The following is a 69,005-nucleotide window of genomic DNA, read 5'->3' as shown; positions in this document are numbered from 1 at the left end:
CATCTTCCTCGGTGGCAGCCCAGTCTCATGGTGTTCAAAGAAACAACGCACGGCTGCTCGGTCCTCCACCGAAGCTGAATATCGTGTTGTTGCTTCTGCAACTGCTGAAATTCAGTGGCTTTCTCATCTCTTACATGAGTTGAAAGTTACTCAACGTCGGACACCACACCTGTTTTGTGACAATATTGGTGTTACATATCTCTGCTCCAATCCCGTGTTTCATTCCCGTATGAAACACATAGCTCTTGATTATCACTTTGTTAGAGACCGGGTAGCCTTTGGTGAACTTGCAGTGTCACATGTTTCTACTACAGATCAGCTAGCTGACCTCTTAACCAAACCACTACCCAAATCTCGGTTTCTTCTTCTACGTTCCAAGATTGGAGTGTCAGAAGACAGCTCCATCTTGCGGGGGCATAATAGAGATAAAGCTGAATTGTCAACCAATCAAGATAAAGATAAAGCCAAGCACACAACAAACAGAGATCAAAGTGAAGTTGAATACAGCAACAAACCATGATAGAAGTGGTTACAAGTCTTGTGATAAAGAGTAGATAGAGTCCAATCTACATACTTATCAACTTGTTGTAACAGTCGAATGTATGCTCCTATATATATTTGTACATGTCTGTTAATGCAATACAAGAAATATAATTCCCTTTTAGTTTTAAACCAAGCCAATCGTTAATTTCTAAAACTCCCACACATGGTTTCAAGCCAATACAAAACAAACCCAGCCCAACCAATACTTTACTAACCAACTAAAGCCAATAACAAAAAACTCCCACACAAAGCCTTAGTTTCTCTGTGCAGTAGGCTGGGCTACTGGGCAAGTGGGTAGTGGGCTGGGCTACAAGCAGAAGCAGTGACAGTGACAGTGAACTAGTGAGTAGTGAAGCAGGCTTTAATCCCTTAAGTCTGATTTGGTTCCCAATTTATTTTAGTAATTACATTTCATTTAATTTGTTGTATTACCATTTTACCTGTGTCTAACAAGTCTAACATTACCTTCCTCTTTTTTTACCTGTGTCCAAATCAAGCATTTGAACTAGCTATGGGAGGTGCAATAGGGGTTGGTGATGATTCAATAGGGATAGAAATATGAATGGAGGAATCAACATGTAAGTCATTAAAGTTAAGTGCAGGGATACCTGATTTCACAGAAGGACATGACAATATCGTGATGAGTGGCTACTGTAAAAAAGGGAGATGTGTTATGACTGCTGTGGATGCTACTGCTGGTGTATGTAAAATAGAAGATGACAGAGGCATAATGGGTGCTAAAATGGAAGTGGTGAGGTGACTCCATGCAGAAAAAAGAGGTAAATAAATTAGCATGTAGATAAATTAGAATGACAGTGTTTCTAAAAAGGAAATTTTGTTTCCACAAAGCGAACATGTCAAGATGTGTATAATTTTTTTGTGAGAATATCCAAACAAAAGTAAGCACTTTGATTAAGTGAGTAGCCTAAAAATATGCAGGGGATGATTTGGGTTCAAGTTTATTAGAAGTATATGGTTTAAGCCAAGGAAAACATAGACACCCAAATATTTTCAATTTATTATAATTCGGCTTTTGACGAAACAAAGTTTCATACGGAGAAACCATGTAAAGTATAGGAGTGGGAAGCCGATTAATTAAATAAACTGGTGTTTGCAAGGCATGTGCCCAATATTTGGGAGGCAAATTAGCTTGATGAAGAAGAGTTAGACCACATAAGAAGCTAAGACATTTGTGGAAGAAGATAAAGTTGGTGCATCCTCAACCAACTCAATCTCAGCTCTATCTTTATCTCCAACAACAAAATGATTTTATCTTTAAAGGTTACTCTTAGTTTGTTGTAAGAACAAGTATATTGTTTACTAGAATCATACGTAGATTGTATTTATATACAGAACATATTTTTCTCTTATATGGTATCGGAGCCCTCTCTCTAACGAGTTTCTTCTCAAAATGGCCTCAATGTCAGATACCTCAAACACTACCGCCACCTCAAACTCTGTTGCTACCACAAACACTACCACCCTTCCTGCTACTGCTTCTCCAACTTTAGCTTCAAATCTAATTACCATAACCGATGATGCCTAGTTGCCACTCAAATTGACATCCTTCAATTATTTCTCCTGGAAAGCACAACTCATTGCCCTTTTCTTTGGCCTAGACCTTCTAGGATACCTTGATGGTACCTTATCGTGCCCCTCTGAAAAACTAAATCAGGATGGTCAGTCCATTCCTAATCCGGATTATCTACCATGGAAATGACAAGATCAACTTATTGTGCATGCCATTTGTGCCTCTCTGAGAGAATCAGTCATTCCTTTAGTTTATTTTGCAGTGTCCAGTAACGAGGCTAGCTTGGAACAGACTCTCTCGTCTCTATGCCAAGTGCTCTACCACTCACATGATTCATCTCAAGGATAATCTTCATACAATTACTCGTGGTTCTTTATCTGTTACTGACTTTCTCATTTATATCAAACAAATTGCAAATGAACTTGCTATTCTTGGAGCTCTTCCAAGTGATGTTGACCTTCTTATCTATGCCACCCATGGCCTTGGTTTCGGCTTACAAAGACATTATCACACCCATGCGTACTCGAGATATTGTGGTTCCATTCAAAGAATTGTTTGATAAGATTATCGACCATGAAACCTACCTCCTTCATAGTGATAAAAACATACCCGACCCTGTTCCTCCTATTGCCAATCTCATCAAAGATACCACCTCCTCACATCGCAATACCAAACCACATTATCCCTCCCCTGCTCCAGGTCTCCTTTCTACTCCAACATCGGCCACCAAACAATTTCGTCCCCAAAACTTCCATTCCCAACTGGTTAATTGTCAATTTTGTTGCAGACATGGCCATGATGCCAAGAGATTTTCAAGACCCAATGCCCTTCTGCCAATCATGTCACCACCTCTACTGCTCTTCCTCGCCACCAACATAGAAATTGTAGGCCTGACAGGAAGAGATGAGAAAGAAAGTAAGAAAAGGAAATAAAAAGGCAGAGAGATTTGTGAAACTCCATTGCTAGTTTATGAGAGCTGAAACTAACCACAATAAAAATTGAAAAAACAATATAAATGAACCTCAAACTAAAAAAAAATAAAAATGAAAAATTTTATTTGCACACCATTAAAATACTAAGTTTACATTATATAAGTTGTGTCGAGCTTTGAAATTTGAATTGAACAGAACAAAGACAAAGAGAGAAGAAGATTGGAAGTGCAAGAAGGCTCTGGTTCTACTTTTGACAAGTTAGGATTCCAAGCTTTAAGGGGTTTTTTCATCATAAATTCAAAATTAGGAATTGAATCTTTTTTCGATTAGAGTGATACTTATTGTATATGTCCAATTAGTTTGTGACAATTATCTGAGAATTTGGACAGATAAACGATTTAGTTTTCTTTGGTTTTTTAAACGAGGATGTGTATCTCACACAAGATCAAGATGTCGTTTATTGTTCATGGCCTAAATTTTTTTTCCCTCTCTTTAGTTTTGAGTACCTTGAAGTCAAAATCAAGCACCCTTTTGTGACCCAATCCAATTTTTGGCTACAACCCAGATACTTAGCATAGTTTTCTTTGTATTTTTAAGGTCAAACACTGTTCTTCATCATCAAGTTTGTCTTTTTTTTTTGGAACAAAACTTGATGATTAATCCATGTCTCCAATTCTCAGCGAAATCCTCGGTGTAATCTTGAAATTGGTCGGGGAGAGAAGAAGGGACAATTGTGTGTTTTTGGTTACAATTTGTGCAAAATTAACATCATATCTAATATTTTACAAGTTAAGGGCATGTTTGTCTACTTATTAAATTTCGTGTGTAAACTTATAATATTGTAGTAGTAGTGTAAACTTAATATTTTAACGGTGTGCAAATAAAATTTCTCAAAACAAATTTATTAACAACGTTTCTCTCCACTTTACCCAACAAAAATTGGTAATTAACATCACTAGTCTCTCCAAATTATCAACCCTAAATTCTAATTTTACAATCTTAAATCTTAAACCCCAAAGTTCTAAAATTATAAACTATATACATTAAATCATAAAATTCTAAATAAACTCATCGGGCCTGCATACTAACCCACAAATTAACTATGCATATCAGGTCATCCTAATTGGAGAGTATTATTATCATACACCTTAGCAGGTGAACCTCATCATTAGACATAAAAGCTTAAATGCTATATACCATAATCCTAAAATCTAAATTTTAAAAGTTAAAATTTAAACCCCCTAAACCTGTACCATAAATCCTAATTCCTAGCATCATATCCTAATTTAAGGACAAACTTGTCATTTGGAAAAAAAGACACAAGAATTTATAAAAATAAATAAAATAAATAAGCACTGCACATTATATTGACTGTTGGAGAGAGAAAACTTCGGAAGCCACCCTGAGAGGTGGAAATAAAACCAAATAAGAGAACAAAACAAATAGAGACTAAACAAACATAATTCATAAAGCATAGAAAAAACGCCATGGGAAAGGGTGAATTTGCAGTAGCTGAAACAACGCAGCCAAAACTCACCAATATCCATATGGTCCCGATGGAGATTTAATTTATTCAGTGCACACTGCACAGTCAATTCCGCTGAATCATGGACGAATTAAAGAATTAAATCGGCCCACTCTCTATTTTCTCTTCATGAATTAATTAATGTTCGATTCTGTTAATTATACAGCTAAAATTAAATGCCAAACAAAATTTCAATAAGCAAGGAAAAGGAGAAGCAATAAATGTGGTCACCTCTCTCTTTTCAATGTACCCAACATGCCCATCTATGCTCTTTGAGTGAAAAACTAGTGCACTCTCTTCCTCTCACAGCAGAATCCTAAGTTTTGGGAGAAATGACAAATTTACTTTTGAAAACTAAGCAATGAATGAATTCACAAACTTTGAATATTTCCTTCTATAGAAAAATCCCATTCTATTTTTTTTTGCCCTTTTACACTATTAATTAACTAGAGGAATTAATTTTATGAAATTTTAAACTACATTAATCTCATTTTGGTAAAATGCAAGAGAAAGTAGAATTAGTTAGTAATTAATTAATTATACTCACTTCCAATGTAAGACATATTCATACAATTAGAAGATACATGACAAAAATGAACTATAGATAATCAAAATACCAACACAAAAGTGGGTACCCAAAGACTCAAATATTGCCAAACCTAATTTCCCTAAACTACATTACACAAGCCCATAATAATTTCAAATACTAAGATAGTGCCAAAAAAACAAAACTATAATAATAATGATAGGTGTAGAGAAAGTAAATACTTAACCTAACAATATTAATTGTAAAATAATTAAAAAGATAAAGGGAGAGTACTAATAAAGAGAGAATTTTAAGTGGTCTTCATTTTAACTATGCAGAAGAAGTAGCAGTAGCAGTAGCAGTAACAACAATAATGTTGTTGTTGGTGGTGGTGTTGTTGTTGATCTTCTTGGAAAGATTGTGCTTGTTGTTGTGCATCCAAACCTTGAGAACTCGTCTCTTGACTCCAATTTCTTGGCAGAGTTGTTGCACAACACTCTCTTCTTGCTTCTGTATTTTCCACCCAACTTTCTCAGCAAAACTCAACATTTTCTCCTTCTGTTCTTGTGTGAACTTTGTCCTGAACCTCTTCTTCACAAGCTGATGACGATGAAGATGAATATCTTCCTGCTCATCAGATTCTGAAGGCAACATTGACCCAACAATATTATTGTTGTAGGACATCATCATTTGGTGTGATGTTGGTGCTTCTCTTGAGGATATAACATGAGTTTGGTACCCGGGTGGAAGAGTTTCACGCCCCAAAAGGTTCTTATGGTGGTGATGTTGGGAATGTCCAAGAAGTAGCTTCCTTCCAATCCAAGAGGAGGAGGAGGGCTCACCTTCTACTTCTTTTCTGTGGAAGTTTCTATGGCAATTGCAAACTGAGCAAGTGAGTGCTTCAATGCTGCCTTCTTCTCCACTTGGCATGAACTCTCCACACCCATCTGTGGCATTTCCTCCCATTGTTGCTGCATGATTCTTCAGGCACTCTCTGTACCTCACAACTCTCTTGTTGTTGTTGGCATGGTCATGTTGATGATGGTTTAGGCTTGTGGGTATGGAGGAGGCGTCATTGGAGGAATTAGGAAGATGATGATGATCATGGTGGTGAATCATGTGGCCAACACCAAATGCTGTGTTTATTGGAATTGGGATGTCTCCTCCTTCTTGACGAGAAAGTTCCATGACCTCTTTTTAGGGTAGGGTTTCTAATGATGATTATTCTTAGGTGGGGTTTTTTCTGGGTTTGATTGTTTGGAGACCAAAAGATGGAGAGAAGGATTGAATTAGCTTATAGGAACAAGATGGGCCTTGAATGATTGAAATTGAAAGTGGTTGCTTTCTTTAAAAAATCCTAGAAAGTCTTTTATTTTTAATTTTATCAAAAATTATCCACTCTTTTAGAAGCACAAAACACACCTAGAAATTCAAACAAAACCCCATGAATTAATTCCTCTTAAATTCTCTTTGTAAGGGGAAAAGTAGGATGACCCACTTCAAGAAATCGAGGAAGATAGAGCATGAAACTCTTTATAATCATCACAAGGCTTATTAATCCCTTTCGATCATAAGGCCATGCAAATCAAACAGAAGAGGTTAGCAAAAACACCACATATTCAATTTCATTCCTCACACATTTGAATTAATTCTTTGAAAGTGGGTGAGTGAGTGAGAGAGAGAGTCACCACTCTATAAGACTTGTATGAAAGAGAATGATGGATTAGATATGAACACTAATGAAGAGAGAGCAAGAAGAGAGGGAAACAAAAACACAAGTTTGAAGAAAATTTACTTACTAAATCGACCGACTTCTCTTTGGAAACCATGAGCTTAGACACCATCCACAGCATAAAATACAAAACTTAAGAGAGATATAAGGTTTTGGGTACAAGAAGAGGGGAGACAATGCAAAATTTTGGAAAGAGAGAGAGAGAGACGTTTTGGAGGTGGGTTTTGCAAGTGAAGCAAATCACTAAACAAGAGCTTATAGATAGTAGTGAAGGCCAAAAAGGAGAGACTAGAAGAAGAGATAAAGCGGATTTTTTTAAAGATAAGAAAAAAGAGGAAAATTATAACAGTGAGTTTTAGTGAAGAAAATTTAATTAGAAAAGGAAAAGAAATAAAAAGTGTGGGGTGATTGCTTTGCTTGCACTATCAGGCACCAAGTGTTTACGCCATATAGAGCAGCAGCAGCAGTAGCAGTGTGTGTGTCAGAGATGGTAGTGGAGAGGACAAAGGAAGGAAGAGAGCGCCAGAAGGGAAAAAAAAAGAAAAAGAAAAAAAAAGAGAGAAAACTCTGAAATAGTAATATGAAAAGAAATATCTTGTTTAAATAATATTAGCAAGCTTTCAAAACAATATGTGTATATATATATATACACGTACTTTTTTACTGAAAGAAAAAGAATTGACAGCACTATTTTGATTTTCCAAATTTTCTTTTATTGTAGAATTAAATTTATGATTTATTGGATATGATTTGCTTGATGGATGCATGATATATATACCCCATAAAGGTTTCAGCATTTTTTTTTACTATCAAAGTGTACATCAATTTTTCTTCCATTAAGTAACTATACTTCTACACCCGAGTCATTAGTTGAAACGGTAAAGATAATGTGTTTCACCTTAGTGATCAGGATTCGAATCCCTCCTCCCCGTTTAAAAAAAATACCTCTAGAGAGTCTAAACTAGTAAAAAAAAAAAAAAAAACTCACTAAAAAATGCAAGTTGTTTGTAATTCTTAGTTTTGGTTGTTTTTGTCATATTTGATTTACATATTTGGAAGGTCTTGCAAGTCACCACAAGAAAAACCAACTCAAAAGAGAGACCAAAAAGAAGAAATTAAAGAGTAAACTAATTGATGATTAATATATATGAAGTTCCAACTTCCAGTTATGGGAGACAAGAGTGATAATTAGGTTTTTGGCCAAGAATAGAACGCTTAGTTAGTGGGCGTGCTTTCTTTATGCACAGGAATTGCTGATAAGGGAAATGCTAATCATAAGGTGTGTGTGTGTGTATATATATATATGAAATATTTGTAAACCAATCCTATATAGATACTCACTGAGTTGTGGTTGTGGGTATACCATCAAAAGACAATGCTAGAGACGTCCAAAATTTGACCCCCAAAAATCCCTCAAATCTATGTGGCATTAAAATAGTTATTGATTAAAAACACGGACGTAGGGCCCACTTCATATCCAACACTCCAAATTAATGGGGGTCACTTTTTGGAGGTCTCAAGCATTATCCATCATAAAAACATTAATACTCAATGTGACAATGATGTCTCATTGGAATGCAAAGGACAATTGCAATATTTCATTCAGACTTATCACATGAATTGGTCAGAGATTGTGTGTTTGAGAGAGAGAGAATATTCAAAATGATCTTAACATTGATTGACAATCCTTTGTTAGGTGTTAACCCATTTGTCCAATCTATGAAAGCCCTCATGGTTTTCTTGTGATAAAAAGGGGTGTTTGGTAGCTAAATTAACTCCTTTTATTGGGATAGATTTTTGTTTTAAAAAAAAATATGTCAGAGAAATATATTTACGATTAGAATCGAACTTTGAACACACATATATATGTCTAATCGAGTCGATTGTCCACCAAATGTTAATGTGAATAGTGGAATTTAGATCTATCAATTGGAAGAATTCATTGTCCGAGTGTTTTTTTCTTGTAAATTAACTTCTGGTTTTTTTGAATTTTTTTCAAAGCAGAAGAATAAATTTTTAGTAATTCGATCTTTATCAAAAAAAATATTATCAAAAATCACTTTATTCTTTTATTATCCTTTCCTTTATTCCATAATCTACACCACATTTAATCTTCTTTATCCAATCTTTAATTTTTTGTATTTATGTTTGTTGTCCTTTCTTATGGTAATTCTCCATGACTACCACTTTATTTCTTTGTTGCTCCCCTTATCCTTTTCAAGTTTCAAAAAACAAATATTCTCATATTATCTCCACTGCATGATCATATATTTGACATTAATAACTTCAAAAATCTTGCACAATTTGTCATACCATATATGTCAAAAAAAAATTAAAATATGTAATATTTTTAAAATTTTTGTGTTCAAAATTGACCTAATTATTTGTTGCATCTGCTACAAGGGTCCACAAGAATAAATGCTTTGTGTTGACAAAACCATGCTCACAATTTTCAAAAAAATTCAGAGCCAAATTTTTTCTCTCTTTTTTTTTCAAAAAGATGAGTGCATATCCCCCCACAATCTATCCCAATCGCTGCCAGCACAAATTCTTGGTAATGACTTTAACTATTTCTTGATTCTTACAGAACTTCTGTGGTTGTACCTGCATGAGTAATGGGGCACCACTTTTCTATTTTAAAAATTAATAATAATAATAATAAATATTGCAATATCATCCAAAATAAAACTAATAGTGTCATTAGGAAAAATAAAAGGTAATATTGGAAAATCTGGGCAACTCAAGAGATATTTTCAAAAAGGTGGAGTTGATTCGACAAGTAGCTCCGGTGAAGCTAATAGTGCATTTTTGGAGGAAGTCGCAGGTGATGTCCTCTGAAGGGCATGAACATCCTTATGGCATGCTACTAGTTACCATGAAAGAGGATGTGTTGTTGATAGTGAGTCCATAAGTTTGCACATGGACATTGGTTGACATTGATATAAGGTGTGTGGTGAAAAAGTATGTCGAGCGCTGATGAACTCCCTGAAAAGCCAAACGTGAGGGTTGCACCATAATTTTTCAATAAGTTTTTGCGACATGAGCCAAAGGAAAATTCTTAGAATGGTGAATTATGATTGAGTGTACTCTTTAAGGTGTCGTATAACGATTCTTTGTGTTGAGATCGTTGTGATTGTCAGTGAAGACAGTGTTATAGCAAAAGCTCTGAATTTTTTTGATCAAGGTGGAGATTGTTGGTTTTGATAAATAAATTTGGAGTCGGTTTGGATTGAGTGTAGAGTTATGTTGCTGATATGGTGTTTATGGAGTTACCATTCGAACGGGGGTTATAGCCGCCGAGACAACTCATATGCGTGGAGTGGTAAAAGGATCTTACTAGACATCCGGATCAAGGAAGGCTGAAGAATTATCCGGAAAGGTGATAAGGATGTTCGGACAACTACACTGGAAGAATAAGTCTGAAGTTCTTGTTGTCCGGATGGGTTAAGTATATGTCCTGATGACTGACGGGACCTACTTTTTGTTATTAATATGATACTTATTTTCTAGGGTTATAACTAATTTCTATTATTTTGTTTTCTCTAAAAGGGGTTAGAGATGTGACTGTGAGAGAGAGCAAGATAGATAAAATTTTGTGAGACATCTCTTGGGTATAATTGAGTTTTGGGGTGTGAGAGAAAATTAAGTACATGGTTGTATAAATTTTCTACATAACGAATTTTCTTAGGTTGTCTTTTGACGACACCCGTAATTTTTTTTTCTGATTTTAAAATTTTCCACATATATTCTTGTGTTGAGATTGGTTTTATTCTCTACAATTTCTCTATTGTTGATTTGATATTTCTGTTAAAAAGCAATCTGGTCAGACTTCCCATAGTCCATAGACATCTAAAACGAAACAAAACTGCTATATGTTTGTGGTAGAATATTCAAAATAGGGAGAATTTGAATAATAATTTAGAAATTCATATATGAAAGGATACAATCAAACCGAATTAATTTGGCAATGCGTTATTAATTCTCCACTTTATTGCCTAACATTAACAAGATTGACTGCAGTCCAATTTATTCTTTAACCATGAGTAAGCCGAGCTGTACATAAAAAATATGTAACATCAAAATATATGAGGAAATATAAGGCCAAATAACAGTAGAAAACCCAATAAAAGATAATTGGTTTTAACACAAACTTAAATACCAACTAAAATTATTGAAGCCACCAAATAAACACAATCATAACCTCCAATATTAAATTACATCATAATCAATATTAGTATAATCAAAACCACATATTATGTATTATCGTAAATACATTTAAATAGTAGGAGTTAATAAAAAAATAAAGAAAATACCAATTGCTTCTCTTTGAATTAGCCAAAATTAATATTTTATCAAAACTATCTATATAATATTATTATTAGATAACATAATGTTTCCTTAACAGGTTTTTCTTTTTTAAAAAAAAACGTTTTCCTTAACAGGTGACATGAATGATAATATCTTCATGTTAGTTTAGTACATATGTGTGCCATGATTAAACCTATTATCTTAATTAGTATATACAATTATAACCATCATGAACCAAATTGTTTTTTCAGCCCTATAGAAATGGTTATTAGATTCACTAGTTTGTATATGCTCAAACACAAAATTATTTTATTTTTATATCCATATTTTAATGATTATATTATATAAGAAATGGATTAAATTTCGTGTTCTCAATTTGATTAATTACTTCCTTTTCCTCATAATATCAAATCAACAATGAATTAAGGAGGACAGCAACATCGATTATTATTATTCATTCAGTCACTAAGTCAACTATCATAATCAAAGTATAGAAGCTTCTAAAAGAGCCTATTAACTTTCATCTCATCTTCAAAAACCAATTGGGAAGGATGAGAGATCCGATTCTTCTCCTCCTCCCCACCTCTTCCTCCTCCTACCATGGCTTTGATATGCCTTTTCTCAATCTAGATACGTTTAATTTTTTTTTATGTTTTTGTGTTGAATAAGGATTTTGTAGAGTTTCTCTTCTCTAGCTATAAATCTCCTCTATGCGTCGCAGATCTTCGATCATCGACGTTTCTAGTGAACTCCGGTGACATATTATTCGGTTTTCTAGTGATGAGATTGTCATATCTGAGGGAAATCGACCTTTCTTGTTGAAGGGGAAACCAAGATCCTTACTGTAGATCCAAGTTGGAATATGTGAGTTGGTTTTTCTGTTCAGTCTTTGTTACCTAGCATAAACTGTGCGGTGGAGTATGGAATCATTCGACGATCGTCCAACAATGTCCGTTGTAATACGGTGTTATCAGGGAGCTGAGTGTCCGACGATGGACGTATTTGTGTTTGTGTTTTCAGTTTTTTTTCTTATTTTTTTAGCTTTCCATTTTTATAATGGCACGAGTGCCTATATTAATATTCTCTTTCAAAAAAATAAATTGATTAAAGAGATGAGTACCTCTTTCTTTCATTGGTAGCTATAAAGAGAGATCAAATACATATAAAGATGATACTAAATTAATATTCTCTTTTCCTCTCTTTTTTCAAGAAATAAGAGAGAAACTTTTTGTTATTCTAAAAGCAACGCCATTTATTCTATTTGATCAACTTAGTTTTCATACTCAATAATGCAATAATCAACTAACTACGTAGTCCCTCTCACATAATATTCACTTTTATAAGATCATTCCAACTTTCCTCTATATTATAATAAATGACTTGTTCAATATAGTTTGATTGGTGCCTTGTCTTAGGAAACAAAACCTACCTTAAAGATGCCAATCATTTGCTGTTTATAAAATCAAATTAACCCTATATACCACTCACCAACCCAACAAACTTTAATTCTTCTCAATCTCTTATATGTAATTTCAAACTCAATCATTGCAATATTTATGAATGTTTTTTTTTCAAAAAATAAATTGATTTCATCTAACCCTAGCTAGTGAATTACTACTTTCCGTATGAAAATGGCAGTGACCACCCCCAATGGAAGTTAATGATTCGTGCTAACTTGACACTCGAATGGAGGTGACCACCCCCCCAATGCCAATGGGAGATTAATGATTCTTGCCAACTTGATACTCAAACGGTTGCAGCTTTTGTCTTGAAATACAGAGATCTAGCTAGTGGTGATATATATGTGTCGTTCTCATTGTTCCAAAAGTATTTGAAGATCCATCTAGAAATGTTTGGGTTCCTTGAGTTTCAAATGTTCAGGATTATTCTACATATGCCATTATCTTTTCTTCAACTTTCAGAATTCAGAGATGTGCACTAAAGATAGGGTTATAATTCTTCCTCATTTTGCACTCATTGATTGCTCTTGTTCACGCAGGCTCAAGTTTTCTCCTATGCCGGCCAAACTTACGGACCGAAGTTGTGCGCCGTTAGATTCATCAAACGACCTGTCTTTTTCTTTGATTTACGAAATATCTCCACCACTTCTTCTTTTTCAATCGTATATAATTATCAAATACTTAATGGCATAAATTTTTATAGTCTCTCATTATATCAACGTGGTTTAAGACCAGCTTAAGCCTAAACATGCACGTATACATATAAACAGGAATTCTCTAGTAAGGACGTCTTATTTTAGGTAAAATAAGTTTGCTTCTTAATCATTGGATCTGACCAAATGGCTGAGAGTAAAACTGATTTAGGATTTAAGAGTTACGATTTAGGAAACCACGTACTTAATTGAGTGATATCCTAGTGGTGAAATTCTTTGGGGCAAATCGTATGAATTCGAAAGGTTCTAAGTTGGACTCCTACTGAGAGTAATACTCTTGTGGTCACGCGTTAAGTTTTGAACTAACTTAATAATCTTTAGAGTATGTTTGGATTGAGAGATTTGGAGGGAATGAAAGAGACGGGAAAGGGAAGAAAGAGAAGGGAAGAGAATGGAAGGGATAATACATTTCCCTCCCCATGTTTGGATAGATAAAAAAAGAAAGAAAGAAAAGTAGTTTAATTTACTAATTTATTCTCTCTTTTTGTTATGTTTAAATATTATATATAAGGGTAAATATGTTTTTAACTTTTAAATAACTTAATTAATCATCATTCCCTCCAAATGACTCCATTTTGGGAGGAAGAATTTTCACAAAAATTTAATGAATCTTCCTCCCAAATCCTCTAAAATCTCTCACCTAAATTTTTTTAAACTATCCAAGTAAGGAAATTGAAATGAAACTCCCTTTCTCTTCTCTTCCATTCTCTCCAAATCCCTCAATCCAAACACACTCTTAATAGCAGTCCATTTTCTTCCTTACGTTTTTAAAATTTTCCAAAAAATAATAAATCATAAATATCAATGATTTTGAATCTAATATTGTATTTTTTGTTGAATAAAAAATTAAATTAATTAAAGAATACATGAGAAAATATTGTGATCCTAAACCGTTGGATGCAAAGTGTATAACATATTATCTTTTCTAAAAGATCAAATAGTTAAATACATGATCCAACGATCAAAATATTATGTACTTTCTATTTATTACTTTTTGAAGATTTTCATATAAATATTTTATATCTAACAGAAGAGGAAGAGGAGGGGCTTACATTAAATATATGAGTTGAGACTCATGGACATTATGTTGTTTTCCTTTTCTTTTACAAAATTAAAAATTAAAGTTGAAATTCTCTAAAAATAATTAAAAAGAAAAGGCAAAGAGCTGTACTACAAAGGCGTTGGGAACATTCGCATCACTTTAAATTTTTTGTCTGGAGTTAAGAAAACTTGGAAAGGATCACTCTAGCTATCACATAAAATTAGGACACACAAACCAGCCCTACCAAACATTCTCTAAAGCTATATATTTATTCATACAAACACATTGGCATGGGATTCAAAGCAAACACACAGAAGTAGGAGAGAAAAAAGAAAAGAAAAGAGAAACACTTTGTCTTTGCTTTTACACAATTCCTAATCATAGCATATTTGTAAGTTGTAACCCTCAAACCAATATAATATATAAATATTCACTCAATTGTGAGTTTGAAGAAGCCAGATTTTGACTGTAAGAGGGAGGTAAAAACTGAAAAGTCACTGATCATAACTCTTACAATGACCATTCACATAGTCGAATCAAATCAAAATATTCTGCAAAAATGGTCAACACACAATTATGCACGAATTTTTTACAATCTTACGCAAAGAACAATATCCTTTCTATTATCTGTAATTTAAATACAAAACCAAGTGAAAAAAAGGCAGATCTCTCTCTCTCTCTCTCTCTCTCTCTCTCTCTCTCTCTCTCTCTCTCTCTATCTGTGTGTGTGTGTGTGAATGAGTCAATCAAGATGAGCCAATCGTTGAGTTGGATAGGATAATTTCCCGTTTACCTCTCTTGCCCAAAAATTCTAACCTGAAAATAATAATAATAATAGGAGTCAATCGATCCTTAAAATGAATCATTAATGTTTCCTCCTCCTCCTTATTCTTCTTCTTTTTCCTGAATTTAATTGTGTGCATATATGCTTTATTGCATTGCTCTTTATGCAGTCAATCCGACCAGTTCTTGTTTTGCTAACCCCAGGACCCTCATTCAGCTTTTCCTTGTAAATAATAAAAATAATAATCAATTTATCACTGTTGTGTTTTAATTAATTTTTTATTTTAATTGTGACAGTATAGTTGACATGAGTCATATGTACTTGTGTGAATGCTATACAATAACTTTTTTAGCCAAACTATGTATATATATATATGATTACATTGTGTTTGCGTATGCGGCAGTGAGTGATGAATGATTAAAAGAAAGAAAGAGAGTGCATTTGCCTTCCAAACGCTTTAAATGGACCACTGATTTAACTGAATTTACGTTGATTCGTTAGTCAAAGTGATGGCCTGAAATAAAAAAAATAAAAAAAAAAACTATTTTTTCTTTTAACAATTGCCTAAGTGCAAATTTTGGTCTTTTTTTTTAGAACATACACGTGGCACTCTGACTATGGTTGATTGAAGATATCAGATCGGGGCTCATTTTCAGCACTACGACTAGCTTCTCTAGCAACAATTTCAAATCTCTACTTTGAAATTCAATGAGTGCAGTCATAAATTCCATAGGCGATTGACTAAATCCAATACGGTGCTCATGAATTTTTCTTGTAGAACTGCATCTCTCTTCCCCAAATACTCTCTGAAATAGTGCCAAATTCCCCAAATCCAGTCATGTCCAAATGGGTCACATTTGACCAATTCGGGTAAACATTGGGTCTTCTTATCCCGGTGGCTATTCTTGCCGAAAAATGGGTGAGTATGGTCGGCCTCGTGTCGGGGAGTTAATTGGTGGTGGTAGCCACCGGCCCCGGAGGCAACTCGGATGGCCGGATAGAGCCTTTTAATTGATAAACTTTCATACTTCCATGGGACTTTTTGGCCAAACAGGAGGTTGTTGACGGCTAGGTTAGGTGAGGTTGAGTTTTGATGGTGAAGGTCCGGGGAAATTTTTTGGTAAGTCGATCGTAAAAAATGGTAGCTGGACGACGAAGTTGTCATCGGAGGCGGTGATGGTGCTCAAGGGAGAATAAATAAGGAAGGAAAAATAAAAAAGAGATTAGTACCACTTATTTTATAAGAAATAAAATTTTCACCTATGCAAATATTAGTTTAAAAAAATAATTTTTTTTGACTTTTATGCCATGTCAGTCAAAAGACTGACCGAATTAATAAAAAACTTGACTGTGGCACGACTCAATAAGGTTAGTGGCTAATTTAGAATGTCAGGGATTGAGTTGTAACGTGAGTTATCTGTCAGTGGTATTTAAAATTAAAAATTAAACTAGAAATTCTCTCAATATAATTAAAACTAAAAGGCAAAGAGTTGTACTACAAAGGTGTTGGGAACATTCCCATCACTTTAAATTTTTTGTCTCTACTTAAAAAAAGACTTGTAAAGGATTACTCTATTGCATAAAATTAGGACACAAACACACTAGCCCTATCAAACATGACACAGTGCGGAAGCTAGAACACTTGAATTTGTTCACGGCGAAATTAAAAAACTTGGAATCCACCAAGAACAACTGAGAAAACCTCAAGGAATTTTATTAATAAAACTTAATGTATCAATTACAAATGTCTATGAGACTATTTATAGACTCACAAAACAATCAAACCCTATTTTAACTCCTAATTAAACTAGAATTGGAAAATTGGAAACATAAAACGTGCAGGAAACTTAGGTTGTGTTTGGTATCACTTCCAAAAATTTTGAAAACAAAAATAAAAAACAAAAACATAAAACATAAAATGAAAACTTATTTGGTTGAACACTTAAAACTGAAAACATAAAACTAAAATGTTTATGCTTTTATTTTCATGATAATGGAATATCTCCACACTATTATATTTTTCATAATTGCACCCTTTGCCCTGTCTATTGCAACGTAATTCACCACTGAAAACATCAGCATAAAGAAAAAAAGATAAGAAATAAAACAATAACCCAAAGTATATTTGATCATTGTCTTCAAATGTCTATGCAATTTGCAATCTTAAATCTTAAAGAAAGTGCAATCTATAATAAATGTAACTAGTTCTGTTTTCAAAATTTTTAAAAACCTTTTTTTCTTGTTTTCAAAAACTTTGAAAACCTGTTTTTGATTTTCATAAAAATCAAAAAAAAAAAATACAAACAAACAATATTTTTTGTTTTTATTTTCTATTTTTTGAAAACTAAAACAAAAAACAAGAAACAAAAGTGATACCAAACATACCCCTAATTAACTCTGTTGGACTACAAAACAACGCCTTTTTTTATCTCCCTCCGAATCTCAACTTTAGGTCTTCAAAATCAGTTATTGGAAACATATTATAATAAGGAAACACACAAGAGAATCAAAAGTTATGGACGGTCAAAGTTGGAAACTAAATCTTTAATTCCCAAAAACAGCAATTGCAATTCCGATTTCGATTTGGATTTCTTCGAACATGTTCCAACTTCTCAAGGAACTCTTCCGTAGACCGTTCTACATCAAAACATTCTCTAAAGCAATATATTTATACCTACAAACACATTGGCATGAGATTCAAAGCAAACACAGAGAAGCAGAAGAGAGAGAGAGAGAGAGAAACACTCTGTTTTTCCTTCTACACAATTCCTAAGCATAGCATTTTAAACCAATATAATATACAGTTAAAAAACACAAAACCTTAAATTTTATTTACTTATCATCATATATATATTCATCCACTGTGACAAAATATTCATTCCACTGTGACAAAATCTTATATTTTCATTTTCATATGGTACTATACACTAATACACATGTATGTATCTCTCTCTCTCTCTTCCTCTATATATCATAAATATGCATGAGTCAACCCAGATGAGCCAATCTTTGAGTTGGTTAGGATCATTGTTCATTTACCTCTCTTGCCCAAAAATATTTAACCTGAAAAAGATGATGATAATAATAATAATAATAAGAGTCAATTGATCCTTAAGCTCAATCATTAATGTGAAACTACAAGTCAACATTAAATGTTGTCTATGGAACTAGTTGTTTTATTTTTTTTATTTGATATCCTTCTTCTCTCTGTTTTTTTTTTTTTTTTTTTTTTGTTCCTTCTGAATTATAATGTGTACTTTCTGCAATGCTCTTTGTGTAGTCAATCCGACCACTCTTTGTTTTGCTAACCCGAAGCGTCACTCGACTCTTTCTAGTAAATCATAATAATAATAAAAAAAATTAAAAATTTTCACTGTTGTGTTTCAATTAATTTTTAATTTTTGATTGTCCCACAATGTAGTTGACATACGTATATAGTACAATATTATTATAAACCTTTTTTGGCCAAATAAAATATAATTAAATTGAATTTCGTGTGTGTGTGTGTGCGCGTGGCAGTGAGGGATGAATGAAAGAAAGAAAGAAAGAAAGAAAGGGAGAGTGCATTTGGATTGCGTGATCCCATAAAAGAAATAAAGTAAAGAAAGAAACAACGCATGCTTAAACCTGAATTGAATTCAGACAGTCTTCATGGCGTGATCAGAGATTCTGAACCTTTATCTCTCTCTCTCTCTCTCTCCATTCAATAATTTCACGTACATTTTTGTGTTCTTGGGTCGATCACCTCTCCCACTACTCTTTTTTTTTATCACCTTTTTTTGGAACTATTATTGTTATCACTTACCGTTACATCAATTGTTAGGCAGATACAATTTATCTTGTAAAAAAAAATTATCTTGTAATAGTGAGTAGGATTTCCAACTACTACAACTAACCTATGTTTTAGTTTAAAGAGAAAATTAGTGATAAGTCTCTCAATTACAAATTTTATTTCAATAAATACACTAAAAAATGTTTTGTTTCATAAAGTACACAAAGATTAAAACGGTATTTCACGTTTATTTTATTGATATAAATACCGTCATCTTTCCCGTGAGATATGTTAATATATTATCTTTTTCAACATGCTGATAAACAATCTGTGTTTATAATATATGTTTGTTATTTGTTATATGTTTCTAATATATAATATCTATTTCTTGCAGATATCTTATTTTTACAATAAAGAAGGAAAATTCAGTGTATTAGATGTGGAAAGTTAGGAAAACACAATATGAAGATATGTAATGATGTCATCTTATTTTTTATGATATTTTTTGTTCGATTTTGTGATTGTATTCATGAACATATATTTTTTTGTTATGACAAATAATACATTTTTTAAAAAACATTATGGGTTGTTGATTACATATTTTATTTGTAAATTTTTAGGCAGGTGAGACTAATTTGGTTTAATTTTGTTATGTGTTTGGGATATATTCATTTGAAAATTTATAACAGATGAAAGTATGATGAAACATATAACATTGTGAGGAAATATATAACATTTTGGAAAACATATAACATATCCAAAATAGATAAAATTTCAATGGAATTAGAAGAAAAAGAAAATACAAAAAGGAAGAAAGACAACGCGCCTATTTAGATATAATCTCAATAAATCCAAAACATATATTAGTTGATCTCTAATATAGACGAACATATGTGCTAACACTTATGAGCGCCTTTTTTTACGCTTTGTTGATTTGGGCCCCACAACAAAGTCAAACGTCAACATATAGCCACAGGCAAACATTGGGGGCCTGTAATACGAGCGTTTGCATGTGAGTTTGTGGCAACATATATAATATCATATATGCTAATGACAATTGAAAGACGACCTTATAATTTTCGTTCTTTATATCTCTCTAGATCAAAAGCTTTGCTTTGAAAATTTGACTCTGTTGTGAGTGAGGGAAGAAGAAGAAGTCTCGATCTCAATCGCAAGGAAGAAGAAGAATAAACGTCAATCTATGTCGCAAGCGAAGGAAGAAGAGAGAAGAAGCGTCGATCAAGAAAGAAGAGAGAAGAAACAAAGGAGGAAGAAAGAAGAGGTGCATATCAAGGAATAAGAGAGAAGAAGAAGAAGCGAAGGGAAGGAAGAAGAGAGAAGCTTGTTTTGTAATACAATGGCATTTTGGTAAGTTTATAACTTTTGTCCTTATTTTTAAACTTTGTTTTACTTGTTCGTATTTGAACACAACTATCATATTTTGTCCTCCTGTGTAAATTCCTCTTGGAGTTCTCCAGTTTTAGAAATAAACAATCAAATCATTTTCAAGACGAGTTAAGAGAAAAAATGCAATGGAAGGATAGATACCAAATTGGAAGCCGAGAGGATGAGAATTGCTTCAAAGCAAGAAATGGATCAAATGAGGATTATTGCAATGAAGGAAGAAGAACAAAGTAAAAGAGAGAGAAATCATGATGTCAAATCCAGATTCAGCCCCCACTGTTGAGGATAAAGCTTGGCTCATTGCACAACAATGTGAAATTTATGCACGTATGAAACAAAACATGTATAGAGATGGGTCTAGTGGTAGTGGCAGTGGAATGTAGTTTTTTGCTTATTTGACTTTGTTGCGTTTTTAACCCTACTAAAGTATGACAGTGTGAGTGGTCAGATTGACTGTGAAATACACTTGGATGGATTATTTGTGTTTGTGAAGGTTCAATTGTTTGATGTATAGGAATGCATCTTGAGATAGCCTACACCACTGAGTAGTTTAGTGTAACCTGAAGTAAGTTACTCCAGTCGTTTTTCAGGAGCAGATCCAAACAAGCCCTACGCTTTAGCTCAGCAATGATGTGGAACTGCGTGTTTTAATTCTTGCTAACTAGAATTTTGTATTAAAATACTAGTTTAGAGTTGTCTTTAATTATGAACTCTTTGTCTAGGGTTTTATACAAAAGGAAATACGTTGTAATTAAGTTTCCTAGTTTTAAGTTAAAGGAAGCTCCTAGAAATCAGGTTTTCTGATTTAAACAAATTAGGAAACTCCGATATCAGAGTATTTGCAGTTCAAGACTACATGAAGGTGTCGAAGCTTGTGAACAAACTAAGACGAGTTCTTAAGTGCTTCGAAGTTTGTTCTTTGTTTTATGTTACTGAGTTGGTGAAGTCTATTGGTGTGAAACAGCTCTAGGTGGAGTGTTCACTTGTGGGTGGAGTATCAGACATTGTCTTCTCAATTGAAGTCTTTGGTAGTTGTCAAAACACAAGTTGACTTCCTGCTTTTGGAGAAACATACACTGAAGAGTTGATGTACTAAGGTGTCTTAGATTAGAACCTTTGTAATCTTTATTCACATAATGGATTGTTTCTAATGTTGGTCGCTTGATAGATTCGAGATTTTTTCCCTATTGGATTTTCCTCGTTACTTTTGTAAGTTGATTATTGTTTACTTATTCCACACATTCCATATAATTTGACTAACGGTTGTTGGAATAGGACATACTCTCATACTTTAAATTACTAGCATACGTTTCATTTTTTTAATTATTTGAGTTTGATGCTTATAGTTGGAGGGATGTTCCAACTATTTGTTTTCAATTGTAGTGTAATTTAATTATACATTCTCAATTTGAACGAAAAATATATCTTTTATAATATTTAATTATAAATTGGACCCATTTTGGAAAGGTTAGAGAGTACCTGATGTGCCAAATATATACATACATTTGTGGGGGTAATAACACTTTTGGGTACTGAATAATTTGACCCAGTTCAACTCGGGAACTCATTTTTCAAACGTTTCAACTTGAGTATCGAAATTTCAAATTTGTTCCAAAATGCTCACATGGGCAGTTTTCAAGCAGTTCGGTCAGTCAAATCCGTGATGTGCCTAAAAAAAGTCAAATTCAACCGATTTTTGCTAATGTGGTCCTGACAAATTGATGACTTGGACATTTATTGTATTTTTTAAATAATATATAATGACACATAGAAAAACAAATCCAAAAAAATATAAAAAATTCAAAAAAGTGAAAAACCCACAAAAGTATTCATCTTTCTCTGAATTGGTTTGTCCTCCACCCCCTCCCACATCCAACCCATCACCAAACTGTCATCATCGACAGCTTCATCGAAAAATTACTTACCTGGAGCAAGGTGCAAGATCTTTAGACAAGGTGCAAGATATCTAGATTAGAAAAATTAGAGATGGCAGCAAGGCCAACTTCACTTACCTGGAGCCTCTCGAGATGGATCTGAGATTCAAAGAAGATGTGAATAAACCAGGCCCAATCGGCTCAGCCGCCACTCCAACCGTGACTGACCAAAAAGTACAATTCCACAACCCCAATGATTGAAGAATCAGAAGACGAAGATTGGAATACCTGGGTGATTCCGGAGGTGATAAGCTGGAGAATCACACCCTTGTTGCCCATTCCTTGCTATTCTCCTTAACAATTTTGGTTGTTCTCAAGCTACAACTCGCGAAGATGAGTGGCAGAAGATGAGTGGAGCTGATAGAATTTAAGTTTTCTTGTTCATGTCTTTGAGAAGTGACAGAAGATGAGTGGAGCTGGAGAGGAGGCGGAGGAGAGGTGGGGAGAGGTGGGAGAAAGAAGAAGGGGATTGAGAAATTAGGGTCTAACTGTTGAGGAAAAAATGATTTGTAGGATTTTTTTATTTTTTTTACAAAATTCCACATCATTGCCACATAATATAAAAAATTAATTATTTGATTTTTTAATGCCATCTCAGCGAGTTAAATGCCCGAATCTGCCCATGTGAGCATTTTGGAACAAATTTGAAATTTCGATACTCAAGTTGAAACGTTTGAAAAATGGGTTCCCGAGTTAAACTGGGTCAAATTATTCAGTACCCAAAAGTGCTATTACCCCTACATTTGTGTATCTTTTACACATAAATTCATCACATTTTGAGTTGATTAAGAGTTGATATTGCCTAAGAAAGCTATATTTACATATTATAGGAGGTGCCAATGCAAGAAATGGAGGAAAAAAGTGCAACTTGTTAGGGAAACGACATAAGAGTTTGAGGAAGTATAAAAGGGCATAAAATAGTTTTGGGGGTAGGCTTGGAGCTGAGATTCATTCTCTATCTTGGAGGACATCATTGGAGTTTGGCGAAGAAGAGAGGTCACAAGGGGGTTTCTTTTCTCCTCTTTTACTTTGCTTTTATGGTTGATTTTCATTGCTTGATGATGTATCTTGACTCCATGAGTGGCTAGATTATCTTTTTAGGGTCTTAATGTAAACTAACTATTCAATAAACTTGATTTTTTTATTTCTTGATTTCTATCTCTTATTGATTATCTATGGGTATACTTAATGCTTTTGGGTGTTTGAAAAGGAGTAAAATGCACATGTGGCATGTGTGTAACCCGATTTAGAGGAGGATTTTGTAGACGACCGTTGTTAATGACCTAGAAATGTATAAATGAAAATGAGTGATTGGTATGTGAAAGTACACAATCCAAAGCAGTCGATGTTTGCAGGTATCTTGGATTCTTGTTTGGGGCATTGAAGTCTGAAAATATCCACAGATATTCATCAAAGTCCGCGGACACTAAGTGATAAATTTTTAAATTTCAAAATACAGGCTCTCAAATCAAAGAATCGGTCAAGAATATATGTGATTTCTTGGTGATTATATGGGCTTGCACGACTTTGTTCTACTGAGCCAGTTATTATAAGGCCGAACTCAACCACTATGGATCAAAGCTCAACTCACTAGACTTAAGAGAAAACCTTGTTGTATATAGGGAGATGGGCTTTGCTTTATTAACCCATTGATTGAGACTTGTCCAACCAATGTGGTATTTGTAAGTCATAACATTCCCCTCAACACACTCGTAAAAAAAAATCGAAGTTTCGAAAAAGTTCAAAGTTAAGAAGCATTTGAAAGGTGATAACTAGTACAACAATGTAACGGCCCATCTCCAAGCCGGGCCCATGGGCAACAACCCGCCTGGGGAAAAGGAGAGGGGTTGGGGGTAGCGGCCCATGGGCCCGGCTTGGAGATGAGCCGTTACATAAAAACTGCCTTTTTATAGAGTTCCCCTGCCAGACACGGGCCCCAGGGTACCTCCAGGATCCATGGTCCAGACAGCCCAACCCCTCTCCTTTTCCCCAGGAAGGTTGTTGGTGATGAGACTCGACCCCCCGATCTCACACACCCTTTAACATAGGGCCAAAGACACCATATGCTACCAGCTAAGCCATGAGGAGAGGGGTTGGGGGTAGCGGCCCATGAGCCCGGCTTAGAGATGGGCCGTTACAAACAACTTATAGCTCATACATCATCTCTTCATCAACATGGGACATCAAATTCATTCACATCATCTACATGACATTCAATCAGCCACATGCCCTTTTTTTCGTATCGGCCATTAACAGGATCCCTCACAATCCACCTAAAGTTTTGGTGTCATGCGACACAACATATAAGCTCTAAATTCTTCTCCTTTTTAAGTTAAGTAGTTGTATAGTGATACAACGTTAGAACGTTCAATGAAACTACACTACATGATGTCCCCTCCCTAACCCACTGCCCAACCCCTCTTAGAAGCTATCACATAGACAATGAAAATTAGAGGAGAGGCGTAGATCAAGGAAGAAGAAGTGAAGGAGGAAGAGAGAAGCGTGTTTTGTAAGATAAAGGGTAAGTTTATAACTTTGTTCTTATTTCTAACTTTTTCTGATTTGTTCTTATTAGAACACAACTCTGACATTTTCTTTTTAGTGTAAATTCCTCTAGTTTTAAAACTAGCCAGGACTTGAAAATTAAAAGAGAGAATACAATTCCTTTTGTAAATAGGTAGTGGAATACCTTGGTACCTTGGTGGCTTGTGACATCCCACCTTGGTCTCAGTTAAAAAGATTTATCCATGGTCAACTTGACCACCTCTGAAATCTGAATTACTAATAGAACCCACTCTATGATCAACTAGCTAGCATGGTACTCGTCTGACCTCTATCCATGTAACTCACTCATTTACCACATTAAGCAGCACATTGGATCCTCTGGGGTCACACAAGCATTACATATAAGGGCCTTCTTTTTCACTTTCATTCTAAACTTCTTTTTTAAAAAAAAACAAAGCAAGAGGAGCTGGTAGTAGTAGTACTTGTCTGATCAATACCCTTTTGATGTGCTAAATATATACATACATTTATGTATCTTTTACACATAAGTTCATCCCATTTTGAGTTGATTAAGAGTTGATATTGCCTAAGAAAGCTATATTTGCATATTGTAGGTGCCAAGGCAAGAAATGGAGGAAAAAATGCAAAATGAAGATTTTTATTCCAGAAGCGAATTCCAATCGATCGGAATGGACCTCCAATCGATCGGACCTGCCAAAATACCCTTTAATTCGTAAAGACAAAAGCTATTTTCAATCGATCATAGTTACTATTCACAGCACGCGCAGTTTCGCGAAAAAGTTTCGAATTCACCTATTTTTGAGTCAAAACGACCCCAACTTGTTTGGAAAACGACATAAGAGTTTGGGGAAGTATAAAAAGGCATAAAATAGGGTTTTGGGGGTGTTCTTGGAGCTGAGATTCATTCTCTACCTTGGAGGCCACCATTGGAGCTTGGAGAAGAAGAGGGTTCACAAGGGAGTTTTCTCTCTCCTTTTTTATCTTAGTTTTTATGGTTGATTTTCATTGCTTGATGATGTATCTTGACTGTATGAGTGACTAAATTTTTTTACTAGGGTCCTAATGTAACCAAATCTTGAAGATTCAATAAACTTGGTTTCCTTATTTCTTGATTTCTCTCTCTTATTGATTGTCTATGGGTGTGCTTAATGTTTTTAGATGCTTGATCACCATCTAAATGATTTGTTGCCTAGATTGAGACCGGAAGGAGATTTCTAGGGTTTGCCTCAAGCCATAGATGACATAAGGTGCATGAACCATAGAAATATAGGGGCGTGACCTATGCAATCACTAAATGGTTAATCCACAAATCCTAATGGGTCTTTGTATTTTGAATCCGATTGTTAGACATAACATGGATTAGAGATAGAGATACTTTCGGTGTGACTAGACATAGAGCATTGGATATGTTAGGGAGACCAATTGTCATTATTGAGCGAGGAATTAAGGATTAAGGGACCAAGGGAGTTGAATTGGATAGGTGAGGTGAAATTAAGTACCCTAGTGCTTCCCGTCTTTGATTACATTTGTGTTTACTTAATTGCTCTTTTGTTCTTTGTTTTAGTTTAGTTAAAAACAAACCAACCACTCATCCTTTTCACCCAATTTACATAGTTGTTGTTTGTTTGACATTGATTTCAATTGTCAATACTTCCTCGTGGGAACGATAATTTATTCACTCTTTATTACTAGTGCGATTTGTGCGCTTGCAAATATTTTACATCAAGTTTTTGGCGTCGTTGCCGAGGATTGAGGCAATTGGTTTTTGTCAAATTAGGTTTTCAATTGTGTTAATTGGTTTCTATTTTTAAGCAGAAATTCTTTCTCTTGTATGAGCTTGGGAAGGCGAACTCTTAATTCGAAATTGATTGATATTGATTTGAAAATTGAGGGGACACTTTGCAATCTTAGGCGGGAGCTTACTAATAATATAATGGAAGGCATGGGAGACAATCAAGCAAAGAGGAGTGCTGGTGAGCCCGGTGGAGATTTAAATGCTAATGTTGGCAATGGTAATGGTGGAGGTGCTAATGGAAGAAATAGTGGTCCTCCTAGGCAATTTGATTCTCGCTCTCTTGTGGATTGTGCTAGGCCTACTTGGGATACATCTCCTTCAAGCATCCGCTATCCTCCTATCAATGCTACTAATTTTGAGATCAAGCCGGCTATCATCAACATTATCTCTAACTCGATGAATTTCTATGGTCTTCCTAATGAAGAGCCCAATGTACATATTCTCTCTTTCTTGCACGTGTGCACTACTTTTGAGATTAACAGAGCTTCCAAGGATGCTATCTTGTTGAGGTTATTCCCATTTTCTTTGGGGGACAAGGCTAAGGGATGGTTGATGTTCTTGCCTCCCAATTCTATCACCACTTGGGATGAGATGGCGGAGCAATTCTTGGCGAAATTCTTTCCTCTGGCCAAGGCGGTGTAAATTAGGGCAGATATCATGTCTTTTGCTCAAAAAGATCTTGAAACATTTTATGAGGCTTGGGAGTGCTTTAAAGGCATTATTCGAAGTTGCCCAAACCACGGACTTCTGGAATGGGTGGTATATCAAGCCTTTTACAATGGTTTGAGTATGGAACTAAGGAGATTATTGATGCAGCCGTGGGAGGTTCTTTTATGACAAAAATCAAGAGGAGGCTCGGGAATTACTTGATAAAGTGGCCAAGACCACTAACTGTTGGTCCTCGATGAGGGGGAATCCAAAGCAAGGGGGAAGTTGTAGAGATGATGAAGTTATGTCCACCTTGGCTATTATGGCAAAGAAGATTGATGCATTGACGCTAAATGAAGCTCAAAGAGTGCATGCTATGCAAAGCACACCTTCCCATATGTCTTGTGATTATTGTTGTGGCCGTCATCCTACGGAGGAGTGTCTTATTGCTTCTTCTTCTAGCTCTAGTGAGCAAGTGAATGTCATTGGTGGAGGCAACTTCAATCAATCCCGCAATGATCCTTATTTCAACTTCTACAATCTGGGATATAAGAATCACCCCAACTTCTCTTGGAGCAATACTCAAAATGTGCAAAATCCTCAACATCTAGTGCAGCCCCAAGAGAAGAAGAGTGATATTGATGAGATGTTCTCAAAACTACTCGGAGGCCTAAATACACTCACAACTAATACTTCCTAATTTATGACAAGAACGCAGCAATATATGAGCAAAACCGATGCCCGATGCCATTTTACAAGCTCAAGCAAATTTGATGCAAAACTATGAAGCTTCCATATGGAATCTTGAGATACAAATGGGGAAAATAACTAACACTTTATCATATAGAGAAAGAGGTGCATTGCCAAGCCAATCAGAGGTGAATCCAAAAGGGAAAGATAAAGAGAAATGCATGGTAATCACTCTACGGACTGGTAAGGTGGTTAAAAATGTTTCTGATCTAGATGTCGAAAAGGCGAAAATTTTACAGGAGGAAGAGAAGTGCAGGAAAATGGGGGAGAAAGAAGCTGAAAAATGTCCAGAGATAATTTTTGATCGATCGGAGGGGGTTCCCGATCGATCGGGCCTCTTTGGTGAAACTTTACCAGAGGCTAATTCCGATCGATTGGAGCCCCAACCGATCGATCAACCTATTCCAGTTCATGTGAAAGTGAAAGATGTGTAGCCACGATATGTAGTTGAGCCTGATTGGCCCGACAGTTCTCTTCCTGCACCTCCAGTTAAGACTTATGTGCCTCCAATTCCATTTCCTCAAAGGCTAAAGAGCAACAACAAAAAGGATGATCAATTCTCTAAGTTATCAGAGGTATTCAAAAAGCTTCAAGTGAACATCCCCTTTGCCGAGGCTTAGAGTTGCTACGCCAAGTTCATGATGGAGATCTTATCCAAGAAGCGGAGGTTGAAGGAGCATGAAAAGATACAATTTACCAAGGAGTGTAGTGTCATTGTGCAAAGAAAGCTCCCAATTAAGCTAGACGATCTGGGAAGTTTCACAATCCCGTGCACCATTGGAAACACCTTGATTGAAAGATCCTTATGTGATCTTGGAGCTAGCATCAATTTGATGCCATTATCAGTTGCTAAGCAAATTGGGATGAAGGAGATTAGTCCAACCACAGTGTCTTTGCAAATGGCGGATAGATCTACCAAGTACCCTCTTGGCATAGTGGAGGATGTGGTAGTAAAGGTGGGTGAGCTCATGTTCCCAGTGGATTTTCTTATTTTGGATATGGAGGCCAACCCTACTACTCGCATAATCTTGGGAAGGTCATTCTTGAGCACCGGGAGAGCTTTGATAGATGTTGAAAAAGGGAAGCTTACTTTGAGAGGTGCGGGAGGTGACCAAATCACTTTTAAAGTATTTGACAATAGAGGGCAAGAGGAAGTTTCTCAACAATACCTCCAAGTGGAGCATATTGACATGGTTATCCCCGACACTCTTGAGAATGAAGCTCCATATATTCCGGTGGAAGTTTTCCTATGTTAAGATTCAAAAGTTGAATATGAAGTTCCCAAGGCAGCCTCTCAAGCTGAAATTGAAGTTCAAAAGTCTCAAGTTGAAGATCTCAAGGAGAAGAGAAAAAAAGAGGAAGAAAAAGAAGAAGAGGAAGACCAAAAAAATGAAGAAAAATGGTTTTTCTAAGGAAACGGTGGTGATGAAGGCTTGTGCTCCTTGCATGGCACCTAAGCAATCAAATGTCAATCTAAAGAAGCCATCAAGGGGAGTATACACCACAACCCTCAAGGATCTCGATTGAATTCACAAAGGGAAGTCGGACTGAAGACTTTAAACCAAGGGCTTTTGGGAGGCAACCCAAGTTTTATTATTCTATCTCTATCTCTTTATTTCTATTTTCACATATTCCATTCATTGAGGACATTGCATATTTTAAGTGTGGGGGTGGGAATTTAGGTTTTTCTAGTTTTTGCTTGAAATAATAATTTTTGACTTCAAATGCCTTGTGTCATGTCACTCTTGAATGTATTTGGATGAATTTTGTGATCTTTGAAGCATTGATGGATCTTGCTATAGACATTCTTTCCAATTGAGTTTTCCTACCTTGAAATTTTTTTTGTCCATTGTGTTTTTGTGATATGGAACACTTGATTGTGGGGTATGAAATATGACTTGATTTTGACATTTGTGGTTGTTTGAGATCAATTTGATTCTAAGTAGCACTACTTGAGCAATGAAAAAGAAAAATAGAAGAGAGAAAAAAAGTTGTGTTTATGAATAAATGGTTTCTTTCATAAGTTTTCTGCTGAGTAACCGGACCTCTTGCCTAGCAAGCAATGAGTTTCGCGTAAAAAGGTAGAAAATGAATGTTATAGTACCTTGGTGACTAGTTTAACCTCGTAGCCTTTTTGACTAGAGTAATTAGATCCGTTGGGGTGTCTTAACACCTAGTGCCCTAAGCCAACTGGATTGGGAGTCATTGGTCGAAAGCTCGTTACATGGGTCATTTAGAAAGCTTAAGGAGGTTGAGCATTGCACAAGTCACCTTTGAGAAGAAAAGGAAAGAAAAAAAATGTGAATAAGAATGAAGTTTGAATAAATGCTCATTGTATTTGCTTTTTGATTCTTATTGTTCTTGGAAGACTTCATGGTCATTGTTTATGTTACTTTGAAGCCAAATATCAAGTGAAATCCATTATGTGCATCATTTCTTGAATTTATAGGCAAAGGGGATGAGATAAGATTCTTGAAGGAATGCTTTTATTGGTTTGAATGCTCTAATGTTTGGTTTGTTAGTGTGGATAGGGTTGCAATTGTGAGTTCATTTTATACTCTTGATGATGGCATGAATTTTGGCATTGAAGTTGTTTAATGTTTGTGGGTATCATTCTGGTAAACCCTTAGGAGACACAACTCCTCCTGCTAGGGGCACCTAGGGGTTTAAAGGCTTGTGACACATGCAAAGTGTCATCGTGAGCCCTATGAAAGTGGCATAGATTAGTTGCTTATTTAGAGTAGGTCTTAGTTGTTTTATTTTTCATTTGAGTTTAACGGAAAATACTCTTTCCCTCCTTTATTCATTCTCAATTTGCTCGAGGACGAGCAAAGGTTAAGTGTGGGGGTGTTTGATGTGCCAAATATATACATACATTTGTGCATCCTTTACACATGAGTTCATCCCATTTTGAGTAGATTAAGAATTGATATTGCCTAAGAAAACTATATTTGCATATTGTAGGTGCCAAGGCAAGAAAGGGAGGAAAAGAGTGCAAAATGAAGATTTGGAGTCTAGAACTGATTTCCAATCGATCGGAGCCATTCCCGATCGATCGGACCTGCCAAAATACCCAAAAACTCGTGGAGACAGATTGTATTTCCGATCGATTGGAAATATTCCCGATCGATCGGAGATACTATTCACAACACGAGTAGTTTCGCGAAAAAGTTCTGAATTCACGTGTTTTTAAGCCAAAACGACCCCAACTTGTTTTGAAAACGACATAAGAGTTTGGGGAAGTATAAAGGGCATAAAATAGGGTTTTGGGAGAGTTCTTGGAGCTGGGTTTCATTCTACCACCATTGGAGAGCTTGGAGCCACCATTGGAGCTTGGAGAAGAAGAGAGTCTACAAGGGCGTTTTCTCTCTCCTTTTCTATCCTAGTTTCTATGGTTGATTTCCTTTGTTTAATGATGTATTTTTGCTTCCATGAGTGGCTAGATTTCTTACTAGGGTCTTACTGTAACCAAACCTTGAAGATTCAATAAACTTGGTTTCCTTATTTCTTGATTTCTCTCTCTCTCTCTTGATTGTCTATGGGTGTGATTAATGCTTTTGAATGTTTGGCCATCATTCAATTGATTTTTTGCCTAGATTGAGACCGGAAGGAGATATCTAGGGTTTGCCTCAAGCCAAAGATGACATTGGGTGTATGAACCAGAGGAATATAGGTTTGTGACTTATGCAATCGCTAAATGATTTCCATAGTTCTTAATGGGTTTTTGATATATTAATCCGATTGTTAGGAATAACAGGGATTTATGTTGAAAATACGTTTGATGTATCTAGGAATAGAAATTGAATAGGTTGGGAAATCGATTCTCATTATAGAGAGAGGAATTAGGGATTAAGGGACCGAGGGAATTGAATTGTATAGGTGAGGTGACATTAAATACCCTAGTGCTTTCCATCTTTGATTACATACTTGTGTTTGATTTGTCTTTGTTCTTTTGCTTTAATTTAGTTTAAAAACAAGACCAATCTCGAATCATTTTCCCCAATTTGCATAATTGTAGCTTGTTTGACATTGATTTCTATTGCCAATACATCCCTAGTGGAAACGATAATTTACTCATCTCTATATTACTTGTGCGATTTGTGCGCTTGCAATTAAATACATATCAAGTTTTTGGCGCCGTTGCAGGGGATTGGGGCAATTTTTTTTTGTGTCAAATTAGGTTTTCAATTGTGCTAATTGGTTTTTATTTTTCTGCAGAAATTCTTTCTCTTGTATGAGTTTGGGAAGACGTTCTATTAATCCGGAATTAATTGCTATTGACAGGAACATTAATCTCCCATAGCCTAATCTAGGGAAAGCCCGACCCCTCATTGGAAGAAGTTGTTGGAGTCGATTGACTCTTCCAATTCATCGCTTGATGATAAACACTCTTCACAGAATATCTTCCTCTAGGTTCTCAATGCCAAATCATTTCATCCATCACTCTTCCTTGTGGTAAGGGAATAGAAAGAATGGTGTCAGCTTCAAATGGCAAGAAACGAGATTGAACCCGCTCAATATCCCATGTTATAGAGCTATCAATAATCAAAGAATTAACACTGTTAGCACCAATTGCATCAGGCAGAGGGGATATCGATTTAAAGTTGTAAGGGGTAGGAAGCCAGGGATTCACACCAATTTGTATACCTCACCCACTACCAACTCTCCATCTTTCCTCTACGCACCAATTCTCCGCCACATACATGAAGGATTAGTTCCAATAAAGGCATGAAGAATATTGCAAGTCGGAAAGTAATGGGCCTTGAATAGCCGGGCAACTAATGAGTTGGGGAATTTAACACCCGCCAAATATTTTTCCCAAGTAACGCATCATTAAAACACTCCAAACTCTCTCTCTCTCTCTCTAAACTCTCTCTCTCTAAACTCTCTCAACTACTCCAGCAAAAGTGCAGCCGTGGAGGAGGAGAGGTCTCTCCTCCTCCTCCCCCACTCACCTCCACACCCACCCCCAACCACCCCCACTCCCTTTCTCTAACCACCTCGATACCCACCTTCACCTCCACAATCACCTTTCTCCACCTCCAACTCTACTTTTTAAATTTTAGTCTGTTTTCCTTTGTTCTGTGTTTGTCCCTCTAGATCTGATGGATTTTCCTTCAGATCTAAGGGTTTCGTCCACCGATATGGTGGTTTGGCTCCTCTTTCATCAAGATCTGATTTTCTTGGACAACGATGAGGCTTTATCTGGCGGTGACGGCGACGACGACGTCCGTCTTTTAACTACTCTGCATCAGGTTGTAAAGAATATGTCTCAAGACTACAGTACATGCTCCATTCTCTGGCGAGGTTTCAAGGCAATCCTTAATCGTGCTTTTGCTGCTTTCAGGCCCCTGCCTGCCTCTTCAAACGAGTTTAAACTCTATTTTAGCCTGTTTGTGGCATTTGTTGTTGTCCTGAGTCAATCCTTTACCCTTGATGTAGTAGGAGTGTTTTTATTTGTATCTTGTAATCGAGGAGTCTACTCTTCTAGGTATGGTGCTGCGTTGTTTTAATAGAAGTTCGTATTTCTCTCAAAAAAAAAAAAAAAAAAAAACACTCCAAATCTCTAAACCCCAAGCCACCATTCTTCTTTGATTTTGTTAGAGTGCTCCAGCCAGCCAATGCATTTTTCGGTGGTCTTTTTTGGATCCCCACCAAACGCCATCCTCTTCTTAATCCACTGAGAAGTATAACTAAGATGCTAGGAAGTTTGAAATAGGACATAGCAAAAGAAGGGATTGCTTCAATTACAAATTTAAGCATAACTTTCCTTCCCCCACATGATAGTAATTTCTCATTACAACCATTTATTCATGGGAAACACGATCTCGAATATAGTTGAAAACCTCCATTTTTGATCTACCAATCAAAGCCGACAACCCTAAGTAACGATCATGCATTCTTACCATCGACACCCCAAGAATGCTAGTGATTTCATTCACAGTGGAAGCAGCCACATTCCTACTAGAAGAGACATTAGATTTTTGTATATTGACTAGCTGACCAGAAAGTTTCTCATACCGGTGAACCACCTCCAACAGCCCCTCTTACATTCATCCCCATTTGCGCAGTAAAATAACAAACTATCATCAGCAAAGAACAAGTGTGTGATTCTCGGAACCCCTCGGGCTACTTGCACTCCTTGAATCACGTTGTTAAGGCGAGCAACGTCAAACATTCTGGATAAAGCTTCAGCACAAATAATAAATAAATATGGGGAAAGCAGATCACCTTGACGTAAACCCCGCTACGGTTTCCAAGAACCATTAGATTTCCCATTAATGATTACAGCATAATGGACCGATTGAATGCACTCCATAATCAAACCAATCCATCTTGCATTGAAACCCATGGAACCCATCACCGATTTTAAAAAACCCCACTCAACCTGATCATACGCCTTTGTCATGTCCAATTTTAGAGCCATGTAAGGATATTGTCTAGTGCAACAAGATTTGAGGTGGTGCATGACCTCAAAAGAAATTAGAATATTATCCGTGATAAGCCCTCTTTAACAAAAGCGCTTTGCAAACTTGAGATCAATAACGGCAACAAGGGCTTCAGCCTGTTAGCCAACACCTTCGATATCACCTTGCAAATAACGTTACACAAGCTAATCGAACGGAACTTGGTAACTCGTTTTAAACTAAGCACCTTCGAAATCAGACATATGTGGGTATCATTCACATGATTTTGTATCTTTCCAGTTTCAAAAAACTCTTGCACCAGGAAAATGACATCATTCTTGACAAGATCCCAATATCTCTAAAAAAAATAGGGGGCATACCATGGAGCCTCGGAGCCTTTCTAGGATGCGTTTGAAACAACGTCGTTCTAATATCCTCTTCATTCAATTTTGCACATAAACCCTCATTCATGTATTGAGACACCAATCCAGTAATACCATCAAAAAGTACATCAACTTTTGGAGGACTATCAGACTTGAAAAGGTTCTCAAAGAAACTATTTAACATATTTGTCACCTTTTCCTTCTTTTGAACCCAGCTCCCAGACTCATCTTCTATTCTAGATATTTGTCTTTTTTCTTCATTTGACTAGCTTTTTGTGGAAAAGCTTTGTATTACCATTGCCGTGTTGAAGCCATTCAACCCGAGATTGTTGCTTCACATCACCTCTTCCCTGTGAAGTAACTCGTTTATTTTTGACTTCAGAGAATCTCATTTCGATTCTCCACGATAAAACTCTGTTGGTGCAGCCAGTCCATTCTTTGGTGTTTTAACGGAAGCTATCTAGCAACCCTCCCAAAAACTATCCTATCCCAGACCTGAAGATTTTTAGCCAAACCTGAAATCTTGTACAAAACATTACCCGGCCTTCCTTCCCATCCTATCTGCACTGCCATATCCAAACTTTCATGACTAGTCCACATTTCTTCAAATCTGAACTTCTTTTTTTAATGGCCCCAAAAAGCACACGGTTTACAGTCCACAAGGATTGGAAGATGGTCCAACACAGAGCCAACATTATGGGAAACTACAACATGAGGAAATAGATTCTTCCAATGTGCATTCATAATAGCCCTGTCAAGATGCTCATAGATCACCCCCTCTTGCCAATTATTACACCATGTATACTTACTGCCACCATACCCTAGATCCTCCAAAAGACAATCTGCCAAACAAGAGTGAAAGCCTGACACATTGAGAACAACTATCAGTACAAGACTCAGCGTTCGAACACCGACATTGTTGAAATGACTGAAAAAATTTGCAAATGGTAGGAGTCAATGAATATGTGGGTAATTACTATGCTAAAAGGACCACAAACATGCATAAATTCTTCCTTAACACAAGGGCACCAAGAGTTGGATTATAAATTCCTGGTTTATGAGGTTTTATTTATTGTCCGAGCTAATTTGAAGACTAATGCTTTAACTATCTAAAACTTTGCGAACACACAAGCTGAATTACCAAGTATCTTATTTTAAGGAATAGATGACAAAACATAAAGCAATGGAAAAGTTATTTGGGACATTTGAGGCATCATACCATGTACTGCCATAGTTCCCTGAAGCTCTGAAGATGCAAATCCAGGCACAGTTGTTTGTTTTGAGCATAAAATTTTAATAACGGAGTAGCAAGATTTGGCATTGTGTTTTGGGCGTTCAAGATATCCATTGAAGACTTCAAGTATTGTTGTCCATTGATAATCATTGATGGCATGCACTTGTATGAAAAGTATAAGGAGAAGTTGTTGATAGCAGTTGCATTTGATGCGAATAATGGGTTGTCCCTGTTATGTTATGCTTTGGTTAATATAGAAAATAATCCTAACTCAACATGATTCATAAATTGTATCCGTGCATATGTTACTGATCGTCGTGAGACGTGTTTATCTTATTGACATACCAACATTAAGAGCATAATACGCGAGCGATGGTCTGAGCCACTAGCATGCCATAGATATTGTGCCAGACATTTCGTCGACAATATCATGACAAAGTTCAAGGATTCAGAATTGAAAGACACAATTGGTATGATGGGTAAAGAACCCTCTCGAGACAAGTTTGACTTTTGGATGTCACCGATGAAATAACTGAAGCCTGAAGCATAAACTTATCTAGAAAATGCTGAGAAAATACAATGATGGACGTCGTTATAGTAATGTAACTACCATTATGTTAAAAAATTTTAACAGTGTCCTAAAAGGTTGTCGATTTTTGTCTATCACTGCTCTTGTGCAATTGAATTTCTATTGGTCAAATAACTATTTTGTCACTTGGAGGATCAATGAAGAAATTATCAATGTGAAGAAAAAGAATGGCCGTCACAGGTGTTGACTAATCTTTTGCAAAAGATTGAAAGATAAAAGGGACAACAGATACGGAAGTTCCATTATGATCCACCGACATTTCGGGTTTCATCAAGAGTACGCTGAACTGAAGGTAATCAACAAGGCACACAATGTCATACAATTCAAATTGGGGATCAAGCTGAACAACAGAGCTATTCATGCAACATGTGAATGTTGTATCATTGTCCTTGTTCGTATGTTATCTCTTCTTGTTTGGCGAACAACATAGACTTTTCTCAGTTTGTGGAGTCGTATTCCACACTCGGGGCATACGAGGCTTCCTATGCACTTATCTTTGGTGTCATTTCTTCTGGTATTGGATAGAAGCCCAAAGTGTGAAATATGACTCAACAAACTAAAAAAAGTCTACGTTGTTCGCCGAACAACAAGAGATAACATGCAAACAAGGACAATGATACAACATTCACATGTTGCATGAATAGCTCTGTTGTTCAGCTTGATCCCCAATCTGAACTGTACGAGATCATATGCCTTGTTGATTACATTCAGTTCAGCGTACTCTTAATGAAACCTGAAATGTCATTGGATCACGATGGAACCTTCGTATTTGTTGTCTCTTGGATCTTTCAATTTCTTGCAAAAGATTAGTGAACATTTGTGGTGGCCACTCTTTTCCTTCATGATGTCCATCATTGTATGATAATGCCCACCTATCTTTCTCAGCATTTTTCAAATAAGTCCATACTTCCAACTTCAGTTCTTTCATCCATGACATCCAAAAATTAAACTTGTCCCAAGAAGGTTCTCTCTAGCCATAATATTAATTGTGTCTTTCAATTTTGAATCCTTAAACTTTGTCATGACATTGTTGACAAAATGTCTGGTACAATATCGGTGATATGTAGTGGCTCAGGCCATCCCTCGCACCTCCTGCTAGCACGAGGTGGTGGAGTTGGTGAGCTCTGGATATCGGTAGCCACCTCAACATTTGTATCGTACTCCGGATCAGTGGAATCATCATCTTGGGAAAACAGCAGATCTTCAATTCCCTTTTCACCTTGTTGTATGGGTTCAATGTCTTCATTTGGAGTTTGAGGAAACACAGTGGCAAAAGGATTTAAAGCACGCAATCCAATGGCTGCTTGTCCTCCAAAATGGAACAAGAGATCCTCCCTATTCTCAATTCCTTGGTTGCGGAATTTTGCGCACTTCTTATCTTCCTATTATATATCCATAAAGCTTATATTAATACTTGACTAAGCCAAAAGTAAAGTACTAGAATTAGAAAATATATAACAAGATATGAATGTCAATATGTAAATGATAACGCAGTAGTAACTAAACAAGAAACACATCAGGTAGTGGACATATGAATTAGGAAATTTGAGTGGCTGTGCATGTCATTCAACTAAAATAAAAGTTATCATCATTGAAGCATCAACAAGGAATATCGACAACAACTACGATCAAACATTACAAATCATAATTAAGCAAGAAAACAAAGCATCCTAAACAAGGGCACTTCGTGTTGCAAAGAATGCTTTAGCTGAAATACGCCATATGGCTTGGGCTAGGGCCAGAAGTCAAAATTCCTACCAGTTGCAAGAGTCCTTTCTAGACCTCGCGGCTTGCGTTGGAACTGCAATGAATGGAATAGAAGATGTAATTCGAGCCAGGTCTCGTTGAAACAAAAGTTATTTTTCCTTAATCATTGTAGTACCAGCAGCATATTCCTACTCTTAACTATTTATTGTAATCTTATTTTCCTTATTACGTATTAGATTTTCAACATGCTGTAACCATTTGATAGGTATATTGAAACCATTAGATTAAATTTTGTTTTGAATAGTTAAAAAAGATAGGGAAGTAATTACAGTTCTTCAGGAATAGGTATAAGGATTAAAATTCTCAACCGTCCAACTTCCCACGACCTTCAAGAAAATAACTTCCTACACTTTTCAAAAAAGATCCCCAACACCTTTAAGTATATGAAGATAGGAAGAGGAAAGGAGGGGGAAGAAGAAAAACGCATTTTCGATTCTCAAAACTATTCTTCAATAATGAGTTCTCATAACTCTAATTCACCACCTGCTAAGAAGATGAAACTGGTCAAATAAGGCATAAGAAAGCCGATACATAAAGGCCGATCAAACCGGCGAAGGACGAAGCAGAAGGTGAGACAGTTCTACGCTAGCAGTTATGTCTGAAACTAATAGAAAACTTCTCCAACTGCTACCAACTTCTCCAACTACTGCAAACCGCTAATAACTACACAAGTATAAAAAGAGATCATGAGCAACGAACAGGGGCATGGAGAGATTGAACATACTTTTGTACTCAAAAACAAGATAATGAAAACTTATGATCATTTTGTACCGTGGACCTAGGCACAACGCCGAACCACGTTAATCTTTTTGTTTTGTCTTACTTTCTTTAAATTTCGGTTGTTTAATTATTACATCAACAATTTGGCGCGCCAGATAGGGGATTAACGAAATAATCAAGTCAAAATGACAAGTTTAGAAAGTTCGCAGAATCACTACAAGAAATTCGGGTTTCCGTGACAAGCTATGTGTGACAAGCAAAACAATTGTCATCAAAAGGGATGTTTTTGTGACCAAAAATTTTTGTTGTCACTCATAATTTTATTTAGTGATGATAATATCGTGACGTCACTAGATAAAACCATTCCGTGACCCCGTTTTTATTAATCGTCACTAAATGTTGTAATTGAAATAAAAAATAAATTTTTGACATAAGTTAAAGACAAATTCTATGTGACAACAAGAAAACTGGTCACTAATGTCTATTTGTTGTGACTAATTTAAAATATTATAACTAAAGGTCTTAGCAAAAATTCTGCAAAATTTATAGCGCGCGAAATACAAGCGCCAATTTATTCCCCTTTAGTTACCATGAAATTTTTATCATCACGTTAAAGTATTAGTGACAAGGTTAAAATGGGATTTCTTATAAAAAATATTTAATTACGACTAAAAGTATATTAAAATAATAAAAAAAAAGAGTTGAACCTAGTTAATTGAGAGATGGGCTCCCCAAAAACACATTTCCTTCGTCAATAGTGAGGGAGCCAACGTCAAAGTCTTCCCTTGCGTGCTTGCCATTGAAGGAAGATATCATCGGCTGCCATTGAAGAACGATATCATCGGCTGCCATTGAAGAAACGAAATCGCGCTTCTCTTTAGTCAAAATCACTCAAGCCTCAATAGTGGAAACCGTTCTCCTAGATTGCAATTGAAATTTGGGTATGTTAGCACTGTACGTTTTGTTTCTCCTTCCATGTCCTCTCTCTTAGCTTGGTGCTCCATGTTTTTGTCTTTGTTTTCAATTTAATTGACCAATTAGGTTGTTAAATGCATACCGATTAGGTTGTTTAATGCATACTGATTAGGTTGCTGGTTTTTCTTCAGTATTCTTTTCTTTGCTGGGTGTTGCAGGTTTGTTATTTTGGAGGGTGTGTTTTTGGTGTTTCAATAGCCATGTGGGGAGTGTGGTGAGTCGATGGTGTGTTGGGGGGTGTGGTGGTGTTGTGTTTGTGGTGAGTTGGGTTCTTCGGTATAAAAGTGGTGTGTTGCTGTTAGTGTTTTAGTGGCTCTAAGCTTTTGTCATAACCTTGGTTTTCTTGTTTGTTTCTTGCTCTGTTTCTCTCATGTAGTTTTTGGACTTCAATTTTGTTGGATAGTGTCACTTTGCTGCATGATTGCTGGTATTTTTTGGGTCAAGTGTTGTTAAAATTATATATTATAAGTTTATATAACTTCCCTCAAGTCTCTAATTTAATTATAAATGTTTTGTTTTTGATGTTGTGAAACTACAGAGGAACAATGTTGAACAAGGAATGGATAAAAAGTGATAATAGAGTCAGTATTGAGTATAGAGAAGGGATTGATGCATTTATTGGTTTTGTATCTAGTCAGGGGGGAGATAGTGAAAGAATTAGGTGTCCTTGTAATAAATGTAGGAACACTGCATTCAAATCTACAGCTGAAGTAAGGTTGCACTTATTGAGAAATGGATTCAATAAAAGTTATACGACATGGATTCTTCATGGAGAAAAGTTACATGCCTCAACAGAAGCTTCCAACGTTAATTGTGATGAGAATTTGAATGAGGAAGTCCAAATGGATGATGTTGATGATTTGATTGGGCTAGTTCATGATGCATATGCATTTGAGAATGTGAATACTTCTCAAACTCATGAAGAAATGTTTGTTGAAACCCCGAATGATGAGGCTAGCAAGTTTTACAAGCTACTAAAAGATGCTACTATGGAACTTTACCCGAGCTCTAAAGTCTCAAAATTATCTTTTATTGTGAAATTCCTAAACTTGAAGACTCTTCACAATTTGACAGTCAATGCAGCAAATGCTGTGTTAGACTTTTGCAAGGAGATTATACCTAGTAATTCTTTGGTTCCAAATTCATATTATGAGGCACGGGCCATCATTCAAGATTTATGTCTTCACTATGAAAAAATTGATGCTTGCAAGAATGACTGTGTACTGTTTTGGGAAGAACATAAAGATGCACAGTGTTGTCCAGTTTGCGGTTTATCTAGATGGAAGGTAGTGAATCGTAAACGTAAAATTCCTCATAAGATTTTACGTTATTTTCCACTTAAAGATAGATTGCAGAAGTTATATATGTCAAAAAAAACTGCAAAGGACATGAGATGGCATGAGCATGGGCGTGTTTATGATGGGATATTAAGACATCCAGCAGATTCTAGTGCTTGGAAATCGTTTGATGAGCAACACAAGTCTTTTTCTAAGGATCCAAGGAACGTACGACTTGGTTTAGCAAGTGATGGGTTCAATCCTTATGGGAACATGAGCACTTCATACAGTATTTGGCCAGTCGTGCTAGTTCCATATAACTTACCTCCTTGGTTATGCATGAAGCAACCTTACTTCATGATGACACTTCTCATTCCGGGACGTAAATGTCCTGAAAATGACATCGATGTCTACTTACAGCCTTTGATCAAAGAGTTATTGGAGCTTTGGGAGGTTGGGGTTCATACATATGATGCTTATGCACAACAAAATTTTCAGTTACGTGCTGCTGTAATATGGACCATTAATGATTTTCCGGCATATGGTAACTTATCTGGACGGGTGACTAAAGGAAAACTAGCTTGTCCATGCCATAAAGACACAAGCTATCTTTCAATCAGAAGCAAGCTGTGTTATATGGGCCATCGTCGTTTCTTGCCAATTGATCATCCTTGGAGACGTAATAAGGGATCATTCAATGGAGAAATTGAGGATCAGCTTGCACCTCAAATGTTGACAGGAGATGGAGTATTAGACCAATTACGTTTCTTTAAAGGTGTTATATTTGGTAAAGGCCGAAAAAGAAAGCGCACTGACTATGATAATGTATACAATTGGAAAAAGAAGAGCATTTTCTTTCAACTTCCTTATTGGAAAACCCTTCAATTACGTCATAATCTTGACGTTATGCATATTGAGCGTAACGTTTCGGATAATGTGCTTGGAACTTTGATGAACATGGCAGGAAAGACAAAAGATACAATTAAGAGCCGTTATGATTTAGTAGACATGGGCATCAGAGAAACTCTTCATCCTCGCGTTGAAGGAAATAAGATAATATTGCCTGCAGCGTGCTATGCCTTACCTCCAAGAGCAAAGATCAAATTTTGTAATTTTTTGGCAAATCTAAGAGTTCCAGATGGTTTTTCGTCAAATATATCAAGATGTGTGAATGTTGGTGAGAAGAAGATTCATGGTTTAAAGTGTCATGACCATCATGTATTTTTTCAACAAATACTTCCACTTTCTATTAGGGGGTTACTTCCAAAAGAGGTGTGTGAGCCATTGACTGAGTTAAGCAACTTTTTCAAGAACTTATGTTCAAAGTCATTACGGCTTGAAGATTTAGACCAACTCGAAGAGCAGATTCCTAGGACATTATGCAAGTTAGAAACAATATTTCCACCAGCCTTTTTTGATGTGATGATCCACTTACCAATTCACTTGGCAAAAGAGGCTAAAATTGCTGGGCCTGTGCACTATAGATGGATGTATCCAATTGAAAGGTAAATGATACATGGTTTTTTGAAATCTTATGTTTTTTTTTTCCTTTGAATCATAATTAAAATAGTATTAATTTTTGGATAGGTATCTACGCACACTTAAGAAATATGTTCGCAATAAAGCTCGTCCAGAAGGATCAATCGCAGAAGGATACATATTGGACGAATGCTCAACGTTTTGTGCAAGGTACCTTAATAGTGTGGAAACAAAATTTAATAAGGCACCAAGAAATGATGATGGTGGTATCTCGAATCATGGCTTGTCAATTTTTGGAAAATTTGGTCGTCCGAAAGGAGCTTACATATTGTATGAGTTAAGTTTCGAAGAATATGATCAAGCTCGTATGTATGTGCTCCAAAATTGTGATGAAGTGTGGCCTTTTATCGAGTAAGTTCCTAAACAATCTACTTTAGAAACTACTTAACAGTCCAATAAATTGTTAACTAAATAATTTGATCATTTTCAGGGAGCATAAAACTGAAATTTCAATGCTAAACCGAAGAAATGCATTGGAAAGGCATTACAAAGACTTTCACACCTGGTTTTACCATCGTGTATGTATCTTTTGCTATCCATTAGATGTAGCTAACAACATTGGCTGAATTCTATAATTCTATTAATTCACTTGCATTGAATGGTAATAGGTATCAAAGCTACATGCAGATGGACATGCAACAGATGAGCTCCTTAGTTTGGCTACTGGTCCGTTAAGAACGACACGTCGATATTCCACATTCATTATTAATGGTTTTCGATTTCATACCAAAGATCGTGCCACGGAGAGAAGAAGTCAAAATAGTGGAGTTTTAGTGAAAGGAGATGATTCTTCCCCAGAAAAAGAGTATTATGGCGTTTTAAAAGATGTTTTTGAACTATCTTATGTAGGAGGACGAAAAGTGTTTCTATTTAGGTGTCATTGGTGGGATGTGGGGCGACTTGGAAGAGGTTATAAGATCGATAAATATGGCTACACAAGTGTCAATGTGAATGGGTCTTTAAACAGTAGTGAGCCTTTTGTGTTAGCCTTGCAAGCTGAGCAAGTATTTTACATAGAAGATAATGTTGATAATGAATGGCTTGTTGTGGTTAAAACCACTCCTCGTGATCTTTACAGTATGCCACCTGCAAAGGAAGGAAATTCAACTGATTTTGAAAATTCATCAGAAGAAGAAGAAGAAGATGCTTACCAACAACAAGACTTTGAGCAAAACATGTATCCCATGGAACATGAAGACATGATGCCTATCCTTTCAAGGAATGATGTTGAGCCTGAGACTTTTAATGTCAATATAGACTTAAATGTCTCTACCAATGATGGATCAAAGGACGTTATTGATGACAATATAGATGATGAACTAGACGATGAACTAGATGATGATCACTTTGAGATTGAATTTGATGACGAGTCCAACTCTGATAATTAGTTTTCTGTTAAGCCGATTTTTGTAGAATACTATTATCCTTTATATTTTATAATATTTCAATTTTTTCCTAGCTACTTTGTAAAAATTGTAAATCCTGAATATGTTTCCCTTTGTTTGTTATTGGATTTACTTTGCCAGTCATATATATATCATGAAAATCAGTGAATAAATTTTGGTTTGTGTAATTACATTATATTTTAGCCATCACATTTAAGATATAGTTTTTTGGGAGATTTATTCACCTGAGATATTTGATATTTACAGGTTGGCGATGGGATGAATGATACGCCCTTTTTGGCTCTAATTGATATCGGTATTGCTATGCGAAATGGTACGTACTCGAGGAGCAAGTGTCGTACGAGTTACACGAGGTGAACGTGTAAGATGGTCTCCGAGGAGAGTTAATAATAGAGACGTATCCACAAATGAAAATGAAAATGAAGGAGCTGGAGATCAAGTAGTGCAAGATGAGACAAGTCAAAGAATTACACGACGTGAACGTGTAAGATGGTCTCCGAGGAGAATTAATAATAGAGATGTAACCACAATTGAAAATGAAGGAGCTGGAGATCAAGTAGTGCAAGATGAGACGAATCAAAGAGCTTCAATTCAAGTGCAAGATGAGACACAATGTCCCCAAACACAACCTGAGCCATTGACTCCTAGTAGTGCTGGTAATTATCATAAATTTTTGATCTGTTTATGTGCTTATTCAAAGTCATTATTTTTTGAACTCCTTATATGTATGTCTCAATATGCTAATTACTATAATGCATTAATGATCTATACAGCTTCCGCCTCTAATGATGCCATTAAAAAGGTTGTACGAGGCAAATATAAATGTTTGAATTTAGATTTGAAAACCAAAGGTGGAAAATTAGAAATTGTAATGCCTGATGACATTCAAAGAGCTGTTGGGAAAAATTCAAGAGATGTTGTCAATTTTTGTGGTTATATTGTTAGAAGCATGGCACCTTTGTTTGTGGAGAAAGAGGGAAAATGATGGATGCCAAGTGGGAGGACATTGTAGGGACCATAGGGGAACTAATGTGGACCCAAGTGAAGGTAATAATTTGTATCATCTTTAAGTTCATTATATAAATATATTTACTTAATGCTATAGATATACACATCCCTCAGTGATTTTATTTCCTGTTTCTTTATGTTTGTTATTAGGAGAAGTTTATAGTGGCTGAAGGCAAGCAATACAAATTTCAAGCATTTGTTATAGATACCATGCGACGCTTGTATAGAATTTGGAAGCACAGATTACATGATACTTATAAAAGGTTTCAGACAGATGAAGAAAGGCTGGAAAATGTTCCTAGTGATGTAAAGAGCGAAGATTGGAAGCTTTTGTACGAGTACTTCAGATCAGAGAAGTTTCAGGTAATACCTACTTTTTAATAGCTTTTGTTTATTCATTTGTGTGGTGTTACTTTCGCTAGCTATGCTAGATTTGCTCCGTAAAATCAGAACATGCTTCACGCAATAAAAATACACATAGATGCCTCACATATGTATCATTGTTTGCAGAAAATTAGCCAAAGAAATACAGCAAATAGAGCTAAGCTTGTGACTAAACATACTTGTGGTACAAGATCATTCGCCGAAGTTGAGGAGTCAATGGTAACTGTGATTTTTTTGTCTGTTAATTTCTTTAGTCATTTTAGCTAGTAAACATTGTAAATGACTTGGGTTGTGGCAGAGAGATCCGATCTCTGGAAAAAGGCCACCACCAGATGCGATTTGGCTTAGACAACATATGAAGAAAAGTAAAGAAGGGGAATTACAGTGGTCTGATCCAATCTCCAAAGAAGTCCATGTACGTGCATTGATATATTTTTATATTGCATATATATGACATGTGAATTTATTTATATATACACTCAGTTTTACAAATGGTTATAAATGACTATGAAATATGTGACTCATGTGTAGGAAAAACTTCATGATCTTGTCGTTCAACAAGAAGAAACACCTCCTGAATCTCAACTTACAAATGATGAGATGTTGCTGCAAGTTCTTGGTCAAAAATCTGGTTATTTTCGAGGTAAAGGTGCTGGAACAAGACCACCAACAAAAAGAACAAGATATCTCGAAAATATGCAAGAAGAAGTGCAACGGGCTGTTGACTCGGCTAGGGAATCCATGATTGAAAGTTTACGGGCTGATGTCAGTAACGAACTCAAAGCTGAAATCAGGAAAACTGTGGAAATGGAGCTGAAGAATGATCTTACGGAGCAAATTCAAAGCCAATTTAATGCTATGTTCCAAGCACGAATGGCTGCCTTTTTTGGCTCTTCATCACAATCAGATACTTCAATGCCGACAAGACCTGCAAACCCTCGTAAGTATTTGTAATCACATCATTTATGTTTCGATTGATTTTAGGTTAATGTTGGAAGAAAATGGTAGGGAATCTTACCATAAAAATATATCTTTATTTGAATGATTGAAGTTTTTTTTATCTAGACATTGAGTTTTGTTGAGGATCATGTTTTTCTGAATTGAAGTTTGGATATGTTGAGTATCATGTTTGTGGATACTTTTCTAGAGGGTTACTGTGTCTCATTCTGTTTTCATTAATTCAATCATTTGCATCTCTTGCTTGCTTTGATCTGACTACTCTTGGAGGCTTATATCTTTTTTTTTAGTTGTTGGATTTCACTTTGAACGATTGCTTCCTTCATGTATTATAGAATGTTTTTGTGTTCTATTTGCGGTCTATTTCAGTTGTGCGTCTTGCTCCAATCTGGTGCTCATTGGTATTGATCACATGTGCTACCATAGTCATAAATGTTTTGTTTGGCTACGCACAGGGAAATGTATTTTGGCATAATCAAGCTAGGGACCTGGGACCTTAATTAATGTTGTATTTTGGGTGCTCTTTGGTTTTTGGTACTACGCATTATGGCATAATCAAGCTAGGGACCTGAAACCTTAATTAATGTTGTATTTTGAGTGCTTCTTGGTTTCTGGTAATGCGCATTTGGGATGAGTTCACTCCTCTAATAGCTGTCTTGTATTAATTTATGCAGGTTAAAGATTGAGATAGCTAATGAGTTCCAATCAAACCAGATTCAGCTATACATTTGGAGCTTATGAGAAGTTGTTTTTTGTTCTATATATGTTTTAGCTTCTTAATAGTACTACTTATTTTCTAACTAGCTATTAGGTTAACTATGATTGTAGTTACAAATGTTTATGTTTTATGGATATACATTTGGATGTTAAATATATTTTATGTTTATTTACCATTGATTGATCATTATTAATTTATATACTACTGAGCAATTTTAGGAAATATTGATTCGGATGTCCATGTACAAATGAATAGTGACCATATTACTTGTCACTAAAACCATTCGGGGAAAAGTGCACAAAATCTTTTGTTACGTAACTTTTGCCACAAAATATAATTGTGTATCGAATCTATTTTCAATTATAGTGACAACCTTAGCTAGTCACGGAACAAATATATAAATCGTGACAACTAATTAGTCATCACTAAACCTATTATGTGATGACATACACCGTCCGAGAAAATTTTTTACCTACATAACTAATAAATATATTTCTGTTGTAGTTACAATTATAAATTATTTGTTACAAATAAACACGTCACACATAAAACTTTTAATGACGACTTAGGTTGTCACTACAAGTAGGGATTCAGTGACAAGTTCTTCTTGTCACAATTGAAAATATTTTGTGACACATTATTTTAAGTCGTCACTTGTCTTTCAGCGACGGAGGTATATGCAACGGAGGTACGTCGTCACCAGGCTCGTCACTGAAACGTTTATGTGACGAGTTTTCTGTGTTCAGTGACAATTTTATTTGTCACAGAAACCCGAATTTCTTGTAGTGAATGACGCTATGAGCGAGAAAATGAAAGCTTTGATCCAACGTTTCGAGGAAAATGAGAAAGAATTCAACGCTTTCAAAGATGCTCAAGCAACCAAAATCCAGCAACTTGAACAAGAAAACTCAAATGTTCGTGCAAAAAATCAGTTGTTGCTAGAACGTGTGGACCAATTATCAAATTCTTATGCTACTGGTCTTATACCAAGTGCAACTATTCAGGTTGAAGGGCGAACAACACGATTGCCCAGTGCAAGTTCTCCTTTGCCATGATTCGTGCCTCAGACGGGGGCCTCATTGACATCATATTCGTTGCCATCGTCTTCAATACAATTGCTAAGGCCAAACGGTGAAATCATTGGCACCATTATTTCCTGTGTTGACTCCATCAACTTTTCCTACAATTGACGGACGATCAAATGTAGCTACTACATTACCAGGGGTAACAATTCAACAAAGTGTAGATAAAAGATTGGAAGACAAGGAATCTGCATTTTTTAGAATCCCGGGCATGACACCTCCCTTGAAGAAGAATCACACTTTTCTTAAATCTCCTTTTGTACATGCTATTGCGATGGAGGAGTTGCCAAAAAAATTCATTATTCCACACCTTAAACCCTATGATGGCACTTTGGATCCAGAAGATCATGTGATCAATACAGTCAACGATTAACTTTGGTTTCATATCCTTTCAATAAACATGAAGCGTGCATGTGCCGTGGATTTAGTTCAACATTGGTTGGGCCACCATTAAAATGGTACCTTGGGCTTCCCGAAGGGCAAATTGCTTCATTTACACAGTTAGCCGATGCCTTTGTAGAACAATTTGCAAGCAGCAGGAAAATAATTCCAACTTCGGATGATCTATATCGATTACGACAAAAGCCGGGAGAATCTCTATGAGCATTCTTGGCAAGGTTCAATAAAGAAAAGCCCGAAATTCCAGGCTGTTTAGACGAGATTTTTGTCAATGCATTTCGCATGACCCTTCTTCCTAGAAGTAAATTATATGGAAAACTCACCCGTTATCCATGTAAGACTTTTCAGGAAGTTCAAGCAAGAGCAAGCGTTCAAATCAAATGGGAAGAAGGTGAAAGGAGGCTCCCAGAGAGACTTTTAGAATAATCAAAGAAGACTGAATCAAAACCACCAACTTCAGATTCTACACGAAAAACACGTTCAGATCCATCACGATATAACCGGAACGATCCCAAACCTATGGATCTACTATCAAAGAAGCCGCTGTCACCAGAATATAATTTGGTAATACCTCCTGGAGAAATCTGTCCAATTCTAAAAAAAATTGGGGACGCCGTTCAATGGCCTAACAAAATTCATAAGTCGATTGATCAAAGGGACGTTACCAAGTGGTGTGAATTCCATAATGATTATGGGCATATAACTGAAGATTATTTTACACTTAAAAAAGAAATAAGTCAGTTATTAAAGAAAGGTTATCTTCGAGACTTATTGAAAAGGGGAAAGCGACAATGGTTCAAGCAAAAAAGCGAGAAGTAGAGCATGGACCGCCTCTTCTAGAAAAGACAATCCATGTAATAATTGAGGGGTTTGAAATCAGTGGCATCACACATTCATCATCAAAGAATTATGCAAAACAAACTGTCAATTCTGGTGTTTGGATAGAAAAGTCGATGGTTCAATTTACAAGACAAGTCATCAGCTTTACAGATGATGAAATGACTACGCTATTTAACTCGCATGATGATGCGCTTGTAATCACTTTGCAAATTGCCAATTGTGAAGTCAAAAGGATCATGATTGATGATGGTAGTTCGACAAATTTGTTATTCATGTCCACCCTCCAAGCTATGGGTTTAACGGAAGCTGATATAATCAAAGGCCCTATTCCTCTCATCGGCTTTAGTAGAGAGCAACAGTATACGATTGGTTCAATTCCATCACAAGTATATGCAAAGGGAGTAAATCTCCAGGTACGATTCAACATTTTAGATTGTCAATCCCCATACAATGCTATTCTAGGACAACCTTGGATTCATGCAATGCGAGCAGTACCATCCACGTACCATCAAGTGATTCGATTCCCAACTATCAACGAGGACATACTTGTAGAGCATTCGTTCGTTATAACAATGGACGATGATGATTGGAGGGTTCCGTTCATTCAATATCTGCATGAGGCAAAATTACCTTCAGATAAAAGCGTAACCAGAGCTTTACAACGAAAAACATCTCGTTACATAATGCTTAATGGAAATCTATATGAAAGATCGTATTCTGGAATTTTACTACGATGTTTGTCGAAAGATGAAGCACAATATGTCTTGGCCGAGTTACACGAAGGAGTTTGTGGTAATCATTCCGGTGGACGAAGCTTGGCAAGCAAAATCATGCTTACAGGTTACTATTGGCCAACACTTCGAGGAGATTCATCCAATTACGTAGCCAAGTGTGATAAATGTCAAAGATTCTCACAAATTCCATACCAACCCCCAACGGAGTTGAATCCTATTTCTTCTTCTTGGCCTTTTATGAAGTGGGGAATGGACATAGTCAGTAAGCTCCCACCAGCATCAGGTCAAAAGGTCTTTTTATTGATTTTGACCGATTATTTTAGAAAGTGGGTTGAAGCTGAAGCATACAAACAAGTACGAGATACTGAAGTTAAGAGTTTTATTTGGCGAAATATCATCTGTCAATTCGGTGTTACTTATGAAATCGTATGTGACAATGAGTCTCAATTAATCAACCATAAACTCCAATATTTGTGTAATACATGGAAAATAAAGCTTTGCTTCGCGTCACCAAAACATCCACAAACAAATGGCCAAGCCAAAGCAACTAACAAGACCATAGTTTCTACTTTAAAGAAAAGGTTGGAAGAAAGAAAGGGGGATTGGGCAGATGAACTTCCTGGCATCCTATGGTCATACAAAACAACAGTTCAAACTTCTACAGGCGAAACTCCTTTTTCTTTAACTTATGGAACAGAAGCAGTTCTGCCAGTTAAGTCGGCTTACCAACTACACGTTTTGAATGGACGAAGGACGAACACAATAATATCGTCTTAGCTTAAGAATTGGATTTACTAGAAGAACGACGTAATATTTCTTCAATCAAGACTGCAGCTTACAAACATCGGATTGCCAAATATTACAACCAAACGGTGAATCAACGAACTTTCAATATGGGAGATTGGGTTTTACGAAAAGTTTTCCAGAATACACAGCAGTTGAATGCTGGAAAACTGGGGGCCACGTGGGAAGGACCGTATAAAATTATAGATGTCATTGGTCATGGTGCTTACAAGCTTCAAAATAAAGAAGGGAAGATACTCAACAACAGTTGGAATGTGAAACATCTCAGCTTATACCTTTCCTAACAAAACAAAACAAAAAAATACATATAATATATATATATATATATATATATGTATGGCCTGAATGATGAATCACTGAAGTGTATATATTTACCATAATGGTTGAAGTATATACACATATATGCCTTAGCATATATAAGTGCCTGACGGACCACCTTTCACCTCACCATCCTTTTATTTTTGGTTTTGTAGAGTTTGATTGATACAGATCGAAGCATCACATATGATTTTCCAGGACAAAAAAGACCGAGCAATCAAAGCATCGTATACACTCCACTAAAAGGTCTCGTATATTTTATATTCTAAGACTTTTTGTGTTTTTACCAATTTATATCTTTATTTGTTTTTTGATGTTTCTTGATATTTTCTTGATAATTAGTTTTTTATATGATGTAAATGGTTTTATATGACATGCAAGTAATGTAAAATTCTACTTAGAATTAAGGATAGAAATCAATTAGGGACAGAAATAAAAGAAAACATAGATAATAATATTGAACATCCAACATTAAGAGTTAGGAATCGTCTCCTTTTGTACATGCTATTGCGATGGAGGAGTTGCCAAAAAAGTTCATTATTCCACACCTTAAACCTTATGATGGCACTTCGGATCCAGAAGATCATGTGGATCAATACAGTTAACGATTAACTTTAGTTTCATATCCTTTCAATAAACATGAAGCGTGCATGTGTCGTGGATTTAATTCAACATTGGTTGTGCCACCATTAAAATGGTACCTTGGGCTTCCCGAAGGGCAAATTGCTTCATTTACACAGTTAGCCGATGCCTTTGTAGAACAATTTGCAAGAAGTAGGAAAATAATTCCAACTTCGGATGATCTATATCGATTACGACAAAAGCCGGGAGAATCTCCACGAGCATTCTTGGCAAAGTTCAATAAAGAAAAGCTCGAAATTCCAGGTTGTTTAGACGAGATTATTGTCAATGCATTTTGCATGGCTCTTCTTCCTGGAAGTAAATTATATGAAAAACTCACCCATTATCCATGTAAGACTTTTCAGGAGGTTCAAGCAAGAGCTAGCGTTCAAATCAAATGGGAAGAAGACGAAGGGAGGCTCCCAGAGCGGCTTTCAGAACAATCGAAGAAGACTAAATCAAAACCACCAACTTCAGATTCTACACGAAATACACGTTCAGATCCATGATGATATAACCGGAAGGATCCAAAACCTATGGATCTACTATCAAAGAAGCCGCGGTCACCAGAATATAATTTGGTAATACCTCCTAATGAAATCTATCCAATTCTAAAGAAAATTGGGGATGCCGTTCGATGGCCCAACAAAATTCTCTCTCCCTACTTGCAGCGAAGGCACCTTCACCCTTGTAAAATTCAGCATCATCCTTAGCTTCAGCTAATGCATCTGATAACCGACTCACTTTTTGATTAGAAGCACTTAACTCAGTTTCGCGATCCTTTAGTTTGATTTCATTTTCTTGAAACTTCATCTTGAAAATTGAGGACTCTTCTTTAGTGATTTGCTTTTGTTTCTCCATGTTCGATAATTGCTTGTTCTGATTCACAAAATCCATCTTCAAAGCAATATGCTTCGTCTCTAGTTCATTGAATTTATCCTCTGCATTCTTTAGAGCTTCGTTAGCATCATTCTTCATTTTTTTCAATTGAGTTTCGGCTTCCATCTTGGCCTTCTTTTCTTTCTCTTCAGCATCAGAAGTTTTCTCATCATCGGCTTTGAGAAGATTATTTGATGAATGAAGGCCTTCATTTGCTTCTTTTAAACGTTGCCTTTCGTAGAAGCAGCTGAACTGAAAAAGACTGGAAATAGAAGACAAAATTTAGTTTTAAGCTATTGATGATAAAAGAGAAGTAAGTTAAATTTACTATGTACCTAGAAGGAATGAGAGATGCTATAGAGAGAAGCTTCTTCAATATCCATCTTTGGAGGAGTACCAAGTCCTAAGGGATATACCAGTTTCTCTAAATCAGGATACAACTCTCCAGGCTTCGTGAAAATAGGAATATCAGGGACCGTGATTTCAAAATTTCTCATCGAAAGTTCAGACGATGGTCCGGCTCCTAACCAAATTAGTTTTTCTAATAAAAGAGATCTAAGAGGCGAAACAGAGGAAATAGGGTTTCCTTCCTTCCTTACATCATTATCTCTAGGTTCGTTCTCTCTTCCATCATTTTCGATATGGATCACCCTTTCGGATTCTTCGTTAATTCTTGTGTCTTCATCTTCTGAAGATGGAATTGAAAGCTTAGCCTTTTTGTGACCATCAGTTGTGTCACCCTCAGAGCCACCTACCTAAAACTTCAAAAGCTTCGGGTATCTTTCCAAGTTTGCTTTGAATTCCAGAACCTGGTTCATGTCTTTTTTTTTACCTTCTTTCTTTCAGATTTTTTCTACTTTTCTCTGCTCAAGAAGTTCCTTTAAAGTTAAAGGAAGAATCGCTTTAGGAGCCATATGAGATCCTACCAAACATCAAAAAATTATTAAAATGAAAGAAAATTTTAATAGCCAGAGGCAAAAATATTGTCAAAACTTACTTCCCAGAAGATATTTCGAACACACAATTTTCCAATCTCTTTCAACCCGTGGCACTTTCTTAAGGAAAGATTGACAGTTCTTTTGTGCTTCTGTGGTTATGAGAATCTTAGGAGACTTTCCTGCAATAAAAAGATAATTAATTATATCAAAAATTTAACAAAGAAAGACAAAAATTAATTATTAATACCTTGAATTTGCCAGGAATTAGAAATAGAATCATCATCTTCCAAAAGAGTCTCCCTCCTTACTAAGAAAAACTTCTGTTGCCAATTGTGGTCACTAGTTGTTGTCCCGATAATCAAAGCCTCTCTATCCCTTATTGATATCATATATCTCCCCATATCTCTCTTATTCTCTTGCCAAGAATACGCAACAAGAAATTGAGATAGTCCAAACGTAACATTTTTTTTATACTTAGAGCCTCTAAAGATAATAAAATACACCAAGTATTGGGCATCAGTTGACAGATCTATAAACTCCAAAAAACCTTAAAACAGATCTATATCACTACAAGAATAATGGCCAGTTGCTTCATCATCTTTGCCGCTGAATCAGATTTCGAAGCAAATAATCATTCATTTGCTTCAGTAATGATCCCGTGACATTAGTTATTAATTGCCTCACTATATTTGTCACTAAACTGAAAGCTGAAGCTAATACATCTCATTTTACCACGGCAAATAACTCCCTCGTGACAAAAAAGAATTTTTTTGTGACAACAATATCCCGCTAAGTGAAATTTTGGCTCCATTTTTTTAATTTCACTCTCACCCTAATCGCTTTTCTCTCTACACACAGACCCTAAATCGAAAATCTTTTTCTCCATCATTGAAACACCTCTTCGTTTGGGTGCATGCATCTACGGATGAATTCAATACAAGTTTATCTTCTCCTTCATCCTTTCGTCCCATCATGACCGCGATTAGGTTAAAAACCTATTTATTGAGCTCTGGCAAAAGACGGAACGATTTAGTTTTCTTTTTTACCCATCTTTGATTCGTGAGGTCCATTAAAGCCATAACGGCTTCAGAACTGCGGGTTCGTTGGTGGAGTAGAGGACGGTGAAGGGAAAACCTGCAATTTCCTCCAAGGGTTTTCCAGCCCGTGTCTGCAAAGGATCTAATGAGGACGATGATTAGTAAGGATGTTTCTAAGAGATTATCAGTAGACTAGGCTCTCAATAAGTTTTAATTTTTAATTTTCTCTGATTATTAGGGATGTTTCTAAGAGATTATCAGCAGACTAGGCTCTCAGTAAGTTTTAATTTTAACTTTTTCTGTTTTTACTGATTTGTGTTATTTTGGGTCCCTTCAAAATCAAAAGCGTATTAAGTTTTATTGTATTTGTATATGTAGGACATCCATGGATGTTCAGTGAAGGAGAAGAAGCTTCAATGGACTGATCTATCACTTGTTTGCAGAATCACTTACCATTGTTGTATATAAACATTAAGAAATTGCTTATCAGCTATACCAGATGAGGAAGATGGTTTGTAGGGATGTTTCTAGGAGATTATCAGCAGACCAGGCTATAAGTAATTTTAATTCTGATTTTCCTCTGTATCACGGATTTGCGTCATTTTGATTCTGACCATGCAATTGGACATTGCTACAACCGAAAAACCATGTAGAAGCTCCATGGTATTGCTGTATTTTATTTACAACGGTTATTATTGTATTTTATTTCGATTTGGTTATGCAATGTCCATAAAATCTGCTCTAACTTTTGGATTTAGCTGAACCGCCTATTGTCTTTTCGTGTTCACATGTGTTGCTAGGCAATATTTTAAAATCAGCTTTGACATCTCAGCCTGTTGTTCCTCTGTGTTCATGTCTGCTGCCAGGTAATAAATAAAATCAGCAGTGATATAACTCTTGCTTGGACATCTCTTAATTATTTTTATGCAACTCATGTGTTGGATTTGTTCATCCTTCTGAGGTTTTCTTCTTTACAAGAGGTGTTCCAATTTATTTTTTCAATTGCCCCGTGAGTTTTCTAATGCAGGGTGTTTTTGTAATGAGTTTTTATTTGGTTCAATGATTTATCTCATCAAACATTATCATGTTTATATTCTAATCGGCATGCCCTTCTATATATTTGTTCAATACAAGTACTTTCTTTGAGTCCTAGAATGTTCTTGATGAGTTTATGCTTGGGATTGGGGACAAACAAGAATGACGTTGCAAATGCTGGATTTTTTGTGCAGGTTGAGTAATGACACTGCCCACTTTTTATACTGCAGTGAATGTACAACCTCCGTCTTGGTCATCGGCTAATTTCCATCCAGGTCTACACTGCTTTACTGAAACCTCATGAAAGGATGGCACTTGATCTCCCTCATGGGTTATATGTCATATATTGTAGGTTCAGGATGCATCTAGTGTACAAGACATATTAAGAGAGTCTGTAGGAGATGATGGTACTCCAAGATCGTGGGAGTAAACTTGCAGCACTAGTTATATCTTGATTGAGGATTATATATTTTGTTGTTTAAACATTTTTTGGATAGATGCTACTTAATGGAAATTGTTAGTTTCATTCTTTTTGAGTGTAGATGGATGTTTTGTCATTGAGACTTTTGTGATTGAAAATTTTATTGAAAAATAAATACAGGTGACATTGATTAATTATATTAATGTCCAAAAATGTGAATATTTTTTGTCACGACAATAAGGTGAAGCAAACGCAGCTTGTTATTTTTTCGAATTCTATTTGCTTCGGACAAATTAGTGAAGCAAAACGTATAAATTTTAGCCACTATCCTTTTTGCCTCACCTCTTTCCGTCGCAAAAGTCTCTGCCACGGCATTCTTGTCGTGGCGAAAATGATTTGCTACATAGCCAAATGCCACTCCTTCATTGCCGTGGCAGTACCGAAGCAAAAAGTATTAGCCACGGCAAATTTGTATTTTGCCTCGGTATTCTATAGAGGCAAAAAATATTTATTTTAGTAGTGAATTAAAGGGGAAAGGGGAAATTTTAACCCACACTTAAGTGATTCATTAGGGTTTGGAAGCCTCATTTCAATCTCATGAGGGATCTCAAAATCTTTTCTTATTTTATCTAAATCAGATTCCGTCAATTTAGAGACAGGATCTCGATCTACAATTACCTCATCTTCGATGAATTTTCTCTCAACTATTCTGCCCCTAAAACGAGTATTTGGCATAGGAGGTGATGAAGCTTTGGGTGTTGAACTTTTATCTCTAGGGTTAGCAATTCCTTCGGCTAAATCCCGCTCGGGCAACCCACTATCCTTAGGAAACTCATCTTGGGAATCTTGAATAATACAACTTTCCTTCGAAGAGATTAGAGAAGTATAACTAGATTCATCCCTTTCAAGTTCCCTTTCAAATCTGTCTAGGAACTCCTTAGATCCCATCCAAGCCATTGCAACAAAATCGAAAAGAAGCAAAAGGTAGCAGAAAACGTACCGTGCACAATTTGAATCGCGTTCTCGTGAATCAAAGTAATGAATACTTGCAATAAACCCATTAAAAACCCCCGAGGACTAAAGTGTAATTTTCAAAATTCGAGAAGTTGAAACTTCTCAAAAACTACTTATGAACTAACCATAATTGTTCGATTAACGACATCACTTCGATAATAGCGAAAAAGACGGCTACATTTATGACCTATCATCTTTTCCCTATAAATATGACGAATGTAGAAAGATCCCAGGAATAACACTTCCAAAAACATCATAAGTCATAAGCTCTTCACGATTCCCTAGTTTCCCTCGGGTGGCAGGGGGGTCTGCTGTAGTAAAAACTACAGCAGATCCCGCTGTAGGTAATTTGGGTAGCAAAAACTTTTTATTTTATTTTGAAAAAATTATAGATGTGTAGTTTATGATCTAACGAATCCAACGATATATTTTTTGTTCGAAACAAAAATCAAATTCATCTTGATCCAGACACCGAATGTTTTGTGTTTATATCCGACGGTCTAAAATTGTTAAGCATTTTTCATATAGCATATGATTTTTGTTTTGAACAAAAAATATATCGTTGGATTCGTTAGATCATAAACTACACATCTATAATTTTTTCAAAATAAAATAAAATTTTTTTTCATCCCAAATTGTTATTACAGTGGGGCCTGCTGTAATTTTTTTACAGCAGAGCCCCGGCACCCGTTTCCCTCCTATTAGGTCCAAAGATGAAAAACCAACTCCTACAAATACAGCTAGCAAAGGGACGAAGATCGCACATCACTTCACTTCTATATACGATCCTCATCAGCACATTTCTGATTTGCAAGATGTACTGATAAGCATGAATAAAGATCTCCAGAAAACTGAAGCACGAGTGATGGAACTCACTATAGCCCTTCAAATGGCAGAAAGTTCCCTTTCTAAGCTTCGGGAGACATCCGAAAGAATTGTCATAAAAGGAGATCCTCAAAAATGCCAAGACATACTGCAAGATATTACATTCCTGCTTAGAAATATCTTAGTTAGGATAAGTAAATATTTATGTAAACGATCTTAGAAAGTTTAATGATTCCATAAACATTTATTAATGAATAACATTTTATTTGAAAAAGCAACGTCTATCAAAAAGCCTCATAAAAAGATACGAAGCTCCAGTAAAATAAAAATAAAAAAACGAAGCTCTTCAAGATCATTAAACAGAACTGCCTGTAAACACGTTTTAGCCATAGGATCAATAGCGGATTATCCTGATCGCTAAAAGCTTCAATAGATTAAAAGTAGGGGAAAGGACGTATTAAATAATCATAAACTCCTTGAAAACAAACAAAACTGTTTGAGATTCCCATGTCTCTCAAAAAAATAACTTCTCCATCTTTAAATAGACAAGGACAAGAAAGATACAATAAATCAAAATAGGTTCTCCAAAATTTATTGAATATGAGTTCTTCTAGTTTCTTGCCTGCGAAGAAGGCAAGAATAGAATAAAAAGGTTCGACATCAGGAAAAGAGAAGGAGACGGAAGATGCAGTTATAGACATTTACGAAATTTCAGAAGAAACATATGAAGAAAACCCACGTGAATCTATCCAAGGGTTAAAGGAACTCTTAAACAATGCTGAAATAGATCTCCAAATCGAACGTCAACGTAACGAGGCTTATACAAGGGCACTTCGTGTTGCAAAGAATGCTTTAGCTGAAATACGTCTCATGGCTTGGGGTAGGGCCAGAAGTCAAAATTCCTACCAATTGCAAGAGTCCTTTCTGGACCTCGCGGCTTATGTTGGAACTGCAATGAATGGAATAGAAGATGTAATTCGAGCATGGTCTTGTTGAAACAGAAGTTATTTTTCCTTAATCATTGTAGTACCAGCAGCATATTCCTACTATTAACTATTTATTGTAATCTTATTTTCCCTAATACGTATTAGATTTTCAACGTGTCATAACCGTTCGATAGGTATATTGAAATCATTAGATTAAATTTTTTTTGAATAGTTAAAAAAGACAGGGAAGTAATTACAGTTCTTCGGGAATAGGTATAAGAATTTAAATTCTCAACCGTCCAACTTCCCACGTCCTTCAAGAAAATAACTTCCTACAATTCTCCAAAAAACGATCCCCAACACCATTAAATATATGAAGATAGGGAGAGAAAAGGAGGGGGAAGAAGAAAAAAAACATTTTCGATTCTCAAAATTGTTCTTCAATAATGAGTTCTCATAACTCTAATTCACCACCTGCTAAGAAGATGAAACTAGAAGAGAAGGTTCAACTTTGAAGATGAAGAATTAACCAGAAGATCCTGTAGCCGAAACATTCAGAGCCAGGGAAGAAGAATACAGAAAAGATCCCGAAAAGCTCATCCAAGAATTAGAAAAATTCTAAAGGACACTAATAGGCATCTTCAGAATGAGACAGATCGCAACACGGAGTACTCCAGAGCACTCATAGTTGCAAAGTACGCTCTTGCAGGATTATGTTATATGGCATGGGAAAGGTTCAATGACAACTTTATGTTATATAATAATTTATAATGATATGTTATTTAACATTTCTTTACTAATCATATAATTTTTGTAGAGCTTGCAGGAAAGAAGCTTACTTGCAGGACGAATTACATTCTTTAGTTCTTATGAATAAGAAGTCAGAAAGATGAAATATCCCTAAAACAAAATATTTTTGAGTTATAATGAACTCAAAAATAGGGCCAGACCAAAACATAAGTCCATAGAGACAAGGTCAACAAAGCCCAACATATTTGAGACCAAAGCATAGAGTCCAAAAGGACTTGGTCAAATAAGGCATAACAAAGCCGATACATAAAGGCCGATCAAACTTCCGTAGGACGAAGTCGAAGGTGAGACAGTTCTACGCTAACAGTTATGTCTGAAACTGATAGAAAACTTCTCCAACTGCTGCAAATCGCTAATAACTGCACAAGTATAGAAAGAGTTCATGAGCAACAAACAGGGACATGGAGAGATTGAACATACTTTTGTACTCAAAAACAATATAATGAAAACTTACGATCATTTTGTACCGTGGACTTAGGCACAATGTCAAACCACATTAATCTTTTTGTTTTGTCTTACTTTCTTCAAATTTCGGTTGTTGAATTATTGCATCAACAATATGCAAACAAAGAATCATAAATAACTAACATGTATTTCCTGAATGACCGAATACGCTATAAATTAAACAAATTGTTATCTATCTTGATTTTTCTCTCCCACCATTCGTTATCTGCAAGCACAATATGAAATTGTGGATCCCATCCAAGTCCCATCTCTCCGACACCATCGTCTCCCACAAATGTCATTCTTTCTTTAGGTTATCCCTTTTTTTTTGTTAGGATTGATCAAATGATCTGCCCATTTTTTCAGTGAATAATATAATTATCTTCTTCCACCCTTCCTTCGAGAAGTGAGTATTAGGTCTATCACTGGCCTTAACTCGATCGACTCAGATTTGCACAAAGGATTTTGTTAGCAACGCATCCAGTTTGCCTTGTCAGTTTGAGACGCATCTCCAGCAACTTGGGTTGTCCATTGGCTCATGCTACAACATTTTCAATCATGTAGATAAAGAGAATCCGACAAGAAATAAAAAAAAATGTCCACACAATTCACAGCTGTTTTTGCAAACACAAACTAACAAGAACAAACACCCTAAATGATTACAAATGCATAGCTTTGGCATCCCCCTTGTGTGTCAATTATACGATAGTTCTATCACCCATAATCCATATAAATCAAACCAACGAACAAAGAAATACAAAAAAAAGACACAAATAACTCAAACGAATGAACAAAAAGAAACCTAAAACCCATATAAATCAGACATTATTGGTTACAGCACGATGAAGCTTAATTAGAAGAGAACAGTCAAAGTCTCTAAATCAAACGAGAACATACCTATAGTGATGCTCAAGAAAAAATCAGTCACAGTAGAAGCAGGAAAATTTCAAATGGAGAGAACGAAGCTGCACCTGGAAAGATTTGTTGCGATTTTGGTTAAAATGCACAAAGTGATAGGGCATGTAATAACCAGATAAGTTGAGGGCAATTGTGGCAAGAGATTCAGATATTTTGATGCCAAAAGATAGTTTCGTATTTTTTTTAAGTGAAAAGAAGTTTTGGTAAAATGTTAGTATCAATCAAAGTAGCTCTCGTGAGTTTCTACTTTCATCGCCAATCTTACAGTTTCATTTGCAACGTAACACTCGGCCAAACACATGAATTGTGTAACGGAGGGTTGCAACTGGACAAAACTCCATTTTTAGGGTGCATAACAGAGCCCCAAATGGGCCCATAAATTGCAGGTACCAAACTCAGTGTTGCCTGAAAGCCAAATTAGCCAATCATCCATATGCTCCAACAAGCCTAACATCGACACAGGAAGCAAAAATTGCCAGGCATGGGTTCTGTGGATAAACGTCCACATTATCAATTAATTTGTTTAATTAATAATTAAGGATAATATCTAGTTGGATATTAATCAAATTAAGTATTTGATTTTTGAATGGTATTATCCTGAGAGATTTGATAGACTTCTAATCAAATTAGAAGATATCAATTCTTATCCCTTATGAGCCTATAAATAGAGGGTCAGTCCTTTGTATTTTCACACACCAAATAATATACGTAAACGCTCTCTCTCTCTCAAACTCCAATCTTCCGCCTACGTGATCAAGGCTAGTTAGGGTGTGAATAGTGGGAGGACTCTGGTAGCGATCCCCGAGTCCAGACGTGTTCATAGATCCGTGTTAGTCACCGACGTGCCAACGGTAAGCGACGTGGAACTAACAGCTCGATCCGTGAATCTGCGCTACAACAGGTATTTTGCTGCATAATGATACAAGTGTATGTATGTATATATATTTTTTTTTCCAACATTGGTATCGGAGCCAGGTTCATTCAGTTCCCGTATTTATGGTTAAATAGGTTTTAATCATCAATTGATTAAATTGATTTTAATCTTATAATTTTGTGTAAATCGGGTTTTTTTTATTAATGAAACTTATGTGAACCCTCTTATTTTTATATAATTCTGTTTATATACTTCTGTTTATATATATATATATAATTCTGTTTATATATATATATATATATATATATATATAATTTTGTTTATATATATACGTTTTAGTCTTGTTGTTGCATATGTTGCAACAATTGCTATATAAAAAGTAGGGTCTTTTGTGGGCTTATATGGTCTTAAATAATAATAACAAAAAAAAGGCCGATTATATGTTTTAAAACAATATGGGCTTAATTTTATTTTTTTTGGTTAGACTAAAGACTAATGGGCTATATATGTATTATATATATATGAAAAATGGGCTTAGTCCTAATTTGGACTTTAAAGTTTATTTGGGCTAGAATAAAGATTATGTCTTTATAAGAAATCCTAAAAATATGTTTTTTTGGACTTAAACCCATGTTTTAAGTAAACTTATATTACAAATGTGTTTTCCCGTTGTAATTTGATCCATGTTTATTTTTTTGATATTTATGTGATATCTTAAATTAATTGATTACTCACATGATTTTATTAATTGTGTGCTTAGTGTTTGTGATTATAAATCATCATTTTTTTTATTGCATGATTAATAATTCATTTGTTGGATTATAATGAGGATTTTAATTGTGATTAAATTCATTCGTTGAATTATGATCTGCATATATGTTATGCATTTATTGTTTGGGCAATCTTTGTTAGTGACAAAACGTTATTAGCAATGTCTAGAAAATTCTGTCAAGCAAAGAGGTTACTTAATTGTGCGCCGTATTAAACGGAAGGCCCCCTCTTTCCTGGGAACAATCTGGTTGCTAAATTTGTTAGTCCCTAACTTAGAAAGCTCACAAAGTTTTTATTTGTGCTATGTGCATAATAATCCCCATAATATATCTATTATAAGTTTAGTGCTTATAATAATAAATTTATGTGCAATATTGCTTATATATTATATTGTTAATATGATGGACCATAAAGATTCGTTCTTTGATTATTGATTGATGAAATATGAAGGTTAAATGATTTTTCCTTTGATTGTGGGTGATGACTTGAGCATAGCAATTTTTCGATCTCGCATTTTTAGGAAAATTATTTGATTTTTATATTTGAAGTTGATAAATTGTGCCTTATTAAAATCCAACCTTCGTTTACTGTTGTAGTAATGGCCTCGAAAAATGTTATTGCTGACCTTAATAAAGGAGAAAAGTTAACTAGATTTGAAAATTATGATGTGTGGAGGAGGAAGATTCAGTATCTTCTCAACGAGCAAGAAGTGCTCGAGACCTTGGAGATGGCTATGGTGCCACCCGAAGAAGGTAACACTGCCGTGATAAGGAAGCCTATGACAATTGGGTCAAAAAGGATCTTTGTGCACGGTTCACAATGCTTAGTGCTATGCAAAATGACCTAATTGGTGATTTTGAGGATTGCACTACGGCTCAGGCCATGTGGAATGAGCTCAAAATCAAGTTTGGGCAAACCAATGCCACTAGACTTCGTGCCGTGAACCTTAAATTCAATGAGTATACATTGCTCCCAAATCACACAATGCCCGAGCATCTTCGTGGAATGAAGGGCATGATTAAGGATTTGAGGAATGCTGGTGTTGAGCTCAGTGATGAGCAACAGGTGTTGGCCGTGATCCGTTCCTTGTCGGACCCTGAGTGGGCCCACATGAAGCAATTGATGACTCACTCAGAGAATATCAAGACCTTCGATGATATTTCCCGTCACCTTGAGCTAGAAGCTGATTGCAAAGCTACTACCAAGAAAGTGGCCTTAGTGGCCAACGCTCCCAACAAACCCAGAAATGGGTATAAGGGAAAAGGAGGAGGGAAAAAGAAGCAATGGAAAGGTCACGGGCCTAAAGGCAAGAAGATTGAGAAGCTAAAGCCCAAGAAGAATGTAGCTAAGATGAAGTGCTACAACTGTGGGCAAAAGGGACACCTGGCCATAAACTGTTCTGAGCCTAAGAAGGTAGTTCCTCAATTGATTTCTGTCAATGTTTGTTCTTATGCATTAGTTGCTAACTCCATTCCTGATTGGATTTTGGATGCAGGAGCGAACAAACACATAGTTCGTGACAGACAGGGCTTTGTGGATTTTCACCGAATCCCAACTGGAACTCAGTATGTCTATCTGGGAAATAATGGACAAGTGGAGATTTTGGGATGCGGTTCCTATCAACTTAGATTGTTAGGGGGTCGCAATTTAATCCTACATGATGTTCTGTATTGTCCAACTTTTCGGTGTAACCTTTGCTCTGTGCTTGCTTTATTGCCTTTAGGTTATTCTTTTCATTTTGAGAACAATGTTGTTGACATGTTTTATGATAATAAATTGTTCTTTAATGGACAACTTGTCAATGGTTTCTTTAAGTTAAATTTGGATTATTATAATGCCGCTTCTTCTTCTTCTGCACTTGTTACTTTCCCTAAAATAGATGGTATGTTATGGCATGCTAGACTTGGCCATATTGGTCAAGAAAGAATGGCTAGATTAGCCAAAGCGGGCCTATTGGGCTCGCTTGAAAAAGTCAATCTCCCTATGTGTGAGAATTGTCTAATGGGAAAGGCATCAAGAAAGCCTTTTGGTAAGGCTCTTAGGGCCTCTCATCCATTGGAGTTAGTCCACTCAGACATCTGTGGGCCCATGAATGTTAAAGCCCGACATGGAGCGTCGTACTTCATAACATTTATAGATGATTATTCACGATTCGGGTATGTGTACCTGCTTACCCATCGACATGAAGCATTAGAATGCTTCAAACGCTTTGTTGCGGTAGTCGAAACTCAGCAAGAGAGAAATTTGAAAACTCTCCGAACTGATAGGGGACGTGAATATCTGTCCGATTCCTTTAAACTTCTATGTGAAACTAAAGGAATTAGTAGGCAACTTACAATTCCTGGGACACCGCAACAAAATGGTGTAGCGGAACGTCGAAACAGGACTTTGTTGGACATGACTAGGTCAATGATGGCTCAAGCCAATCTCCCAATAAGTTTTTGGGGCGATGCACTGCTTACGGCAGCATACATACTTAATCGTGTTCCAAGTAAGTCTGTGCCTACTACTCCCTATGAACTCTGGAATAAAAGGAAACCAGAGTTAGATCATCTGCGCCCAAGGGGCTCAGCAGGATATGTTCACTCTACCTCCCATAAGTATGGGAAGCTTGACCCAAAGGCTAACAAAAAGGTGTTCATCAGATATCCTGAACACTCAAAAGGGTATGTGATGTATGGTGAACATCCTGATAGGGGTATGACAGAGACAGAATCCAGAGATGTGGAATTTTTAGAGAATAAATTCCCAAGCATTGGTGATATCCGTAAAGAATTAGAATTGTATGAGTTACAGTCTACGGAATCTTCTACTATCTCTGGCGAGGAGAGGGAATTAGAACATCATTCTCAGACAATCGCCATAGATAGTGGGAGTGATGAAAACTCCTTGCGGAAAAGTCAACGTGGAAACATTCCTCGTCGACATTTTGGAGTTGAAGGACATGCGTTGTTATGCTCTCTGTTAGATGTAGATGAGCCTGCTTCATACAAAGAAGCACTTCAATCACCTGCTTGCAATGATTGGTTAGCTGCCATGAACGATGAGATGGAGTCAATGGCAAAGAACCAAGTTTGGGACTTGGTTGACCTTCCACCAGGCCGAAAGGCCATTGGCAATAAGTGGGTCTTAAAAGTAAAAAGGAAGGCCAATGGCTCAATTGACAAGCATAAAGCCCGACTTGTAGCGAAAGGCTATACCCAAATAGAGGGTATAGACTACGAAGAGACTTTTTCTCCTGTGGTGAGATTTGTCTCTATTCGCTCGATCCTAGCACTAGTAGCTCATTTAAATTTGGAGCTACACCAGATGGATGTTAAGACAGTTTTCTTAAATGGGAAGCTGGATGAGGAGATCTATATGGATCAACCTTTTGGTTTTGTGGCAGAAGGACAAGAAGGCAAAGTGTGTTGTCTTAAAAAATCCATATATGGTCTCAAACAATCATCTAGACAATGGTATCTCAAGTTCCATGAAGCAATTTTGTTGGCAGGCATGGATATGATTGAAGATGACCATTGTGTATGTGTCAAAACGACAGGAGAAGGTTTTTTGATCCTGTCTCTGTACGTAGATGACATTTTACTTGCTGGGAATAATATGGGGATGATTAATGCCATGAAAGATTGGCCATCCTCCGTTTTTGAAATGAAGGATATGGGTGAGGCTAACTATGTGCTTGGCGTCAAGATCATGAGGGATAGATCCAAAAGAATTCTTGGTTTGTCTCAAGAAAATTATATTAAGAAAATTTTGAAGAAGTTCCGCATGCATCAATCAAAACCCGTTGATACCCCTGTTGAAAAAGGTCGATATTTATCACTTGATCAATGCCCTAAGTCAGACGAAGAAAGAAATAGGATGAGCAAGGTTCCCTATGCCAGTGCAGTTGGAAGTCTGATGTACGCTATGTTGTGTACTCGTCCTGACATCTGTTTTGCAGTTGGCCTAGTGAGCCGATATCAAAGTAATCCAGGTCTTACCCACTGGGAAGCCGTGAAAAGAATATTTCGTTACCTTCGTGGAGCCACAGATCTAATCCTCCGCTATGGTGGAGGAAACCTAAAACTAACTGGATTCAGTGACGCTGATTGGGCCAGTGATAGAGACGAAAGAAAATCCACTTCTGGATATGTGTTTATCCTTGGTGGAGGAGCAATATCTTGGTGTAGCAAAAAGCAGAGCTGCATCGCTCTATCAACAATGGAAGCTGAATACGTTGCATGTTCAGCTGCAGTCCAGGAGGCCGTCTGGTTAAGGCATTTTTTACGACATCTCGAGGCTACCTCTCAGATTGAAAAGCCTGTCGAGATTTTCTCCAATAGCATGGCCGCCTTGGAGTATGCAAAGAATCCCAAGTATCATGGGAAGACAAAGTATATTGATATCCGTTATCATAATATCCGACTTATGGTCAACCAGAAAGAAGTTACCCTTAAACACATTCCCACCAAAGAGATGGTAGCTGACCCATTAACAAAAGCAATACCTAGAGATTTGTTTTCATTTCATGTTAGAACAATGGGTCTACGTAGACTCTAGTTATGTAAAGGGTATTTATTGGATTCTCATTTTTTTTATGAAATAAAATGAAGTATTATTCATAATATGTTTATGTTTATTACACCATAAATTTAGGCACAATTTAATGTCACAAGGCTACGATCTCCTTACTCACACGGGGAATAATTCTATCACCTGCGTGGTTGGTAGAAAGAGACAAGAAACCTAGTTGTCACTTAAGTAGTGACATTTGTGGTTTATTTTTGCATAAGTTGCTTAATTTATACGTCGCCTCAGTAAGTCTGAGATGAGACTATTTCTATAGTCGAATGTGTGATTAATCACCACATATAAGCCTTACGAAAGCCGGACAAAATGTATGAGTTGACATTTTAAGTTGGATGATTGTGTAGCATCTATGAAAAATCCGTATGATGTTTAAGCTAGTGACATCCCATCAAGTGGGAGCTTCATCATAGCATGTAATATGTTTTTATATGTGCTAAGTCGACCACTTCAGGAGTGACATGAAAAACACCTTATCTGTCACTGTGTGAGCCTTGAAAATTATTTATACTCTTATGACTTAAGACTATATCATGTAGTTGGAGTTTGAAGTGTTTTCTTAGTTGTGTCATACACGGCCATGAATATTGTTACGGTCGAATGAGGCACAACTAGAAAATATTAAAACAACGACGAATTGATATGAGTCATTAAGGAAGATTGTTTGATAACATGCCTTAATAGTACAAATCCATAGCCCGGGCGATCACAAATTGTTTTAGCAACAAAGTGGATGAGTATTTGTACCTGTGTGGAAATCAAGCACTATTCAGAGATTATTCTCAAAAGGTGTTGAGAGTGTTTGGTTTGGTGTGGTCAAACTGTCAAGAGCATAGACGAACTATATCTATATGATATGTTACACTAGTTAGGTGGTAACTTAGTGTAACTGTTCAACCGAGTGTTGAATCTTCTTTGTCTGGTCGCACGCCCTACTGCCTGTACAACGTCTGAGAAAGAGTCCTATGTGGACGAGTGGGAGATGTGGATAAACGTCCACATTATCAATTAATTTGTTTAATTAATAATTAAGGATAATATCTAGTTGGATATTAATCAAATTAAGTATTTGATTTTTGAATGGTATTATCCTGAGAGATTTGATAGACTTCTAATCAAATTAGAAGACATCAATTCTTATCCCTTATGAGCCTATAAATAGAGGGTCAGTCCTTTGTATTTTCACACACCAAATAATATACGTAAACGCTCTCTCTCTCAAACTCCGATCTTCCGCCTACGTGATCAAGGCTAGTTAGGGTGTGAATAGTGGGAGGACTCTGGTAGCGATCCCCGAGTCCATACGTGTTCGTAGATCCGTGTTAGTCACCGACGTGCCAACGGTAAGCGACGTGGAACTAAGCAGCTCGATCCGTGAATCTGCGCTACAACAGGTATTTTGCAGCATAATGATACAAGTGTATGTATGTATATATATATTTTTTTCCAACATTGGT

At 36.1% G+C, this 69,005-nt stretch overlaps 3 protein-coding genes and 1 long non-coding RNA gene across 4 annotated transcripts; 2 read left to right on the top strand and 2 right to left on the bottom strand.

Moving 5' to 3' along the window:
- Positions 1–5,154: 5,154 nt before the first annotated feature.
- LOC119982333 (zinc-finger homeodomain protein 4-like) lies at positions 5,155–7,353 on the bottom strand. The gene has a single exon (XM_038825648.1). It carries the CDS (start codon positions 6,243–6,245, stop codon positions 5,388–5,390), a length of 858 nt encoding a protein of 285 aa, XP_038681576.1. The 5' UTR covers positions 6,246–7,353; the 3' UTR covers positions 5,155–5,387.
- Positions 7,354–39,776: 32,423 nt separating this feature from the next.
- On the top strand, positions 39,777–44,274 carry LOC119981643. The gene is made up of 5 exons (XM_038824717.1): positions 39,777–39,966; positions 40,539–42,782; positions 42,865–43,167; positions 43,247–43,334; positions 43,425–44,274. Exons 2-5 carry the CDS (start codon positions 40,546–40,548, stop codon positions 44,202–44,204), a joined length of 3,408 nt encoding a protein of 1,135 aa, XP_038680645.1. The 5' UTR covers positions 39,777–39,966; positions 40,539–40,545; the 3' UTR covers positions 44,205–44,274.
- Positions 44,275–44,884: 610 nt separating this feature from the next.
- Positions 44,885–47,475, top strand: LOC119981644. Its single transcript, XM_038824718.1, has 6 exons — positions 44,885–45,269; positions 45,381–45,593; positions 45,741–45,833; positions 45,913–46,029; positions 46,146–46,554; positions 47,246–47,475. Exons 1-6 carry the CDS (start codon positions 45,204–45,206, stop codon positions 47,248–47,250), a joined length of 903 nt encoding a protein of 300 aa, XP_038680646.1. The 5' UTR covers positions 44,885–45,203; the 3' UTR covers positions 47,251–47,475.
- Positions 47,476–59,987: 12,512 nt separating this feature from the next.
- On the bottom strand, positions 59,988–61,770 carry LOC119983039. Its single transcript, XR_005464538.1, has 2 exons — positions 61,314–61,770; positions 59,988–60,331 (listed from the first exon to the last, which is right to left on the bottom strand). It is a non-coding gene; the product is annotated as an uncharacterized LOC119983039 (long non-coding RNA).
- Positions 61,771–69,005: the final 7,235 nt, after the last annotated feature.

The sequence above is a fragment of the Tripterygium wilfordii genome, chromosome 17, assembly GCF_013401445.1.
Source record: "Tripterygium wilfordii isolate XIE 37 chromosome 17, ASM1340144v1, whole genome shotgun sequence".
Classification (NCBI taxonomy): Eukaryota; Viridiplantae; Streptophyta; class Magnoliopsida; order Celastrales; family Celastraceae; genus Tripterygium; species Tripterygium wilfordii.
This window is presented reverse-complemented; position numbering and strand designations above follow the sequence as displayed.

Bases quoted from the DNA above. Each gene is read 5' to 3' on its own strand.
- LOC119982333 (XM_038825648.1), bottom strand. From the start codon at position 6,245: ATGGAACTTTCTCGTCAAGAAGGAGGAGACATCCCAATTCCAATAAAC.
- LOC119981643 (XM_038824717.1), top strand. From the start codon at position 40,546: ATGTTGAACAAGGAATGGATAAAAAGTGATAATAGAGTCAGTATTGAG. The intron at 42,783-42,864 runs GTAAATGATACA...ATTTTTGGATAG, and splicing joins TGGATGTATCCAATTGAAAG to GTATCTACGCACACTTAAGA. The intron at 43,335-43,424 runs GTATGTATCTTT...GAATGGTAATAG, and splicing joins ACACCTGGTTTTACCATCGT to GTATCAAAGCTACATGCAGA.
- LOC119981644 (XM_038824718.1), top strand. From the start codon at position 45,204: ATGATGGATGCCAAGTGGGAGGACATTGTAGGGACCATAGGGGAACTA. The intron at 45,594-45,740 runs GTAATACCTACT...CATTGTTTGCAG, and splicing joins TCAGATCAGAGAAGTTTCAG to AAAATTAGCCAAAGAAATAC. The intron at 46,030-46,145 runs GTACGTGCATTG...ACTCATGTGTAG, and splicing joins CAATCTCCAAAGAAGTCCAT to GAAAAACTTCATGATCTTGT.